The 72,089-nt window shown below is 40.5% G+C and overlaps 3 protein-coding genes across 3 annotated transcripts; 2 read left to right on the top strand and 1 right to left on the bottom strand.

The window, feature by feature from the left end:
* Positions 1-14,536: 14,536 nt before the first annotated feature.
* Positions 14,537-20,843, bottom strand: LOC132124615 (gamma-aminobutyric acid receptor-associated protein-like 2). The gene is made up of 4 exons (XM_059535709.1): positions 20,671-20,843; positions 19,457-19,512; positions 17,621-17,793; positions 14,537-14,981 (listed from the first exon to the last, which is right to left on the bottom strand). The coding sequence occupies exons 1-4, from the start codon at positions 20,798-20,800 to the stop codon at positions 14,891-14,893; spliced, it is 450 nt and encodes a 149-aa protein (XP_059391692.1). The 5' UTR covers positions 20,801-20,843; the 3' UTR covers positions 14,537-14,890.
* A 39-nt stretch (positions 20,844-20,882) lies between these two features.
* LOC132124617 (transmembrane protein 231) lies at positions 20,883-25,115 on the top strand. The gene is made up of 7 exons (XM_059535711.1): positions 20,883-21,445; positions 21,530-21,696; positions 22,189-22,317; positions 22,457-22,600; positions 22,850-22,931; positions 23,172-23,277; positions 24,610-25,115. The coding sequence occupies exons 1-7, from the start codon at positions 21,307-21,309 to the stop codon at positions 24,770-24,772; spliced, it is 930 nt and encodes a 309-aa protein (XP_059391694.1). The 5' UTR covers positions 20,883-21,306; the 3' UTR covers positions 24,773-25,115.
* Positions 25,116-25,874: 759 nt separating this feature from the next.
* Positions 25,875-40,200, top strand: LOC132124724 (carbohydrate sulfotransferase 6-like). Its single transcript, XM_059535875.1, has 2 exons — positions 25,875-25,972; positions 38,778-40,200. Exon 2 carries the CDS (start codon positions 38,796-38,798, stop codon positions 39,996-39,998), a length of 1,203 nt encoding a protein of 400 aa, XP_059391858.1. The 5' UTR covers positions 25,875-25,972; positions 38,778-38,795; the 3' UTR covers positions 39,999-40,200.
* Positions 40,201-72,089: the final 31,889 nt, after the last annotated feature.

Raw genomic sequence — 72,089 nt, 5'->3', positions numbered from 1 at the left:
CATCAAAATTATAATAAAAGTGTACAACAAATGAAAATGATCAGTCATTTCGTTACAGTTGAAGAATTCATACAAAAATCTAAGGGCTAAAAATAGCATATCTAGTACTGCCCTACATACGTATATACAGACAGTCACTGATCATCAGGGAAGCAACACAAGGTTTCTCTTGAGTTTTTTTTTTATGGCATTGAAGTTTTGTGGTAATTTTGAGTCACATCTCACTGGTAAAAGAGCGGTTCGAGTGGAAACAAATGAAATTTCTGGTTAAGCATTTACAGACGACCTGTATCCTGTATGTCTAGTAGACTGAAACTTGACAGATACAGCACAAGTGTTATTTAGTCATGCGTTAAGTCAAGTTTCAGTCTACTAGACATACAGGATACAGGCCGTCTGTAAATGCTTAAATGTTTTTTGGAAGGCTATCATGCTTAAACTGGAGTTTTGTCTCAGTTCAGGTGTTGTGGTTTTCCAGATTATGTTAATTTTTCCACTTCTCTTTTCATGCTGATCTCACCAATGACCTCTTTTATTAGGAGTTACTGCCCAAAAAACAGAAATGGTCTTATAAACCCTCTGTTTCATAATGCAAGATGTTTTCCACATGCTTGAGCTGGGACTGGACTTATAGTGGTTTATATTTATTTCTTGCCAAAATTCAGAAGTTTGGAGAACAAAATAGTTGTTTCTTAACTGTTGCTAAATTTGTATAAATATTCTATATTTATATATTATTAAGCAGAGGCAAAATAAAGTTTTTTAACAAATACATTTTAAAGAAATATACAATCCAACATCGTATGTTCAAGAAATTAATAATTAATAAAAATGAATACAGTTAATAATTAAATGTGTGGACCATTTATATAATTTAATTATCTAATATTTAATAAATATATTAAAGTATTGGTAACCCTTTATTTTAAAACATCCTTATGTTACATGTACTTACTATTATAATAACAAAACATTATACATAATTACATAAAAGTAACCCTAAACCAAACCAAACCCTAATTCTAACCCTGTAGTAAGTGCATGTAGCTAATTAATATTACTCAGTACTTAAATGTATAATTACTCTTTAACAAGGACATCTTAAAATTAAGTATAACCAAAGTATTTATACATTTGGGGTCAAAAGTCTCCCTTCTGCAAAATGTTCATTATATTACCAAAATAAGAGGGATCATACAAAATGCATGTTATTTTTTATTTAGTAATGACCTGAATAAGATATTTCACAAAAGATGTTGTTAACATATAGTCCACAAGATAAATAATAGTTCTATAAAATCCATAAAAAATGAATCTATAAAAATGTCTCCGCTCACTTGACTCTTAATACTGTGTTATTAGCTGAATGATCCATAGCTGTGTGTTTGTGTTTAGTGATAGTTGTTGTTTGTCCTAAATAGTTAAACTTCCAGCTGTTCTTCAGAAAAATCCTTCAGCTCTCACAAATTCTTAAGTTTTCCAGCATTTTTATGTATTTGAACCCTTTCCAACAATGAATGTATGATTTTGAAACTATTTATTATTTATGAACTATTACAGAAGTTTCAGATGCTCATTGATGATCCATTAGGAGAAACCATGCATTAAGAGCCGGGGGGTGAAAACTTTTCAACAGAATGAAGACGTGTACATTTTTCATATTTTGCCTAAATATCATGTTTTTTTTTTTAATTTAGTACTGCCCTTCAGAGGCTGAAGAAGATAGTTGCATGTTTCCCAGAAAACAAAATAAGAAAAAATGTATCCTGATCTTCAAATTCAAAACGTTTTCATGCCCCCTCTCTCAATGCATGTTTTATATATATATATATATATATATATATATATAAATAAAAAAAAACAAATAACAGGTTAAGAGGAAGGCTGGAACATAAAAAAAAAATTTCATTTAATTTACAAATTATATGTTAAATTGTTCCATTAAAACAAAACTCACTTCTCATCTCTCACAGATGCTCTGATGTGAGGGATTTGCTGTCAGGTTTCTCCGTACACGATCTGGAGACCACACACACCGAGGTCAAACACACACACACACACACACAGGGGAGAATATCTCCCCTCCGGGGCAGGTGAGTGGACACGCATATTCATTAAAATACAGGGGTTTATTTCTGTGCTTGTTTAACTCCTCAAAATGAGTTTGTGTTACATCAAAACTAAAGCAAATAGAAGCAGTGATGCATTCTGCACTGAACACACCCGCTGTAGACAAGAGCCTTACCAATGTGAGATTTCCAAACATTAATCTTGAATCTCTAGTGTTCACAATCCCAAAGCAGACTGCACACCTAGAGTAACTCCCAGATGGTTGACGTCTTTCCAATACAAGGTCTTCTTTGCTTATGGTGTAATGACGTTTGGTGTAGGCCTGTCTGTTTTAGCTGCTGGTGTTTGACGGGGTTTTCTTCAGATGTGTCATGTATCGTTTTGGACAGGCTCCGAAAAAGCTGTCCAGTTAATTAATTATTGAAAATCTGCGATTTTCAGAAATGTAATAACTTTTTACGTTATGATTTAGTGATTTATGCTGCCTTTCAAAAGTTTGGGATCAGTAAGATTTCCCATGTTTTTTAAAGAAGTCTCTTTGCTGATCAAGGTTGTATATCTTTGATCAAAAATACATTAAAAAAAATAATAATTTTGCGAAATATTATGGATATATCTTCATATCTGGAACCTGTGATTTCAGACTTTATTTCAGGATTCTTTGATAAATAAAACTTCAAAATATATATTTTTGGTTACAATATACTCTTTAAAGTTTGGGGTCAGTACATTTTTTCTTTCCTTTTTTATTTGTTTATTATTTTTATTCAGCAAGGATGTTTTAAATGGATAAAAAGTGAAAGTTATAATTTAGGGAAAAATTATGTTTTGAATAAATGCTGTTCTTATAATGTTTTATTCATCAAATAATCAAAGAAAAAAGTATCACAGGTCCTTGATCCTTAAAATAAAGTGTTACTGAAGTATTTATACAGGCTAAGTTGGAAGTTAAAGGTGCAATAGGAGATTTTAGAAAATGCTAACCTTAGCCTGATAGCACTGAAAGCGAACGTCCCACCCTCCCTGCCATCGCCGTCCAAAGCCACGCCCCCTGAACACATTTATGCTCACAGACCAGAATACCAGAGACAACATGACTACAATAGACTAGTAAGCGGTTCCCAATTCCAGTCCATGTCCATGAAATAAACCCCTGCTCAGGGAGTAGGGAGCAATGAACACGGTGCAGGGATAATATCGACTGGAACACAGTTCATTCAAGTAGATTGAGTTGGTCATCTGAATTGGATGTGTTAACATAGCGAGACATGCAAAATATGTGCGCGAGCACTGGAATTGGGAACCGCTGGGCTACATCATGTGTCATTAACCAGCGAGAAAACTTAAAAAGTACTACAATACCAGGAATGAAGACCGGGTTGTTGAAGTTTGTCTGCTATTCTAGCTCTGTCTGCACAATGTGCTAATGATGTATTCTGTCTGTGCGATCAGGGTGCGCAGAGGTTGCAGATACATACGTTGACAGGCTGGTAGGAAAGCGCTAAACGCTCAGAACCGATCATTTTGATTAGACGTACATTTCTTGGTTCTATGCCTTCCACAGAACGTATAAATACAGATAAATAAATTTAAACCACTTAACTTAATGAATGCTATCGGGATGTGAAGAGACTGTCAACCAGTATGTTTCTGAAGACAATCACCTATTGCACCTTTAACATCACCCTGGTTCCTGCACCAAACACCTAAAAGGCTTTTCCTACTTAGACTATTTCCTGAGTGTTTTAGTTTGGATATTTGGCAAGATTATATGATTATAAATATACAGTGATGCTGTGAAAGTGACTAGAGAGTTTAATGTCACAGACTGCCTCTGTAGTACCATTTAGATACTTTTCAACTGTTTTTTCAAGAGAAGTAACAGCTTTTACAAAAGCAAAGGTGTGTTTATAGTATGTTGTAGAATTAATCATTACAGTATCTTGAGCTTGTGTAAACACAGACCTTATTTAAGCAATTTAACCTAAAAAACCCATTTGAAAAATCAGCTGGGCCAATGTAACCCAAGAACTGAAATGCTTGTTTTTGTTATTGAAATACTTCATGCCTGCAGCAGTCTGTTGGACTGTTGATAACTTGCCTACAGCTTTATAAGAAGGTGACATTTCTCAAAAAACATGACCATTGCACAGAATATCAAAAATCCTCTCTGAAGTGCTTCAGAAGAAAGGTCCTTTTTCAATGTTACAAACAGTAAAAGTGTCCATAACTACAGCAGTCATTGACCTTTTTTTGAGCTGGCTTGGTTCAAATTGACTGTGTGGTCCGTTTTAGTGTTCCTGTTAATGATTAGAAGTTTTCTCCCACTGAACTCACAGTGATATGAATGTCCCTACAGCTGTATCCCAGCAGTCTCTAGATGTCACTGCCATCGGTGACAAACAGGGAGTGACTAAAAAACTCTGAGCGCATCGCTAGCAAGGTGATCACCTGACAACAAGTAATTTGCATTCTGAGGAGAATATGTTAATGACTCACATGTGGGCTGTAAATGTTCAGAATGAAGCTTGGTTAATGTTACTTTATAAGCTGACAGTGTCATCCCAAAACAGTGAGTCACCACAATAACCAGCTATGAGCTCATGTTTATTACCTTTCATATTTCTCCATCTGTAGGTCATTAATCAGTAAAGTGGAGCTCTTTCATTCGTTTCTGAAACTGATGGCAGCAACAGACTCTCGGCTTCCAGATCCCTCTGGTGAGTGCTTTAAAACTGGGGAGACCTGCAATAGTTTTACTCCAGCAAACATTTCTCATTCATGAAGTTCTTATATTACCTTGCACTGACACTATTTGATGAGAACTGAACAGATCTGGATAATGACACTAACTTTACAACATTGTCATTATTCAGCTCAAGTCAGTTTAGTGCTGGTTCATTTCATGAATCAATAAAGGTTAATGAACTAAACTGTGCTGAATAAACACTAGTGTCTTCTGTAGAGCTGCTTACAGCTGAAATTCAATTATTCTCACTGTTGCTGAATTTAGTTAACAACATTAACACTGCTATTTTCCTGTTTATTCATGAGGACGCTTTGAAACTGTGTTTATAATATATAAATATATCCTAGACAATTTTTTGTCTTGGCTCCAAAATCTTTTGAACAAGAAAATACAGTTCAAGACAAAGACAAGCATGTTGTTACTCTGTGAGGTTAGGGTTAATTAATAAATTGTAAAATGTATGACGTTTAAAACATGTGACTTTCACCAACCTTAAATTTATGGACAAAACACTTGTCTCAATAGATCTCAAAGTTTAGTCTACAGTTATTACTAAACTATGACGACACATTAGATGAAAACAATGAAACCAACATACAGACTGCTTCAGAGAAAATGTGTGTACTCCTTGGTAATCAGATATGTTTCTCATGTGAAAACTAGTTCCAGACGCTCAGTAAACCGATATTTACACAGTTCCCTGTCGTGGTAATCAGATTCACTGCTCTGTTTGGTTTAGACTACTGAATTGTGGTGTAAAGTGACTTTTTTTTGTTGATTTGTGTTATTTCAAACGTTATGTGTGTTTTATTCTTGTAAAGCAGCATGATTATTGAACAGTAGATCTTTGTTAGTTGGTGACCCGAGGGAACAGTGTTCTTCTGTCCTTGTGTCTTTGAAGTGATCCTGCCCTGCGTCCAGCTCTAGTTACACCGCTGACAGACTCACACAAGAGCAAATAACAACCATCCATCCACAGAGATCCCACAACACAGGCGTCTATATGCACTCCATGCTCAAATAAATCCATCAGCCTGTGTCTGCTTTCACAGTCTCATTAGCAAAGGATTTCTGCATTATTCCAACAATAAGACTTTACTCTGTGAGCGATGCTGGGATTTCCAGGTGACTTGCAGCATTAAGGCTAAAAAATGCAAACACTTCCACCTCAGTTTTGTGCGTTGTTGTGCTCTGAAAGGGGTCATGACATGGATTTTTTTTTTATTATTTTAATATGTTTCCTAGAGGTTTACTCATCATCTTAATAAAGTTTTTTGCACAAAAAAAAAAGAAACAATTGTGGAACAATTATTATTTTTAACCCTTATTCTGACACTCTCCCTAAAATGACCTGTTTTAAGGGACAGTCCTTTAAGTCTTTACAGTAATCGGCCACCGTTATGATTGGCTAACATCACTGCATAGAAAAAACAACCCCCCCCCCCCCTGAAAAAAAAGAGAAGTTTCTAGACAAAGCATAATAAAATCATTTACTTACAGTTTGTGATGCAGCTGCAGTCAGATCTAGTACCACTTCATCTTTTAACAAATGTTTCTTGGTGACTCTCCATGACACTGCCTCGTTTACAAAACAAAATCCTCTGCTCCGATACAATCCTCTGACATGATCTGGGACGCTATTAAAAATAAACTACTGTATCCATTTCTATGGGATCCTTCTGATAACTGTACAAAGATGAGAATGAGCTGTTTAAACCAAACGTGTCAAAGCGAATGATCTTTCACCGCATGTGTCCTGAATACAGACTCAAGCGCGACTGTGTCAGAAAGCAAACGCACATTTGTATCCAGTGTAGACAAGATATTGACAGTGAATGTCATTTCTATATGCTTTTGACGCAACACGTCACTCGCATTCAGCGTGATCAAGTGTCAGCCGTTAAGCGAGTGAACGCCAGTGGGTGGAGCCTATGGTGAGAAGAAGACTATTCGTCGGTTTCTTGCTCTGGAGTCGTGTTTGGGCCCAGCAGATGTCATCTAGCACATCTTAACATCTGTTTTTGCGGTCCACGATACTTGGCCTTCTCTTTCTAACATTCATTCAGGTTCAAATGTATGCTGACATGTGGCCCATGTTCCCCAGGTGCCCCCTGAAACAGTGTCTCCTCCTCTATCCACAGGGTTTGTTCCAAGGGAGGTGAACCAAGTGTTCAAAAACATCCAACACAAATAAAAAGTTCTATGTCGCATCTATCCAAGAATAATTCCAGACTCAGTTTTTACTAAATGTGTAGAGGGGGCTCTGACTCCATTAAGGAATATGGGAGTGAGAGTCTAGTCTTATCTGACTTTGCTGCAGCCTGGAATTGAACTGCTGGTTTCGTCTGGTCAGAGGAGAACTGACTCCCTGACTGAGTCTGGTTACTCCCAAAGTTTTTTGTTGCCTCTGGCTTGCTTAGTTGGGGACACTTAATTTACAGTGATATCATTGACTTGATTGCAAATGATTGCACGGATACGATTTAAACTGAACAGAGATGATGACATCACTGAATTCAGTGATGAACTGCCTTTAACTGTCATTTAGCAGTTTGGCTTATCTAGACAACCTGCTCATGTGTGCATCGTATCCTTTGGGGGGAAGTGGTGGCTTAGTGGTTAGAGAGTTTGACTCCTAATCCTAAGGTTGTGGGTTTGAGTCTTGGGCCAGCAATACTGCAATAATACGGCACCTGCCCACTGCTCAGTGTGTGTGTGTATGTGTGTGTATGTGTGTGTTCACTGCTGTGTGTGTGCACTTTGGATGGGATAAATGCAGAGCACGAATTCTGAGTATGGGTCACCATACTTGGCTGTATGTCATGTCACACTCACATTCACACTCACACATTTACATTCAAGCAGTGGTTGATACAAATACACTGGTGACTCACCTGGAGAGACTAGGTTTCAAGATAAACCAAGAGCTGTCTGACCCCTTTACGGGAAATAATCTACTTGGGTCTCAGGTTGAATTCATTGGTGTTTTGAGTGTTAGGCAGGGAGGCTTATGCTCTTGCAAACTCCACATGTTAGCGTAGAAGCTGATAATGTGGGGCAGCGTGAACCTCCTGTTGTGTGCTATGCATGTTCCAGGAATAATGAACAGAGGAGCAGATTTGCTGTCCAGAGGGAACCTGCCGTACAGGGAGTGGAGACTTCATCCCCAGGTGGTTCAGATGAAATTGCATGGATTCAGTCGAGCTAACGCAGATCTCTTTACATCGCGTAAAAACGTGCAATGTACCCTTTTCTTCTTTCTAGCAGGTGACAATGCACCATTGGGTGTGGATGCTCTAGGCCACGAATGGCCAGATGCACTACAGTATGCATTTCCCCTGTTAAGCCTAATCGAGCCGACATTATGGAGGGTAAGAAAGCGAGATCATATGATTCTAATGGCACCATAATGGCCGTGGAGACTGTGGGTAGCAGAGATTGCACAGCTGCTCTGTGACCGGCCATGGCTATTACCAGCACGCAGGGATTATCTCTCCTAAATGCGATATTCCACCCCTCCCCATAGAAGCTGTCTCTTTGGGCCTGCTCCGTGAGAGGCTGAATTTAAATGCAGCTGGTTTACCTTCTTAAGGTCATTGAGACAATCCAGAATTTGAGGGCCACGTCCACATGCTCTTTAAACAGTCTCAAATGGGGAGTGTTCGAAGCATGGTGTGCAGAAAGAAATGATGTCCCTTATTTGTGTTCAGTTTTGAATGTGCTATGTTTCTTGCAACACTTCCTGGACAAAGGGAGAGCTTTTTCCATGGTTAAGGTTTATTTGGCCGATATTTCTGCATGTCATATAGGACTTGACTTGGGTACTATAGGCCAGCATCCTCTCGTTTGCCAATTTATGAGGAGTACGACGGTTACACCCAATATCAAAGCCGTTGGTCCCACTCATTTGTCCGTGGTCTTGGATGCACTCTCTAAAGCCCCGTTCAAGCCTGTTGAGAGAATCTCCTTAAACCTGCTTTCTTTAAAGACTGCTCTGTTAGTTACTCTTACTACAGCAAACAGGGTGAGTGAACTGCATGCTTTATTAATCTTTATTAGTTAGTTATTTTTGTTTTATGGGCAGACTCTTTCAATGGAAAGCCTGTCTCTTGTCAGCATCTCTTGCACTGGGTTGTGGAGGAGATCGTGTTATGTTATAATAATGCGGATGTGGAACCCCCAGGAGAGTTACAGGCTCACACAACTAGAAGGAAAGCTACATCCTGGGCACTATTTTTATTCAGGAATACTGTGCTGTGGCTAGCTGGTCTTTCCCACACACCTTCTACAGACTGGATGTAACAGAACCTTAATTTGCCCTCTTGGTCCTTGTCTTTAATTTGAGTGGAAACAGAAACAGGCTATTTTCGTGCATGTCTCTTTAAATGCAAATTAGCTGCTGCTCCCTGCCCCCTTTTCCAGAATAGGGCTGTGTCTTTACAGCTCAAATCTCAGATACTCTGCTAAAAAATCTGTTTGGTTTTTATTAGTGATGCATCAATACCTTTTTTTCAGAATTGACCCAATACCAAAAATTCTGAGTATCTGCCGATACCGAGCCGATCCAATACAGAGCAGTTTGTTTTTAAATCAATGTAGAATTTCTATTCTGTCTATTGAACTGATCATTACTCTTTTGTGTGTTCAAAACAATCTGCTAAATAGACAATTTCATATCAGTGAAAATTAGCAAACAAAAAAAATATAATCTATAAAAAAAATTTTTTTATAAACTAGTTAAGTGGATAATTCAAGACACACAGTTTGATTGCTGAATGGAGGATGACAGAGAGTGGCAGCATAGAAAAGAGTTACATGAACTTGAGTTTAATGACTTACTCATCTGTACCTCACACTGAACTATGGAATAGCTTCTGAAAACTTGGCATATAGTGCATGAAAACTTTACAGTGCTTTATAATGTTTATGTTCCTTTTGTGGGGTTTAATAATAACACAGAATATATTGGATTTGGATAGGTCTCGTCTGACCGATACTCGAATTAGCAGAAAATGCAAGTATCAGAGCCGATACCGATACTGAATATCAGATCGATGCATATTTAGTTTTTATTAACATAAGTCCTTTTCACACTGAGATTCTGGATAATACACGGGTAATGTGTCCCGACAATTGTTCCCTGATCATTGGATTTTGGTTCATTCACACTGCCAGTGATTTCCCGGAATCTGTGCGTGCGTTCACACCATAGACTGTATAAAAATAGGTTCACACACAACCCTTGAAGGTCCCGTAATGACATGTGACATCAGGATGTACGTTTAATTTACGAGTCGAAAACGCTAATCATGTTGACTTTCACTTAAGCTGGAAAACAATCTCAGCTTGAGCATGGATAGTGAGGAACTACCTGATCTCTGCTTCATTACAGTTTGCAAATATTATTTAGTCGCAAATGTTGATCTGCCTTCAAAACACCAGGTAAAAGAGTCGCACGCGACACACTCTTTACGGCATTGGTTCTGGCTTTTGTTCACACCGAGCTCGTTCCGGGACTGAACCTGACAATGCTACTAGGTCCCCAACCCTGGATCGATCCCGGGACGTGTTTGCGTTCACACAGAAGGCACTCAGTGTGCAGTGCAGTGTGAAAGGGGCTATGTATATCGCACTGATGTCTTAAACCCAGTGTTGGGAAGGTTACTTTGGAAATGTAATAGGTTACAGATTACAAGTTACCCTATTTAAAATGTAATAGTAGTGTAACTTTTTTAATTACTTTAATAAAGTAATGTAACTAATTACTTTTGAGTACATTTTGATTACTTTTATAAATTTCTAATGAATGTTAATTTGCAACTGTTAAACATCTTCAACCATTTTACACCATGCAGGTTTAACCTTAAAGTAGTGCTCAATACTGTCAGACTTTCATCATTCTTCATCACCTGAATTAAGATGATCAGATTTGAACACATCCACCACACAATCAGACTTTAGTACTGCCTTTTACTTAGAGATTGATCTGAAGTTCAATGCAGATTTAAAATCAAAAGAAACAGTTTATAGATACTGTTTTTGAAACCAAATCTTTGCATAACTACCGGCATCTAACTGCTTCTAACAATGGTTTGGGGAAAAATAGTTAATAAAAAAATAAAAGCATATACATCAACTCAAATACGGTTATCTAATAAGCATGTGTCCTATTCTGTGTACTAAACTCCTGAAACATTGGTGTCTTTTTGAAACACTGCTGTCTCTTTGTATATGATATGATGATAGTTTCTCAAAATAAGTAAAAAATGCTCATGAAGTGACTGTTCTAGAGATTAATTTCCATGAGAAATGGGGAAGAAAAAATAGGCTGGGAAATCTCACACTCATACACCCACAACACATTCTGAAACATGGACAACCCTATTTTTTTTTTGGACCTGACATGAAAAAGATTTGAATCCTTAGGTTGGGGGACTTGCAACGTAATTAAGAGTTCTCTCCTGAACTGCACCTTCACTTCCATTATCCATCCATCTCTCTCATGACTTTAATACTGAAGATTTTTATTTGACTTTTACAATGTTTTGTAAGTGCAATTTTGTTTTTTTGGCAAATGAATTACCACTTGTATTTATTTTTACTACAAATTCCATGGTTAAACCACTGTTAGTGCCATACCATGGGCTATATAAATTTTCCTCAGGGTTGTGTTTTTGTATGCACTAGCTCCCCCTAAATCTATGATAAAATATGATGATTTGTCTGCTAACTTACTACTGTAACATTACAAAAGATAATAATGACGTCGTTTATACAGTATTTTGAGTGATTGCGAGCAGTGTGCTGCTGCTGCTTGACTAAGTAAACAAAGACAAAACTACATTAGCATATTTACAGATGAAACTGACCTGCACCTGAAACCCTGAACAGAAGTGTCGCTTCTCTGCTCCAGCTGTGCGCTTACACAGTTCAATCCGGTCTCTCTCTCTCGCATTGATTACTCGGAGTCTGATCCAAACCGTTCGGCGGAGGCGCGGAGAGCGCGCGAGCCCACCATTGCCAGTCACGACTAACCGATTCATGATTTATTAGAGATTTAATTATCGAATCGCGGATTCGGATATAATCGCTTTAGTATATTCGGCCTGCAATTATACAATAACAATATAAAAGTAGAAGTCCAAATCGTCTGCCAGGCCACCGGGAATAGTCCCCGTTCTCCCCATGTCCAGTCAGCGCCTGATTTCCACAGACACGCAGAACGTGCAGGATTCATATTCAGTCTTTTTGCGGCTTAATATTCACAGACATCAGTCCATATCGGGTTTTGATTCAAGTGTACTGACCTACTTTTGATTTATTCGTCCAAAATTTGGCATATTGCGTCCGCGTTTGGCTGAATTCCATTTTTATGACTGGATTCTACTAATGTGTTTTCCGCGTCTCGGAGATTATGGGCCATATGTCTTAGTGCAATTTGGGAAAGAAATAAGCTGTATGTGGATGTGTGTAAATATTCAAATGTAATCCTCTTTGTAATCGTTACAATTTTCATAAGTAACTGTAATTTAATTACTCATTTTTTCTTAGTAACTGTAACTGATTACTGTTACATTTATTTTGTAATTAAATTATGTAACGCCGTTACATGTAACTAGTTACTCCCCAACACTGCTTAAACCATATTAACTTCTAATGTAGGGTATTCTGAGTCACTACCCACAGCATGTGAGTACTAAACTAAGTTCTCTTTCATCTCTTATTGTGCTTAAACTGTCAAATGTGCACAAGTTTATGTTAAAAACACACAAAAGCAGTCGGTTATGTCTGTGAAGGTAAACAGCTTGGAAATAAATGACATGTTTATAATAAATCTGTGCGATATACAATAAATAAATCCACTGCTCTCTTTTCTCCTTTGAAGCTGGGACTCTAGGCTGTGTTCTGTTCTGTTTGTGCAGCCAAAGACAGAACAGTTAGCAATGTTTTGCCGTGGGTGGAAATGTGCTGATTAAGTGCTTGTAATATTATAATAAGATCTCCTTTTTACGTCACAGAGGGAGTGAAATCTGACGTGCTCTTTTTTTCCACGAGCTTTTTGGGTTGGTAGATGCACCGGGGACCTGATTATAACACTTGGAAAATGTCATATTTTCATGATATGTCACCTTCCCCAACTCTGAGTCTGAACAACGGGACCAGATGTTTGCGAATATGTTGGCCAACCATTTGTGTCCGTGTTTGTGTAGAGTACAGTATGTTTCTGGCATTAGATTGTGTGTTTGAAGCAGAAACATGATGCCATGCATGCCTGTCCTGAAAGTCACGTTGACCTCTGACCTCTCTTGCATGCTCCCTACAGCGTGCAGGTGTTGTTTGTGTATCTGTTGTGTCTGATCGATGTGTTTGTTTCTTCTCTGCGCTCGTGAAGTGGAAAAGATTTGAAGACGTACTGCGACTACAAGCAGGCTGCAGGGCTGTATCAGCAGGTCTGGACACAGCTGCGTCTCAGGCCTTCCCGCTGTGGCCCCGCAGCCCGCCAGAACTGCTGCTGTTCTCCTAGTGGACTAGACTTTATCACATCAGTGTCCTGAACGGATTAAATTAGTAAAAGCTGTGTCTCAAACAATAAAAAAAATACTTGAAAAAAAAAAAGTTAAATAAAAGTGTAAACTGCTAAGTGAACCTTAAACAGTGTTGGGGAGTAACTAGTTACATGTAACTAAATTACATAATGTAATTACTAAATAACTATAACTGTAATCTGTTACACTTACTGAGAAAAAAGTGTAATTAAATTTCAGTTAATAATTACAAAGAGAGTTACATCTGAATATTTTCACACATACACAGATTTGATTGATTTCTTTCCCAAATTACATTGACTGCTTTAAAATATGAGACCCCTGTGTTTCAGGAGTTTAGGACACAGAATAGGACGCATTCTTACTCTATAACGGTTTAAGTGTATGCTTTCTTTTTTTTTAGATTAACAGTTTTTTTTCCAAGGCATTGTTAGATGCCAGTGTTTCCTGTCATAGCAAATGTTTGATTTCAAAAACAGCATTGTAGCTATTAAACTATATTTAATAGAGTTTAACCTGAGAACGGTCCCAAAGTGAAAAGAGGTGCTAAAGTCAGATGTTGTGGTGTCTGTGCTTTAAAATTAAATTATGATCTTAATTTGAGTGATTTTTAAACTCTGACAGTAATCAGTGTTGAGCACTTATGTTAGCAGGCTCACTATCATTCAGTAAAAGTGTATATTGAACGGGGGCTATAAACCAAAAAATGCATGTATACTACGCTATTCAATCCAAGTCTGTTAATACAGGGGCTTTGTGTCAGAAACATTTGCTGTACTTCTCAAATCTCACTGATGCCAAACACCACTGGTTTTCAAATGTCTCATGATCAGTAAAATTTGAATGAGGTGAAGGTTTTCAGTGAAAGCTATTGTGTTACACTTTCATAGTCTTTTCTTTTTAGACTGAAAGCCACTGGTCAGTATTTGCATTTGTGGTATGATAAAGAGCATCAAGTGAGTCATCTAGTTTTTCAGTAACGGGTAAACTTTGCATTAAAGCTTACATTGCGACCATATATGTTCTGGTCCGTGAGGTTTTTATTTATACTATTAAAGGACAGCTGAATAAAAATCCTCATCATGTAGATCCAAACCTGTATGATTGACCTCAATATTCTGAAAAAGATTCCTTGAAATAGTGGGTGTCAATAAATCATATTGACAATCGGTTTATTTTTTGGTGTTGGTTTTTATTGGTTAGGTCATCCAGCTACCTTACCTTTCAATTATCTTAAATATATAATTTACAGGGGGAAAATACAGATAAATGAAAACATTAAAAGTTACTATATATTCTCAGTGTCAACATCATTAAGCGTCTGTAATAACACCATTCACCAAAAGAAGAAAAATCACTAATGCAGACGATCTAATGTTTCAGAGCACAATGTGATGGGTGACAATAGAGGTACAAACACATCTGCTACATGGTTAATTGACAGATGAGTTGATCATGTTCCCAATCGCGCAGTCCAAAAGAAACGGGATTGATGTGTTGCACAGCCTGGGATGATGCAGGGATCCTAATATCCAAACGTGTTTTCTCCACTGTAAGCCACGTACAAAAAGCCGTCCTCGTCTTTTTCTTTTTCGTAGAGCTGCCCCATAGTCAGACTGAAACAAGAATGAGGATTGTAAGTAGAAATAGATTCACCTATAAAAACCATATAGATCAATATTTTAAATTAAATAGAATAAATGAATGCACAGGTATGTTGTGAAAATGACTTTGAAAGATTTTGACAGTAACTGAACCACATTAAGCGACGGGAAAGGAAAATTACAATTTGTGTGAAAATGTCAATAGAAGGCACATCAAATGAATACCATATTAATAACAGATTAATCCAAAATAAACCCTGTTCACTTCTGTAGCCTGTTGTTTTGCAGTGTTCTCAAGCATCGGTAAACTAGAGAAGATCAGGTGAGTGTTTTTGGGATGGCAGTTGGAGGGGGGTAATGGAGAGTCTTTATAAATGGATGTAAAAGGAGGATGTTGGGTGTGACCCGCGCGTCACAGGAAAATATTCCAGTAGTTAATTCCTTCCCTTTCATACGAAATCTGACACCTTATCTTCAGTTACTGTACACAATCACAGCCCTATAGAGTTTCAGCAGCTTGAATGTTGCATGTTCAGGAAGCAATTCAAGTAAATCCACATTGTGAACATGTCTGCTGTATAAGGAAATACTAGACTCCTGCAGATGTTTTAGTAAACTGAATTCCTGTAGTTGGTGTGTCATTGTCTCTTCATTTCCTGGAATATTTGAAATATGAGATATGTGGGTAGTTTGGTCTGTTAAAAGCTAGTTTTTCTTATTTATAATTTTTTTTTATTTGTGCATATGAACCCGAGGTTCATAAAAACGTGTTATTTGAAATCAAGCATAAAACAAACAAGTGATGTTCCTGTGGGCAGGGTTTGCTCAATATTGTTGCAGCCTAGAGTTACACTGCTGTTTTGATCTGGCCAGATGAGAACAGCACACTATTTCATCACACTATTTCCCTGTTTAAAACAGTAAAACTGCTCTGACACAGTCTGCATTATAAGTAACTAATGGTGAGTTGACAGTGTTACAGAACATCACCGCTGTTTTGGTAAGTCAGTAAGCATTAGTGCTGTAGGCATGACAGTTTTGTAGCTCAAAATCCAGAGAGAAGTTCATATTTTAGTACTTGTGGTTCCACTATCCTCAATGGGCTTTGGTCAAATAAGGTTTGTGTTTAAAACAAGCTCAGGATATTTCCGTGTTTTATTTCACAGCATAAAATACATCAGTAATGGACAGTAACTCGTTACAGTAATAACATTGCAGTAGGTAATACTGTAATTACTAATTTAATTTAAATAATATTATTACCGTTACCATCTATAAAACAGCTAGTTAGCTAGTTACTTTTGATGCCTCAACCCCACTGATTTGAAATCCAATAATTCCTAGATTTATTTTCATAATTTTCACAATTGTGAACACATGATGAGAGTCACTGGTGCAACAGGCAAGCTTGGAATACGGAAAAGCTTTTCAGTGGATGGAAATATTGCCATTGCATTGATTTTGTCAGAAGAAAAGTGGGGCATTACATGGCCTTGATTCCTCTGATCCCGATATACATTGTGTTACTATAATTAAAAATCTTCTTTGACAACGAAACATTTTTTTATTAATTTGTGATTTATTTTGATAAAATGCATCATGACATATAATCGTACTATGGGTAACAGAGAAATTATAACAACAATTAGCTTCAAGCTACACAATGAGAAAAAATTAAACACTTCCTTACTCTATTCAATCACCACTGAGCATTTGTAATAACTTCTCCAATGTGGATTTTGGGCAGAAAGATATTGGTAGTAACGCTTGAGGATAATTTTGTGGGGAAGATATGCAATTACAACTTCTGTGGGGTGTGAAAGAAAAGTAATACAACTAGTATTGTAACTAATTACTGTTTTTTCTGTTGCCAGAATGTAATAAGTAATGTAATAATATTAATTTTGAAAGGAGTAACTAGTAATACGGTCTTTTGATTTTTACAGCTTTTACATGTCTTGAAAAGGTGTGTTGCTAACAAGTAGTTAAATGGCACTAACAGTGGCTGCTGGGGACATTTAAAAAAGCTCACTAGCTTTGTTCAGTTCTGACAAAGGAGGAGCTCAAGCATTCAGGGAATGTTTTTAGACTGATAAAAGTTGTAGGAAGGTTACTGATGGTTATGTTAAAATCATGAGACTGTGGTGTAGTTTATTTCAAACATATGCTTATAACTTCAGGCAATTAGGTTTCAAAATGTATAAAAGTGGTGTTCATTTGAGAGGATTATCGTGATGAATTTGATGTGGAAGAATCATAAACCCTTTGTTGTTATTTCAGCAATAATTAATAATTTTTTAATGAATAATAATAATAATAATTCAGCCAATGGAAAATCCTATCAACTTCCAGGTTTACCTACAAAAATGTCATCAGTAGTAGCACTCTTTTCTATCACACTAGTCTCGTTTCAGTCATGTCTTTGAAACAGTATTTTCACATTGATGTTCTAACATTGTAAATGCACCACAAATTTGGTTAAATGATTTACTTGTGGTAATTGATATCATACCCAAATACTGTTAATTGATTTTAACTCAAGTGTTTTGACACAGACTCAAATTTAACATTGTCAAGTCTGGCCGGGTTAAATATTTTTGATAGGCACTGAACTTAGTAGAGTCTTTGTAATCAATAAAGCAGGATTGTACCTGGACTGAGGGACAGTTTTGTCGACAAAAAGGAATATGGCTTTTTCAGAAGGCAGCTGGATCCGCTTTCTGATGATCCACATGAACTGGGCCACTGTAATGTCAGACGGGACCAGATACTTTCGCTTGTCAATGTCCACAATCTGTGAACCAGAAACTTTCTCTACAATAACCTGATAAACACAAGAGAAAGCAAACAAAGGCAATCATATGTTATAAAGTATGCACTTTTTATTGATGATTTAGCTATTGCTAAAAATATAAGCGACTTAAAACTGGTTTTGTGGTCCAGGGTCAATATGCTTAACAATAGGATTTGTACTTGATAAGTAGTCAAACCTGTTCATTAGAAGAGAGTGTCCCAATACTTTTGGCTACATAGTGTGTATATACACTGTATAAAATAAACTGTTGAGAATACTTAAAGTAAGGCAACCTGATGCAGTAAGACTTTTGAGCTTTCTCAACAAATAAAAAAAATACATTTGTTCATGCAATTCTGATTTTCTTATTTTACTAATGGAAAAATTGTCACAGCAACTGAAACAACAATTACTGTCGTTGAGGTAATTAATTATTCACACAAACCTCAAGAACAGTGACAACCAACACGTTAAAAAGAAGAGCTCTTTTCATCACAGTACAACAAACAACTATCAAAAGTGTTATCAGCAAAACAATAATGCTATAACAGTAACTGCATAATCATAACTGCGTAATAATTCAGTTTTAAGATAAAAGTGTCTGCTAAATGTAAATGTAAACTGCATAATTTATTCATGCTGCAATGCATGCTGGGATCTCCCAAAGCCTTAACATTTCAACAATATGAAATTCTTTGTCCAGCCAACTGTGTTTGACTAGATGGGGCAACATCTGGGGTAATTTTGTTATTCTGACAAGGATTTTTATGTAGTTTCAAGAAAATAGCATTTTTTTTTATATTTGAGACTCAAAAGATTTCATAGACTGGAAAATTCAGTGTTTTTTTTGTTTTTTTTTACAGTGTATGTGACAAAAAACGGTTGATAGTGGATAAATTGTATGTCTTACGCAAATTAAAATGATGAATGTTTGCAGAACATTTTATGCAAATAGCTCATTGATTGCAGATCATGTTTGTAGTTCAAAGGTTCATGCACTGCACACATGGATGTTTTAGGCTTGTGCTCAATATGTGTGGAAAGGAAAAAAGACAACAACCACTTAACATCCATCTTCAATGCTGATTCAAGATCCTTTGGTGTTTATGCTGGTTGGCAAATAGCTTTCAGTGCATTAGCATCATGAAATGCTGAAATCTAATCGATTTAGAAGTATTTATTGCAGGATGAAGAAAAAAACATGACACATTGTCCAAAGGAAATCAAACAAACTAAAAATCTCTGTGCCAAACATTTACGTTTGGTGTGAAAGGGTCTTTACACACCTTCTGTTGTCTATGACATGGTTATTATTAGTCAAATAACAATGGGTCAATGACAAATAAAGATGCTTAATAATTTGGATTCTACATAGTGGTCCTTTGTGTGATATAACTGTGTTTAATGGTTTTCCTTATTTGTCTTGGTAATTTGTTTATTTCATCTGATAACAGGCCTGTGTTCAACAGCATACTGGTTTTATGGAAATATCATGACATTTCACTGGCATTGGTATAACTATTGATTATAGTGACAACCCCATTCCTTCCAGATGGAAAATGACTCCTGGTTTGTTCTTAGATTTTCCCCAGATGTGCATAACAGTGATAAGCTCTCTAACAAACACGTATCATCATATATTTTAAAACAGAGAAGGCTATGGCCATGTTGAATTTCTCATATCCATACTCACAGGAACTCTGTCTGGGTACTTGTTGCGGATTTTGGCCGACTCCACACACCTGTGCTCTGAATGATGGATGCAAAAAGACAAGACATCCATCAGTCTACATGCATTGCTCTTCACATCATTAATATTCATTAGAGAGTGTTTTGAACACCATTGGATTCTCATTAGTCATTCTTTTTTAGTAATCATAAATAGATTTAATACCACACACAAGCAAACACATTGTTCGACAGTAACTATCAGTGTAGGGAAGGTTACTTTGGAAATGTAATAGGTTACAGATGACAAGTTACCCTATCTAAAATGTAATAAGTAGTGTGTAACTATTTCAATTAGTTTATTAATGTAATGTAACTGATTACATTTAACTATTTTTCTAAATATTTAATGTTTTCAACTGTTCATCATTTTGAAACATGTAAAGCAGCAGGGTTAACCTTACAGAACTCAACACTGATTACGGTCACTTCATCACTTGAATTAAGATCATTATAATTTATTTTTAAAGCACAGCTACCACAAAATAAGACTTACTTTGAGGTCATTCTGAGGTTAAATACAGATTTAAAACCATAAGAAATAGTTTAGTAGCTATGATACAGTTTTTAAAATAAAATCTGTCTTAGTTATGACAGGAAAAACTGCAATTTCTGAAAGGAATCAATTGGGTGTGTGTAAAAAAACAAAAGGATGTAACCCCCTTTGTAATCGTTAAGATTTTCATAAGTAACGTTAACTGTGATTTAATTACACTTTTGTTTAAATCAGTAATGTTAATTGTAACGGATTACAATTATATATATATATATTGTAATTACATTATTTAGTTACATGTAACAAACTCAATTACCAAATATTTACATACACAGTAGACATGTGAATATCTCTCAGTCACAAAAAAACATGAATGCATTATGCGTGTTTGTATGCTAAACATGGTACGCTAAAACGAAAGAGAAACAATCACACTACAAACGCTGATAAAACAACCAGAGGCTGACTCTCCCACGGTGTGATTTCGGTTTATTATGGTTATTAATGTCGTTATTATGAGCAGCACACAACTTGCCAGAAATCATCAGATAAATAAAGTCTTAGATCGCAAGCTGAGCTAGATCGAGTTAGCAGCTAAAAGCATCAGACTGACCAACAGATCAATAACTATTCGCATCTGACAGGCCGTTGTTGATAATAACATAACATTTCCGACTAATTACCCAGAGAATGGTCCTCTTTAAACATCCATTTCATTTTTGCAGAGGTACTGCTCGAGGAGCGACCTGTTAACGAAAGTATCTGATGATCTGAAGTCAACGAAATCTCACAACTAAAAACGTCAACAATCATGTAACGGCAGCAGACGTGCGTCTTCAGACGAGCTGTTGTGACGTCACCGCGACTTGCGCGCTTACGTCACGGCGGGGCTTTGCCATTCGCTCGATTCCGGGGTTGTTTTCTCACACGAGTTCGTAGATTTTGCAGCAGCTACATTTATCTGATAGCAGAAACCGAGTGATTAAACTCATAAGTTTTGTTTGCAAACGTGATTTTGATTACTTCATATCTAATAATGCGCATACTTCGCACAGGGCCGAGTTTCGCGCTGTTGCTATGGTGAACCGATGACGCCTCGCCACCGGAACAATCAGTGCGCGTGTTGTTCGTTTGCTAACGTAACTAATTCACTTGATTTAACGTTATTAGGTTTCTGCCCCAAAAGGGTTGTACTATTTAGTCGAAATAGTCTTTTATTGACCGTGGCTGGTGCATGTATTTGACTTTGCACGCCGGATATACACGAGCTTAATGGTGTTGGATGGGAGTTCGTATTTACTGCAACATTATTAACAACAATGGCTTTTTATGACGTGTACACCCACCCCGCTTTAATAAGATACAGAACACGCGTTTGCACGAGAGCAACGCTGTTTGTCTGTGTGGTTTTATGCCTCACGTATATTTCGCCTTTTCTGGTGGCTTACAGAAGTCAAGGTAAGCTGTGTTTTATTCCAAGCAAATCCTTTCCAAGTTCCACAGATGTTGTGATGACAGGAATCGACTCTGCTTTACGAGCAGGCTTCTGGCTGAAGAGGAGCACATATGAAGAGCAAGCGGTCATTCAGTTCCAGTATGACATGATTGTGATCGGAGCCACAGACACAGCAGGGAGTTATCTAGCCTGGAGCACGTTTTCCAACTTTAATCGACTGATGGGAGATCAGTTACGCATCCCAAATGTGTCTGTGAGAACTTAACTTTTTATGTCATTAATTTTTGCACTATTGCAATAATAAACATATGTGACCCTGGACCACAAAACCAATCACAATCTGATGATCAATTATCTGAATATTGTGATGTATGGTTTTTTAGGAGGACAGTATTTGTTTGAGATACAACTACTTGAAAATCTGGAATCTGAGGAAGCAAAAAACAAAAAAGAGAGGGAGAGAGAGAGAAAGATAATCGCCTTTAAATTTGTCCAAATAAAGTCTTTAGCAATGCATATTACTAATAAAAATTAAGTTTTGATCTATTTACAATAGGAAATGTACAAAATATCTTAATGGAATATTATCTTTACTTAGCCTAATGATTTTTGGCAGAAAAGAAAAATGTATAATTTTGAACCATACAATGTATTGTTGGCTATTGCTACAAATATACCTGAGCTATTCATGACTGCTTTAGTGCTCCAGGGTAACATGTTAAAGCATGTTTTTTTCCTTATTCAGGTTCAGGAGGAGGACAGAGACCAGGATGGGAAATCTGACCTTCTCACGCTCCAAATCAGCATCCCACTCAAGCCAGAAGAGCAGATGTTCGGGATTCAGCTCCTCCTTACCTTCTCATACCAGCTGTTTGTGTGTATTCAGTGCATTCCTACGCACCACAAATCAGATGCCTCTCTCTAAATTGTGTTAATATCTTTCTCCATCTCTCTCTATCTATAGCTCTACTCATATGACTTATCTGTCTCTCTGATTGTCTCCATCTGTCAAGCGAATGTCTACGGTTGTGATGCAGACGCTTGCCTTTGTGCAGCATTCCTCGCCTGTCCCAGGATCTCAGCTGTTCGTCTGTGGAGACCTGAAGCTAAACCAGCGCACCCCTCTTCCTCACCGAGGTCTCCATAGTATCTACAATGTGAGTATAACCCAAAAACCCCCATCGTATGACCTACGCACAGATAAATGTGATGATTCACTCGTTGCTGGAAATTTAGCTGGAAACCGGTTTGACTTGCGAAGCTGCAATGTTGTCAGAAGCATGTCAGCAGGAAGATCGTGAATAAAAAGAGATGGAATTATCTGGACCGTATTTCGATTCAAATGCAAATTGTGTTTTGCAGCAATCACATATGCATTTTTAATGGCCTGTTTATTCCATTGCTAGGTTTCACTGATCGATGCATCCAGTCCGTTTGCGAGTACATATGACCTGGCCAACATCATTAGACTCTACCAGCAGAGAAACTGTAAGATAAGCAACATTTCATTGTTGTTATTATGAATATGTCAAGAGCCTCTCTGGTCATCCTTGTTTTCGCTTCATTGCTTTCAAAAAGCAGAGATTTGCATTCACTATAGGCTATTTTTTAGTGACGTCCTCTAGAATGCTCTGAGTTTATTTCTGTGTTCATCACCCACTGCTGGATTTTCTGTTTCTTTGTTATTGAATACTAAAACCTTATCTGTCAAATCTCTTTCAATGTCAGTGACTGCTCACCTCTCGGGTGTCATTCCCGTGTGGACGGTGGGCAGAGCTGCGAATTCTCCCTTCCAGATCAGCGCTCAGATCAACTATCCGGTGGAGACTATTACATATCCTTTACAATTACGTGTGTTTTAGATATATGTGTGGAATACACAAAGATGGCCTTCTTCTGTGGAACACAAATAAGCTAACTGAAGAACAGTGGGGTCCTAAAAAAGTTCAAAAGTCTGAGATCAGTAAGATTTTTGAATGTTTTTGATTTTGAATGGAGTCTCTTATGCTTATCAAGGCTGCATTTATTTGATCAAAAATACAGAAAAAACAGCAATATTTTAAAATATTATTACAATATAAAATAATGGTTTTCTATTTTAACATACATAATTTATTTCTGTGATGCTCCGCTGTATTTTCAGCATCATGACTCCAGTCTTCAGTGTCACATGATCTTCAGAAATCATGAAAATATGATGATTTGATACTCAGTGTTGGAAGAAGTCGTGCTGCCTAATATTTTTCTGGAATTTTTGTAGTTTATTCAAAATAGAAATATTTTTTTAACAATATAAATATTAGATTTTTAAATATATCGTTGCTAAATAAAAGTATTAATTTCTGACAGTAAAGAAAGAAAAAATTACTGACCCCAAACTTTTTAACAGAAGTGTATATTACAAAAATTTGGATTTCAAATAAATGCTGTTCATTTTACCTTTATTTATCAATAAAGAATCCTGAAAGAAAGTATCATAAGTTGAAAAATAAACAACAGCACAACGGTTTCCAACACTGGTGATAAATAAGCATGTTAGAATAATCTCTTAAACTGATCTGAACACAAGAGTCATTCAGTTATAATTTTTGTCTTAATAATTCAATTAAATTCGATATTCTATTAAATGATACAAATCATTTGTAAAGCAACTTTACAGAAAATTACGTTTCTACAATATTTAGTAGTAGCTTATAAGTGGTGATCAGTTTATGTGCATTTGACAGGAATTTTCAGAAAAATTAATACAAGACATAGTCAACCAGACTATTAAACATTATTAACAGCAATTATTATATGATTGCATAGTAAGTAGCAATATTTGTTTACAAACAATCCCTTGTCTGTAAAAGATTCTCTATTTCAGGGTATATAGTGCACAATTTGTATGCTTCATGCTTGGTTACTAACATCAACCATCTGGTCTACAATAAAATCCTGATACCATAAAAAGGGGAAAACGTTTCTTTCGCATTGCATTATTTTGCTTTAAAACACATGACAGGAAATTGTATGCTTTTCAGTTTAGTCCCTCATAAGCACATATTGGACACATGAAGTGACTTTGAGTTGCAGATCTCATTTCCTGACTTCTGTGCATTCCTAGAGATCCACTCATGTTTGATTTGATCAACTCCAGTTTAATTTCCTTGACTGGTTCTTCTACTTATCTGCCAGGCTTCTGGGAAACGATCAAGTTTGCCTGGATTCAGTATGTCAGCGTCCTGCTCATCTTTCTTTGGGTTTTCCAGCACATTCAAACATTCGTCTTTCAAAACCAGGTTTTACCAACCACCACAGTATTACCGTTTAAACAGCACAGCTCCTGAAAGTTTTTGTGCACCTTCATTTGTTGTTGAGGACTAGAGTTTGCTAATGTTTGTTTCTATATACATAGTTATCTTTGTTCAGTTCAAGTGCATTCATAAGGAATTCCCACCAGGATTCTTGTGGAGTCACTGGTTTTTCTGGTTTTAAAGGACTTTGAGTTCTGCCGTATGCGTCGCAAAGTATTATTTGCTTTGTTTAAAGACTAATAGAAGAAATATTTCAAGCCAAAACCTCAAACAAAGCATGCGGTAAACTCTGATTGTATAAAATGACGTTAAAGACCGCATGCTGATGTTTTCAAATCCACAAGAATGAAAAGTCCTTGAGGTGACATTTTTTATGCATTTCCTTTTTATGCATTTCCTCTTTCCTTTTATCCATTTTCCTCTTGGAGAATGAGTAACAGCTCATCAATGCATAATGCTCATCAACAAAGTTGCATTATTATGCTTGATGTCTCATCAGTGCTGTGTGTCACTTATATTTTACAATATTAGTATGGTGTTTTGGTACCTGCTCTGAGTTTGTATATTTAACGTTGCCGTTTGACAATAAATAATGTGATAAACATCCTCTGGAAGATTACTGTCAGTGGTTAAGCGAAAGAAAACAGATGAATAAAACTATTGTTGACTCAAACATCTTATGTTTTCTTATGTTTCTCTTGTCTTCGTCTCAGTTGGCTCCACAGATAGACCTTCACAAATGTTGTATATCTGATATTCTCTGTGCTAGCGGTTGTATTCTCCTTCACGTCCACCAATGAGATCAAGCACAGGAAGTTTGGCACAATGGACAGGATGCAGATGCAATGTTTTCCTGTTCATTTATCCGTGTTGTGAAAGCATAATGCCTTATGAAGCTCTTTCATATTTGTATCACACATGGATTTAATTGGTGTATATCCATTTTTAAGGAAAACATGGATAAAGCTAGGTTAGCTGGATAACAATGTGTCTTTTCTAATATACAGAAGTTAGTTACTTTGAGCTTGCTATTATTATTCCTAACAAAAAAGAAATAGACAAAGCGTCCACTCATAGAAGTCCTTCTTGGGGTCATCTTGCAGAAGGCTGCTCACTGGTAGCCCCGCCCACCGCCTGCCAATCACTCTTAAAGGCCACGTCTCAGATTTTTCCACATCCAGTTTTACACAGAAACCCTTCATCCCTGAATGCAAGCGCATTGCTGAGCAGGAGGTAAGGCACGCTTTAATAATATACAGCGTCTGCTATAGACATACAGTATCACATTAATATATGTATTTGTGGGGTGACTCTTAAAATGATCTTTTTGTGACGGGTGAGTGTGTGTGAGACGTTTTCAAGAAGTCTTTAAAGAGGATGGTTGTGAACATGAAGAAGCCGAGCCTCGTCTATCTCAGTGGAAGTCTAATAACACGTTTGTGTTCTCGGGCGATTTGGACCAAACAAGAATATTACTTAAATACTCGTATTGTTGTAGCTCAAAAGATGAATTGTTGGTTCGTCTAATGTCTCAAAATAGGTGCGTTCAGTGTTTTGGGCATCACGGTGCGCTTCTGGAGTCCCGTGACGGTGTCTAGTTATGCGGTCTATCTAGTCTGCTCACTAGGTTTAAATTGTGTGTCGCCACTTTTGAGTGAAAAGTAACACTTCAACTTTTTTAATCAAATGTTTTCGGTCCCAGATGGGTAACAAACGAACTCTGATCATATTACTCATTTATCACAGTATTTCCCACCTGTTTCTCGGAATCAGGTGTGCAACGCTTTTAAAACGCCAGTCCAACAAGAAAATCCTGTCATTACCAAGTCCCTCGTCATGATGCGCCCAACTGGTATGATATACCATTTTTGTTTTTGTAAAACACGCTAAATTGGTGTGTGTGTCGTGCAATATCTTCAACGCTTTGTAACTATAGAAAGGCTTTATGTGAGAAACAACCGACATTTGATATGACCAATGAGCGCGAAAACGGTTTTAGTCAATAATCTTTATGGTTTCTACCTCAGACAGCTATTATATTGTCTCTGAAAAATTACAAAGTAGCCTACAAGTCGCATGGACCGCTATTATAAACTCTGCTAAACGTTACGCTATTGTGTTTCACGGAAGATGTCCGGTATTACTGGATTTGCATGCGAGTTTTGATCAACTGTCGTTTTAAAAATGTGTAAAAGCAGCATGTTTTGAGAGGGGGTCCGTAGCATTGACATTGTGCACATTTCTGTTGTGTCCAGAGGGAAGTTTTCCTTTGGTACAGTGTGCATTGCCTTTCCATTTGCATTTCATTTAATATCTGTGCGTGCAGTGTTCAGTCATAGGCCTGTTGATTTGATGTGGATAACGCGATCTGTGTGAAATGCTGAAACATGCATCATCTTTCGCTCAATTGGGAAGAGTCGAGGGGCAAGCCCCCGTTTTATTATTGGATTTCCTCAAGGTTTCGCCAGTTTTAATAGAAGATTGACTGTCATCTGCTGGTTGGAGTTAGTAAAACATCTCGGTTACGTATATAACCATGGTTCTCTGAATTGGGAACGAGATGCTGCGGTGACGTCACCACTATGGGAACACCTTCGGTGTGATGAATGTCTGAAGCCCTATACCATCCTGCCAATCCTATTGGCCAAATAGCGCTTGGCACCGCCTCATGCATGTGTACGCATCGTATACCTGGGTGGCGCTCGCCATTTCACTCAGATTTCATGACTGAAGAAGAATGCTATCAAGGTACGGAATGGCCAGGACCGCAACATCTCGTTCCCTATTCAGGGAACCATGGTTACATACATAACCGAGATGTTCCCTTTCATAGGTCACTTCGATGCTGCGGTGACGTCACCACTATGGGAACGCTATACCATAACGCCTGACGTACCTGATAGCTGGGATCCAAGGAAGCATCTGCTCAAGCTGAGAGAACCCGGGAGCCAGGAGCCATCCTCACATCCAGACTGTAGGACTTGATAAAAGTGCTCGGTGAGGACAATCCTGCCGCAGCACAGATATCATCCATAGAAGATCCACTGAGAAAAGCTCGAGAAGAAGCCACTGCTCTCGTGGAATGAGCTTTAACTCCTAAGGGCGAAGCGAGCCCGCGCGCATCATAGGCTAAAGATATTGCCTCCACCAGCCAATGTGACATGCGCTGTTTTGTAACCGCATGGCCCTCATTTTTATGTCCAAAACAGACAAACAGCTGGTCAGACTCATGCCATGGGGCAGTACGATCCACAGAAGTCTTTAAAGCTCTCACAGGGCAAAGACTTAGATCTCCGAACCCCACCTCAGCAGGGGATAAAGCTTCCAGGACCACCTGCTGAAAGCGAAAGGAATTAGATGCGACCTTAGGAACATAATTAGGCCTCAGTTGCAACAACACCTTCACAGAGCCCGGTGCAAATTCCATGCATGAAGGTGAAACAGAGAGAGCCTGTAAATCCCCAACTCTCTTGAGGGAGGATAAAGCCATAAGAAGAACAGTCTTCAAAGTCAGGATTTTATCCGGTACAGTTTCCAAGGGCTCAAACGGATGCCCTGATAAACCGTGCAACACAATGGATAAATCCCATGAAGGAACTCGCACGGGCGGAAAGGCCTCAGCCGTCGTGCACCCTGTATGAAACGAGAAACCAGTGGATGACGGCCCATCGAGGCACCATCTATATTCTCGTGGTAAGCTGAAATGGCTGCCACGTAAACCTTTAGAGTGGCTGGTGTCACTCCATCCGAAAAATGGTCCTGAAGGAACTCTAGTACTGAAGCCACTGGGCAGTAAACTGGATCCATATTATGAGTTTCACACCAGGTCATAAAAAGTCTCTACATGAAAGCATATAAGCGTCTCGTAGAGGCTGCAGTATAGTCTCGGTAGTATCAACAGAAAGACCGGGACATACTAACTCACTCCGCTCAGAGGCCACGCCCACAGTTTCCACAGATCCGGCCTGTGCTTGCCTGTGCTTGCGATAATAAATCCTGTCTGAGGGGAATCTCCCATGGAGAGCCCGCTAACAGATTGATCAGGTCTAGAGCTGAAACAACGAATCGATTTAATCGATTTAAAATCGATTATTAAAATAGTTGTCAACTAATTTAGTCATCGATTCGTTGCTAAATAACTTTTATTTGCCGTAAGCGGCTCATTTCGTGCATATTTCAAATCTGCGGTGACCAAAGTGTGGCAGTAATGAGCCACTGGAGGTTTTACTCAGCCAGTACAGCAGGAGAAGTAGCGAATAGCCAATCGCTGGCCTCGTTTTATGTCACCTGCTTCCCGAACAGCCTCTCTGCAGCATTCAGCGGGATGTGGGAGTACTTTACTTTGAGCCTTCAAAAAAGAAGAGTAACCTGTCAACTCTGCACTACTGAACTGTTTAAGTGGACGTTCACATATCGCGTCTTTTGCGCGCTCAAGTTCGTTATTTCCAACACCGCACCGCATCGAGTTAAAAACATTTCAACTTTTCAGAATGCTGCAAGCGCACCGCGGGTCATGTGACAAGAACTAACCAATCAGATTCATCCTTTCAAGTAACAACGTTAAAAGCTCAGTCAAGATGAAAGGAACAGCTGATCATAGTTGTATATGGATTTCTATTTTGAAATAAATTTAGTAGCAGAGCTACTGCAAGCGATTTTTTTGGAGCTGCAAATCCATTTATCCTTTGCTGAAATTTCCGGGTCTTTAAGGAGAGAGCACGTCATGGTTGCTTAGCAAAGGCAGACGCCCCAGGGGCGCTTCTGCCCGAGCGTTTTGGAAAGAAGGAGAAAGCTGTGCGCCTAGCGTTTTCCATGCGTTTTAGGTACGATTTGTGAATGGCCCCTAAGACTTTCATTTGTGCAGATCTCCAGTACAATGTTGTTTGCAAATGTTTAGTCGTAAAAGCTGATAACATTGCTTTTTAACAGTTAACATTTAAAGCTTTACAAACATGTTCTGTGATCAGTTTGTCGTTTACCAGTTCAAAATTCAGTCGTGCAGCCTAATTATGACTGAATGAGAGGTAAATGTTTAAAGATATTTGAAATGCACTTTTTTTCTAAGTATTCACTGCTCTTTTTCACACAGCAGGTTTTTGTGTGTGTCAAATTTTTTTTTCTGGACAACCTTCTGATGGATTTTACTTTAAATTGTGAGTTCCATTCAGGTTTCATGCCATTGGCACTTTTTTCGAAGGATTGTTTACAATTTCACAGCAAAAGCTATAAAGCTGTTTCCCAGTAAATAATAAAATACAATGCACTGCAATTTTATTCTGTTTTATCCTTATTCTTCGTGAAAATATGTTCCTTAATAAGCTTTGTCTGGGATGTTAAACTACTTTAGGAGCTCAAAGGACTGCCATGGTGAAAACATTATTTGAAATCTCCTTGTGAAATTTGCTAAAGTATTGGTCAGTGTTTTGATTGCAGAAGAGTTCGACTAAGGATTACTAACACAATAAAACAACTCCAGGTATATTTTTGATGAGGATATGACAGTGCAAAATGGTTAAAATCTCTTAAAAATCTATGCTGAAGGATAAAGACCATTTATTAATAATTTACTTGGGGAAAAAATGGGAAAAACTAAAATATAAGTACATAAACCGATTAATCGATTAATCATAAAACTAATCGGCAGATTAATCGATTATCAAAATAATCGTTAGTTGCAGCCCTAATCAGGTCCGCGAACCACGGCTGTGTGTGCCACTGCGGAGCCACCAGCAGCAGCTGTTCCACTTTGTCCAACCGTACTCTGCTTAATACCGCTGGAATCAAGCGAATAGTGGGAAAAGCATACAAGCTGGTCCTGGGCCAGCTGTGAGCTAACGCATCCAAGCCCAGGGGCGATGGAGGGCATAGGGAGAACCATAGCGGGCAATGCGTAGTCATGTTCGATGCGAATAAATCTACTTTCGCTCCTCCGAAAATCTGCCACAAGAGATTTACCGTTTGGGGGTGCAATCTCCATTCCCCTTGCTACAGAGTCTGTCTGGATAGCAAATCCGCTCCGAGGTTCAATCGTCCGGGGACATGAACAGCTCGGATCGACAGAAATTTGTTCTGAGACCAAAGAAGAACACGCCTCGCCAGCCTGCACAGGGGGCGAGAGCGCAATCCTCCTTGATGATTCAGGTATGACACAACCGCCGTGTTGTCTGACCTGAGCAGCACATGACGACCGATCAGCAGGCTCGAGAAATACTGGAGAGCCAGAAAAACTGCCAGTAATTCCAACCTGTTTATGTGCCAACTGCGTTGCGCCGCTGTCCACACTCCATAGGCTGGGCACCCTTGACAAACAGCTCCCCAGCCGGTTAAAGACGCATCCGTCGTGACAGTCTCTCGGGAAGCACAAATCCCCAGCCGAACTCCAGTCAGGAGAAACTCGACTGACATCCATAGCTTTAGCGACATCACACACCTCCGTGTCACCGAAATCGTCTGATGCGGAAGACAACGGGGTGAAATATTTCGTCTTTTCGTCCACCACTGAAAGGGGCGCATGTGAAGTAATCCCAGACGAATTACGGGAAATGCAGCTGCCATTAGACCTAAAAGTCTGAGGCACAATTTCATTGTCACTGTGCGGCCCGCTTTGAAGCACCGTACGCAGGTTATCCGTTGAGAGGGGATTAAAACACTTTTCTGAAAATTTGTGCGTAAGCCCAGGCTGCTCAAATGATTCAGCACAAGATCCCGATGAGAGTTTGCTTGAGTCTGCGATTGCGCTAACACCAGCCAATCGTCCAAATAATTTAACACACGAACGCCCTGGAGCCGCAATGGGGCCAGAGCTGCGTCCATGCATTTTTTGAAAGTGCGGGGAGCCAGAGCTAAGCCAAAGGGAAGAACGCGGTACTGATACGGTTTGCCCTCTAAAGCGAATCTGAGGAACTTCCTGTGTCTCTTGATGATCTGAATATGAAAGTATGCATCCTTCAGATCGATCGTGACAAACCAGTCGTTTGGTTGAATTTGAGAAAAAATAGACTTTACCGTCAACATCTTGAATTTGCTCAGCCTGAGTGCAAGATTCAGACAGCGTAAATCCAGAATGGGCCACAACCCGCCTTCTTTTTTCGGTACCACATAATAATGGCTGTAAAACCCTGACTCCATCTGAGCGGGGTGTACTTCCTCTATAGCCCCTTTGCTCAGCAGAGTTGACATCTCCTGTCGCAGCACGCTATTTCCATCGGTTTCACCACCGTGGAAAGAATTCCGCGGAAAGGAGGCGGGCCTCTTCGAAACTGAATGGTGTATCCGTGACAAATTGTGCATAACACCCATTGAGAAATGCCGGGCAAGAGTTCCCACGCGGCCCAAAACTGTATTAGCGGTCTCAAAATTTCCGTTTCCTGCAACGGTGTCATACATGTTAAAACGTCCGGGCCTGAAAAGCTCTTGGCATTCGTGCACAGGGAAAGTGTATAAGTAAAAGCTGTTGCGTCTCGTTGTGAATAATCCTGAAGCGTGTCCACGGCAGGAATTAGACCAACAGATTGAACATCGGGCTCTTCCGCTAGTGAAAACGCGGCGGCTGTGCGAGCCATCATAAACGGGCCATCTGTGCGGGACCCTTGAATTGCCCCTCGAATTCTGAAAACAGGATTGCGCAGAATGTCTGAGGGAGCGTTTGGCGTTACAGCTCGATCCAATGCTGCTCAAGGCGCTGTTTGCAGCGAGACAGTCAAAGTTTGAGCATGGGGACTGCAATGAGAGTATTGGATGTGCAAAAGCGGTCCAAGAGCGCTCTCTAGTGGAGGGCAAAGTCCCTGGCAAGCAGCGAAAAGAGAAGGAGCCTAAATTTTTCCACCACTGAGGTGACAGCCTCTCCGAACAAACCGTCCTTGGAAATAGGGGCATCCATGAGGAAAGATTTGTCCTTTTCCTTAATGTCGGTGAGATTAAGCCAGAGGTGGCACTCAATCGTGCAAAAGGTAGCACGTAGCGCCAAATCCGTTGCCCGCTGCAGTTCTTTTACTGCCTCGGGTGTGATGCCTTCCCCGTCGTCTAATTCCTTTTAATAGCTCCGCTTGGTAGGCCTGGAGGACTGCCATAGAGTGGAGCGAAGCAGCCGCCTGGCCAGCGGCCATGTAGGATTTCCCGACTAGGCTAGACGTGACTCGACACGCCTTAGAGGGAAGAAGGAGTGTGAGACTTCCATGCCGCGGCCGAGTTAGGCGCGAGTTGTTCGGCGAGAGTCTCTTCCACCGGAGGCACTGCTGCATAGCCATGGTTCGCCATGTCAGAGATGGCGAATTAGTATTAGTAGATGGCAGCATCAGTAATCCGAGCCGAGAACGGCTGTTTCCAGGACATCGAAACCTCCTGGTGGAGGTCCGGGAAAAAAGGTAAAGGCCTCAGGGGCTGTGCAGGTGTCCGACTGGTTAAAAGACGGTCGTCCAGCTTAGAGGAAGGTTGGGCCTCGGCCTTCTCAACCTCCCAATCCAGCCCCAATTTACCCACCGCACGAGAAACCACGTCCAACAGCTCACTGTAGGAGGGGGAAAAACGCCTCTCCTGTCCGCTAGGAGGAAGAGGGCTAGTGTCGGCCGCAAAGTCCTCAGACCCCGAGGCCGCGGTGGATAAAACGTCATCCTCATAGCATCCACAACCGAAGGAAATCGTACTAAATGCCTCCGGTGTGGGCTGTGAATCCTCGTTAGAGAAAACGACAGGCTCAATAAAGCTTTTACTCTGCACCAGGGTAGGAGAGAGCGAGCGATGTGGAGAATATTCCAGCGCTGCGCTGTCGTCAAAATCCATGTCGCACGTGTCACCCCAAGCTATCACCTCGTGCGGTGCCTCGGCAGTTGCAGAAGTGACATGGCGGGGGTTAGACACGGGGGCGACGTCAGAAAATACTTCCACCCTCGAGCGCAGTACTCTGAGCCGCAGGCCATTACAATGGGGACAAGAGGAAAGGCCGCTAAGCACCGCCTGTGCGTGATGTAAACCGAGACATACTACGCACCTGTCATGAGTGTCTCCCTTCATGATGTACCTAGTACACGGCTCCTTGCATTTCCGAAAACTCATCGCGTCTGCGAAGAGGAGTTGACACTGCTCGTAGAAGTCGCTGGAGAACGCGAGATGAATTCTAGGGCATAGATGATTTGCTTTCCTGAAGGAAATGAAATCTGAGTGAAATGGTGTGGAGCACCCAGGTATACGATGCGTACGCATGCGTGGGGCGGTGCCAAGCCCTATTTGGCCAATAGGATTGGCGGGATGGTATAGGGCTTCAGACATTCGTCACACCGAAGGTGTTCCCATAGTGGTGACGTCACCGCAGCATTGAAGTGACCTATGAAAGGGAACAGCTCGTTTCTCTAAGGAAATAATTATTCTACATTAGTGTTGTCACATGGAGCTCTAAAGAGAGAAAGGGAGAAAACTGGAAGTGAACGCATGTCAAATTCCTCTCTCAGAGATCAGACCTATTATTAATCATTATGTATTAAATAAGTGGTGAGAAGGGTGGGATACATGTACAAATAATTAATTGCATGAAATGCATCCAGAAGTTTCAAACAGATTTTTAATCCCTTTTTAAAACTATCAAGTGGTATTTAGCAGATGTGGCGTAGGTCACACAAGACTGACTCATGCATGTTTGCTTAAAGTTGAAGACCCTAGTTAATACATGTTCTGTAAGAGAAAACTGCATGCCTGATGGTCAATCTTTCCACTGAGGTGTGTGCCAAAAAAAAAAAAAGTTTAGTAGGCTGTTTTTATCTCTTAGATTTGACCTAATGGGGGGTTACCGATCTACTTTTAAATAAATGCTTGAACTTAATTTACTTCCCAGAGCAGTTTTGCACCTCCATTTGGCTCTTGGGGAGTTCCTTTTTTTCACCTCTTACTTTGATCAGGTATTTCCAGAAGTACTAAAAGTAACTTCCCTTGATATTCAGGATCATTTTTATTATAGTTGTTCACAGGTGTTTCATACGCTGCAAAAAGAGATGTTAAAGTTGACACGTGCAGAATTTTTATACATATTTAACAGTTTGTGTGTTAAGATGGATCACACATCTACTGTGTAATGTCATTTAACACACAGTGTCACTTAAACACATTGTGTAACTCGGTTATCAGAAACTGCTAATTAATCTGTTAATATGACCAATATTACCATCAGTTTGTAATTCTACAGAATTGAAATAAAAGATGTAAAAATGTTAGCAATTTTAATGTCAAATGTTGTCAGGGTAGAGAACGCATGAACCGTAACACAACAAAATGTTCTAAATCTCAATTTCAAATGTCTATTTTAGATGATTAGATGACACAAATGCCTTGAAATGCACTACAACTATTAGCTACAATACGCTATGCATTTAAAAGTGTTACCAGCATCAACTACACTTTGGATGATTGAAAATATGAAAACATACAGTCAAGACTAGCAGATAACATTTGTCAGAACATAAGATCAACTTCTAACACAATGTCAGATACAAGATAAATCTTTCCAAATCAGACAACAAATAAACACTTTAAATTGGTCAATGTGAGTAAAAAAAACCAATCTATAGTACATTTGTCTTTTATTCATTTTTTTTATTGGTAATACAAAGGCATTTGTAATGCACTGGCTATAACCACAGTATTTATTCAAAGGTGTTGCCAATATCGATTACACTTACCGTTAACAGAAACAAGACCAGAGGATAACATTTCTCATAATATTAGATCAACTTAATCTCATAAGAAAGATGGATACTTTTCGATACAAATAAAATTTAAGTTCAGACAAACATTCAGGCACGTTTTTAGATTAGATTCAGTCATGAAATGATAAAGTGTAAGGCAAATTTAGTTGCGAGACTGCACCAATGGTCAGAACATTACAGACAAAGTGATGATTAGCAGCAGTTCAGAGTCAAGTCTCATGTTTGAAATACAAAACCATTCCACAATCATTCCTTTATGGGAAGTGTGTATGGCTCCTAATCTGTGAAACTTTAGCATGATGTGGAAAAAAATCAGTTTATTTTATTAGTGTTCATTTATGATGCACCAAAGTGTCGTCTTGTCGTCAGTATTGGATATTGAAGCAGCTGATGATTTGGAGTTCAGTTGTGAGGTGACCGTTACAAGCTCATGCATCAAGATTGATGGAAATCAACAGGTTGTGATTTGACAATATGCAAAAATGTAAGTATAAATGTATAAAAATAACCACCTTCAGGTCGGTAAAGCAGTAAAAGTTATTGGCCAAGTTGTCTTTTAAAACCTGTTCAAGCTGCTGAGACAAACTTTTACTGAGGGGTAGAGACAAATCTTAAGCTCAGAGTAAGGGCAGGGTGGATGATGTCAGTGTGCTCATTAACTATGCACACAGTGATTGGCTGATAGTCTTTGTCAGATCACAATATTATGTTGCCGTACTCAAAGGTTTTAAGATGCAGGATAAGTGTTACTATATGTGCAGCTGATTGTCAGCCTCTTAAATGTGTGCTTCTCAGAAACTATTAGTGAATATGCATATAAGCATCCTTTTAATAAACCCAGTAGAGTAATCATGGCTGATAGTAAGACATGCGAACGTAAAAGAAATCCAAACTGGATACAAGAAGAGCTGCTTTGTCTTGCGGAGCTGATTAATGAAAACGAGGATATAATCAAAGAAAATCTGGATTTGGGATAACCTCCAAAACCAAAGGCGATGCCTTTTTATAAAAGGTCATTATCATCAAATGTTTCAAAAATGTTTACATTCAGAGGCAGATTTCCAGCAACCGCAATCTTAGGAAAGTTTGTGGTTCGTCTGAGTGACTTAGGAGTCCTCTTCACTACTCCCAACCTTTCACAGATTCAGGAGCTCGTTTTAGAGAGAAAACGCTTTGTGAAATACTCTTAGAGCAAACATTATGGGTACTAAATTTAAGATTCACAAGCCCTTTATTTGTAAGAGTTTCTCCTAAACCAGCGAGTTATGAGCTACTTGTAGACTTGAGATTCTTTGTGAATACGGGCCCTGAATTTTTTAGAATGTAAAATAAAAAAAAATAACGTTTGTTAACAAGTAACGAATATGGTACATTTTAGGCTTTTTAGAAATCATTGTATTGCATTATGTGCCCCCCCCAAAGCAAACAATTTAGGGTTGTTCCCTCGAGTATAAGTTCCATGTTCTTCAATATCATACTATGAGAGCCATAAAAGCCTGATGGATTAAATGATAGTCAAAAGTTCAGTCCCAAAAGGCTCAATAAACGGTTTTATTTCCTAAAATTACAATTCTTTAACCTTATAAAGCCTTACATAAGTAAAAGCTATCAAAACTGCCATCAAGCAATTAATTCTGTCCACAATAAGTTTTTGTTTACGTAATATGTATGTGTAGTGTTATTTTATTTTTTTTTTTTTTAATTATATATGCAAACAGTATATATTTGGAAAGCATTTATGTGTATTTATAGGTTTTATTGGTTACACTTTATTTTGATAGTCCACTTTCTACTAAGTAGAAGTAATTAACAAATAAATGTCAACTAATTATCATTAATTTGCCACTATATGTCTACTAACTCAGAGTAGACTGTTAGGGTAGGGTTAGTAGAATTAGTTAACATATACTGTTGTGGACGAATCTAAATAAAGTGTGATCAGATATTAAGCAGACAGTCTACTAATACTCTAATGACTGCTAGTTGACATGTAGTTACTTACTGTTAGGAGAAAGTGGACTATCAAAATAGTGTTCCCAATTTATATATAGAAATGTATTTAATATACAAACGTGTATACATGCACGTGTGTGTATTTATATGTACTTCATTTTACTGACTCCAAATCATGCCATTAAGTAAGGGGCTCTTTAAAAACCAATCATCTTTCGATGGATTTGTATTTTAACCAAAGTGGACCATCACAGAATCAGTTCTGTAGTGTTCGCTGGGTTCCAGGCCATGTTGGGCTTTCAGGAAACCAGCGACTGATGCAGCTGCAAATCAGGAAGTGAACGCATGTCAAATTCCTCTCTCAGAGATCAGACCTATTATTAATCATTATGTATTAAATAAGTGGTGAGAAGGGTGGGATACATGTACAAATAATTAATTGCATGAAATGCATCCAGAAGTTTCAAACAGATTTTTAATCCCTTTTTAAAACTATCAAGTGGTATTTAGCAGATGTGGCGTAGGTCACACAAGACTGACTCATGCATGTATGCTTAAAGTTGAAGACCCTAGTTAATACATGTTCTGTAAGATTCCCCTTTCTGTCAAGCATTTTATTGAACTTTCCAGCTTCTAAAGTATATAGAAAACTCTTATGTAGGGAACTACCTTAAATCTGAGCAGCTGAATCTTTATTTGACTCTAACTCTAGCACTCTCTATTATAATTCTGTTATAAAACAACAACAACTTGCACTAGCTTTTCTAATCTCTTTGTATTGACTTTCTTTTATTTATTATACAATTAACAAAAGCAAAAAAAGTCCTATAACACTAGCTTGCTTTGTTCTTTTTCTATCTATTTGCTTTTTATTTATTATTAAAAAAAACCTTGCTACATTTACTGCGTTAAGATAACTGAGACTTGTTATAGCACTTGTATATCATCGCTCTTGTTGATTTTGATTGCTTCTTCATTTGTAAGTGGCTTTGGATAAAAGCATCTGCTGAATGACTAAATATGAAGTTATTTAGGCTAGTATACTTTTTCCATAAGTTTTAGTATTTTTATCATATTTCAATGTAAAGAAAAACAATAATCTGGTGCATTACAACCGAAGTATTTTATAAATTATTTTTGCCATGAAAATATCCTAAGATGCTGACATGGCATTAAATAAATCTACTACTAATATATATATATATATATATATATATATATATATATATACACACACAATACAAATATACATTACACACATTATGTAAACAAAATCTTTTACGTTAGATGTGATTATTCAATTGACAGCACTAATTAAAACTAATCCTTTAAAGCTTGAATAACACTGTTTAAAGCTTTAGGGCATTAAAGTATGACTGTGCTTGCTCTCGCAGGTGAATAAAGCAGACAGTATGTTGCGGTGGAGAGTGTCGAAACCCACCGTGCTGAGTCTGGTGTTAATCCAGGCGGCTGCAGTGATGCTTCTGTACGGTTGGTACAGCCGTCCACCGTCTCCAAACATGGCTGCGTCCGAGGGTAAGGTGCATGTACTGCTGCTGTCCTCATGGAGATCCGGCTCCTCGTTCCTGGGCCAGGTGTTCAACCAGCATCCGGATGTCTTTTACCTGATGGAGCCCGGCTGGCACGTGTGGACGTCTATCCAGAAGGCCGGAGCACGCAGCATGCGGATGGCGGTGCGCGATATGATTCGCAGCATCTTTCAATGTGACATGTCGGTGATGGACGCTTACATGCCCCAGCCGCGCAACGTCTCCAACCTCTTCATGTGGAGCCACAGCCGCGCGCTCTGCTCTCCGCCCGCTTGTTTTCTCACGGCGCGCGACGAGATTAGCAAAGAGCAAGACTGCAAGCTGCACTGCGACACGCAAGGTTTGAAGCTCGCCGAGGCGGCGTGTCGGACTTACAGCCATGTGGTGCTAAAAGAGGTGCGCTTCTTTGAGTTGGAGTCACTGTATCCACTATTGCGCGACCCGAGTTTGGATCTGCGCATCATTCATCTGGTTCGTGATCCTCGAGCAGTACTTCGTTCCCGCGAGCAGTCGGTCAAAGCCCTGGTCAAAGACAGTGCTATAGTCCTGGAGCAGGCTAATGTCCCAGAAAAGGATAAATCTTATCAGGTCCTACAGGAGATTTGTCGCAGCCATGTGCGAATTTATGAAACCGCCATGTTAAAGCCGCCTGATTTCCTAAGGGGGCGCTATAAGATGGTCCGTTATGAGGATCTAGTGCGCAACACGCTGGCCGAGATCGAAGCCATGTACGAGTTTGTGGGTTTGGAGCTGACCGAAGAGTTGCAGGAGTGGATCTACCGCATCACACATGGGAAGGGCAAGGGGACGAAGAAGGAGGCCTTCAAGATCACTTCGCGAAATGCTGAGGACGTCTCCCTGGCTTGGCGAACCACCTTACCTTTTGAGAAGGTCCAGCGCATCCAGAAGGTCTGCAAAGGAGCCATGACTCTGCTGGGATATAAGACTGTGGACAGTGAGAAAGAGCAGAAGCTGCTGAATTTAGACGTGATGACCCCACGAGAGCGCTATCAATTCCGCTGGCTGCCCTCGAAAAGCACAACCGCGAAAGTATCGAAAACATAAGAACTGTGGCGTTTGCCCTTCGGATTTGTTCTCGTTCGCTTCATACAAAAGGACAATCGAACTTGAGTGTGCCAGCTGCAGAGAACGGGTCACTAGAACAATAAAGTACTGTTCTCTTCCTTGGCACAGCTTTTAACACTGGATGCTGTTTTTGAAGAAATTATGGTCCAATAATGAACTTCAAGATGTATTGACACAGAAACTATGGTGTTTTTTTCATTTATGTAAAGAACATTGCATTTTAAATGGACGTTGTAGATGTGGGTTGAATCAGATTGACCAGTTCGGAGCAGACGTCACAGTTAAGCATTGTGGTGGCAGAAAAACACTGGTAACAAGTGGAGGGGAAAAAAAAGGTAGCACTCTATTTTACAGTCCTGGTTCTCCTGTACATGGTATGTACTTATTATAGTAATCTCAATAATTATTAACCCTGAACCGAACCCTACCCCATGTAGTTACTTTATATTACCGGTACTTTCTTTGATACTTGCACTGTAGGTACATGAAGGTGCATGTACTGTAAGATAAAGTGCAAACCAATTTTTTTTTTTTATTGTTGTGCCTTTGGATCACAGAATTGAAATGCAAAATCATTTTTGTAGAATACAAAGATGCCATTTGAAACTAAATGCAGACGCTTGGATGGACAGACTCTTGATGAAAATCGCTAAGATCAGTCTAATTTTAAAGCATTACTTTGATTTCAACCATAGATCTACATAATATTCACATAAACAGTTCTGTGCATTAGCCTTACAGTTACAGCATGAAATATGTAAACCTATAACATCTTGCATAACATTTGCATATTTTCACAATGATGACTTTTTCTTGCAAATGCAAGTTTATCCTCCAGTTTCACAGGTTTAAGCCTAGACCCATACTAAAATGAAAGTCTGAGCTGTTTCAACTGAAAGAAACTTGTACTGACTGATCTTAAAATAGATCAATGCCTTTGTTTTGTTTCGAGATAAAAACCATTTTTTTTTATTTAATTTTTTTTATAAGGCTTATTTTTATAAAAAAGTCCATAAATGTCCTAATTGAACTATGGCTTAACCCTGGCTTAGTCTGAGCCCTGTCTGTGAAACCAGGACTAAGTCTCCTAGTTTGAACTCTATTTAACTCAACAATAGTGAGTTTGTCAATTCGGAGGAATAAAAAAAAACATTTGTGGGATACAAACTCATGGGAAAAGTTTTTTTTTTTTTCTCTCTAATCGGAATTGTGTGAATAAAGCCATCATTTAAAAATATAAAGTCAAATTTGCCTTTTATTATTTAATAATATGGCTTCCATAGACTGCTACTTAAAAACTGTAATTTTCTGCCACCGGGAAGGCTTCCCCCACAACAACAACAAAAAAACATGTCAACATGTTTGCAAGCACAAAATAGGGACTGTGTTTCTCGTGTGTGTGTGTGTGTGTGTGTGTGTGTAATGCCATTCAGCTTTCCACGGATTTACAGAGACTCTGACTGCATGAAGCTGAATACCAACGTCATTGTGAAGAAAGTAGTTCCTGGTGACCCACTGTCCCGCAGAGTCGGGCTTCAAACCTAATCAAACACACCTGAACTTTTGCACCAAGCTCTTCAGGTTCACTCAAAAACTCACAGGATGGATGTCCTGGAGCAGTTTACACCATGAAACATAGGAGCAGGGGTCAAGACCTAGGAAGTAGTTCATAATTGATTGTATGTTAAGATGTCATGTTAGTGTTATTATGTTAAACTAGGGTTGTGTTAGCTTAAGACCAGTTGTTGTCAATTTAGACTTTAATCAGACTTGGAAAAAAAAAAAAAAAGTTCCAACTCTGATTGGATGTGCCTTTTTTTTTTTTGGTTGCCCATCAGTTGAATCCTTGTTACAAATTGCTGTGAAGCACTTTGCTTATCTGAACAAAGAAAGACATACATCCAAGAGTGGATAAATGTGGGTGCAAAAGCCAAAAATAATGCTAGGCAAATGATAGGATCTAATTGCCTAAAGTTCCCACAAAGCTCCTATAAGCAGGATTTCAGTGCATTCAGCTCTAAATGCAGAGTAAAAACATGTATAAAAAATAATCTAATTGGCAATAATTGTACAATAATTAAAAAATATAATTATTGTATAATCACCACTAAAGTTATATAATTTTAACCAAAATTAAATGATTACCCGGATTCAAGTTATGGATGTGTGTATTATAAAAAATCCTAACGCAAGATTTTGAAGCGATCAATGATATACAATTGATCGAGTATGTAAGTTATGGGAATAGCCTAATATTGGATTTAATATGAAGATAATTTGGAAACCGTTAAACAGTATATAGTTCTGGTTAATTCTATTACTTGGAGAAAGATTGTTTATGCCGTTATTATTTATTACACACAAGGGCCTAAAGTGTTGTTGCTGCCAGTCTATAGATTGAGCAAAGCCTGTGCATTACACTGGGACAAAAGAAGCAAAACTCTTCTTTCTCTGAGTCACTCAGTTATGGTTACATGTGGCACTGCCTTATTTTCTCACTTGTTTTACAAGACAAAATACATGCAGATTCAAGAGACTGTCTTACACTTTCACTTAGAATGTGAATTTATCTTGTTTTGAGGATGTTTAGTTACTGTGCTGGAAAGCAAAGCGAAGATGCTCATTTTAAAATCGCAGTTTGTCTGTCTACCAAAATGCTCGAGCAAGAGAGCGTACTCTTGAAGGTTCAGTGTTAGCTAAAGTAATTGGAAGAAAATCAGCTTCAGGTAGGTTTATGTTCTGATTATATCCATTAGAGAGAGAGAAAAAAACTGATTATGATGTCGTCCATGTGTTTATCTGCTCTTAAATATTTAAATACTTGAGTCATTTCAAAATGAATTAATTTGGGGCAAAGAGGAAAAAAAATTGTTTTGAGATCTTCAGATTTGTTTATTTTTACTGAATGTGATTAAAAAAAACATGCTCAAGGCTTTTAAAAGTGAAAATGTATATATTGATTAGCTATATATATATATATATAAATGTTATAATGCCAAATTAATATTTTTCCATATGTACTAGGCTGTCACTAACCGATGTTGAAGAAGTGTTGATAAAGTGTTGTACAGACACTGCTTTATGATTTTATGACTTGTTTGATTTTGGTAAACCCGGATATCAGATGCACGTCAATGTTTTGCAGTTCTGTGGTACTGCTTTGTTTGTTATTTGCATAAATGGCTTTTATTATTCTTTGTACCTGTTCTCTAGAATTTCACTGTATACACTGACATTTGAAACCTAATGTGATCAAATGTAAACCATTTTAAAATTGATTTAGTTTTTGTTATGCTAATTGAGGTATTGTCGTTTTGTGAGGTAATGTTTGATTTCAATGGAAGTTGGTATTTTATAGTGTTTTATTATGTTTGAATCACATTGATTTATATTCAACACATCATGACTTAAATCAGTTCAAGTGTAAATGAAAATAAAGATAGCACAAGATCAAGAGTCTCTTTAGAGGATATATTTTGTTGACTTGTGATCAGAAGGGAAGTCTGATAATGCATCCATCACAATCTATTAGGTTTAAAAAAAAATAAAAAACATCTCTTCTCCATGAACTGCTCTAGATTTTCCAGTTCTTGCTGTGATGTGTTGCTCCACTTTTCTACCAAGACACTGGCAAGTTACGTTTCTGTGGGGATGCATAGACAGTCCTTCCTATTTCCCTGTTGCACTGTCTTAGGCCTCTTACATTCAACACTGCATGCAGAGAAATGTGTGTGCAATAGGTGTTTATGGTTCATTAAACAAGCATGACATTTTTCTTAAACCCTTACTATAAAGATCTCTAAGAAAAAAAAAAAACAAACAAACACTGGTTACCGGTGAGTTTAATGGATTTACATAAGATGTATCCCAACTTTATGGTGCAACATTACATACTGGTTAGTTGACTGATTTCTTATGTATGTTCATTGTTAATTTGACGTTGTTTCTGTGCTCTTGACTTGATGTCATCTGTCTGTAGGGCGTTCCAAATGAACTTGGGTGAGTGAGTGATTTGGGATGCCCTTTGAACCAACTCTAACAAGTATAATTACATAACACATAAAAGCCAAATGAATGGGTTTTCACCAAAAAGAACATGTTCCAGAATCAACATCCATGATCCTGGAACAACATTTCAATCAGTCAGCTTTGATGAATAAGTGTTCTGTTCAGGCTTACAATGGTTTAGAGGCTTCTACACAATTCTTCATCTATCATTTCCCTTTGATTAATTTATGGATAGGTTTATGGTTAGGACAATTTTTTTTGGACAGGAATGATGTTTTAGAATCAATACGTTTCTCTTGTTTTAAAGGCTATGTAAATATATTAGGTAAAGTAATATATCTACAATTAATTGGACCTGTTCCTACAGACTCCACAGTTCTTCAGTACTTCTGCATTGTTTAGCAGTGAGTATTCAGGTTCTTTATAAGTGTGTCTTTGGTTCCATGAAGAACCTTTAACATCCATGGAACCTTTTCCAAAAATAATATAAATAAGGTTATTTACAGTATAGTGGAAAAAGATTTTTCAAATTCTTCAAATGTTCTCATTCTTCACACCAAGAAAAGCTTTCACTGAAAGCTTCTTTTTGGAACCTATAAGGAGCTCTGTACCAACAGCATTTTTAAAGTTCTGTCATTATCATAAATTACCCAACACCACCCTCCTGAGGTGACAGCATTAGTTGTATGTCTCTGTTTAAAAATTAGGCCCTTTTTAAACATTTGGTTTAAGTTATTGTTATTCTCTCTAATTGCAGTAATTATTTTCAAATAAAATGTTTTCCATATCTTTCCCTTTAAGAAATTATAATGAAATGGTAGTGGGTTGGGTGTTGAAGGGATATACTAAGTAATAAATGAGTTTAAATAACCACAATAAATTCATACACAAATTGTAATTCACCCATGATTTATGTTAGTGTTACAAACCACCCTGGTTGTATTTGCAATATGACACAATAAATCTTTTTAAGAAATATATGTAATATATATTTTTTATACACAAATTTTATTTTGGATGTGATCATGAAATCATTTTGACAGCACTAGTACATGCCCATGAAAAGTTTTTTTTTTTTTTTTACATTATTTGTCACACTTAAAAGATTCAGATCATCAAATAAATTTTAATATTAAACAAATATAATGCAAGTAAATAAAAAATGCAGTAAAAAAATAATAATGTCAATAATGCAGAAGAACAATTGTAAACACTAAATTTTTAGTTAAAGGCAGTTTTTAACTAAAATTCATTATTGAATTCAGTGATGTCATCATCCAGCTCAGTTCAGTTAAATAGTATCTGTGCAATCATTTGCAATCAAGTCGACAATATCACTGTAAATGAAGTGACCCCAACTAAGTAAGCCAGAGGCGACAGCGGCAAGGAACCAAAACTCCATCGGTGACAGAATGGAGAAAACCCCATTAACCACATTATTTTAGAAAGCGGAGTTAAATTTCACTAGCCACCCCAAGGCCTGGTTACTGCCGAACCTGTTGAATCAAGAATTCACTTAAGTAGAACCTGTCTGACAAAGTGAAGCATGCTTAAAAAGCAACACATCATGCCGTGAGCTAAAGAAATTTAAACAGATGATAATAGTTAACATGTATCAGTCTGGAAAGGGTTATAAAGCCATTTCTAAGCCTTTGGGACTCCATCGAACCACGGTCTGAGACATTGTCCACAAATGGAGAAAACTTGGAAATATGCTGAACCTTCCCAGGAGTGGCTGGCCTACCAAAATTACTCCAAGAGCACAATGATGATTCATCCAGGAGGTCATAAAAGATCCCAGAACCCAGTACAACATACTAAACCAAAGAACTGCAGGCCTCACTTTCCTCACTTAAGGTCAGTGTTCATGATTAAACAATAAGAAAGATATTTCCATGGGAGAGTTCCAAGGCAAAAGCCAATGGTGACCAAAAAGAAAAATAAAGGCTTGTCTCACATTTGCCAAAAATATCTTGATTATCCCCAAGATTTTGGGCAAATATTCTGTTGACTGATGCAACAAAAGTTTAATGTTTTGGAAGGTGTGTGTCCCGTTACATCTGGTGTAAAACCAACAAAGCATTTCATTAAAAGATCATCATACCAGCAGTCAAACATGGTGGTAGTGTGATGGTCTGGGGCTGCTTTGCACCTTCAGGACTTGAAATACTTGCCATAATTGATGGAAGTATGAATTCTGCTCTCTATCAGCTCTCTGCTCTCTATCTTTTTCACGTAGTGCCAGGCAGGTTTGGACAGCTTTTTTTCTTAATACATTAAATTGTCATTTAAAAACTGCATTTTGTATTTACTTGGGTTATCTTTGTGTAATAAAAGATTCAGATAATCAAACAAATTTTTATAAGCGTGACAAATACACAAAATTAAAAAACAGGAAGGGGGCAAAAACCTTTTCATGGCACTGTGTGTGTCCACCATCTGATCCACCATCTGGTCTGGATACTAATATTAAAAGCATGAAAGAATAAAAGTATGTTATGTTACGATTACTAAACAATCGTAGCTAATTTAGACACATTAATAATCAAATTGAATTTGTGGCAAGCTTTATGCATGCGGTCATAAATGCTTATTATATATAGCCTATTTAAGTAATTAAATTAATATAAAGGGGCGATTTGTCGAGGAATGGCTTAAATGAACAACTACTAGTTGACTAGAAAAAAAAATACAAATTGTCGGAGGCAGCCCTTATTCCACATATTTTCGAACCATCAAGCCATTCTGGTTTGCGCGAGTGACCCCACGGAATGAACTAGCGCTGCGGAATATTCAGAACTGCACTCTCCGCTCCCCCAAAAATCCCCCCTCCCCCCGAACCCCTACGTCTATGGCCCAATAAGTCTACGATGAGCATTTAATACTTTCAAAAAATGCGGGTCAAGAAGTGGGTCGGGTACAATATTTTCTTTCTCTTTTTTTGCGGTCCGAGTTGTGGGCGGGTTAGTTGAAAACGTTGGTCGGGTGCGGGTTGTTTATGCATTGACCCGCGCATCACTTTCCTCGACTATGCTCGTATTTGTTTTAATCCCAATTTTGTGAAAATAGTCTATATCAGTGGTTCACAAACTGGGGTGCACGAACCCCTAGTGGTGCGCAGACTGACCACCGGTGGTGCACGATAGAATGTTTGTAATGGCGGGGAAAAAGAAGTTTCTTTATTATTTTTACGTATTTAACTGAGGCAAACTTCATATGCGAAAGTTTTATTAAGAAATAAAATTTCACATTACAAGCTATAAATTACTCATGATTTAATTTCATTTTACAAACACGTCTGTGTCACAATAGCCCCACCCAGTTCATATTAGGCACTAACTGATAATTCGTTCATTTATTTTTCACTAACTACTTTCATTAAAATGGACACCTGGTCCATTTTAATGTTGTTTTCTGTGTGTTTTCTCTACTTCCTGTTGGTCTTCTGTAGAAAATCGTAGCTCTGTGTAGCTGTTTTTATTTTTTCTCTAGAATCTTTATCTTACTATCACTCTCTGTTTTTTTAAAAGTGGTCAAATATAACTTAATTCACACCATATTTCTGATATTATCGATCAATCTTATCAGATTAACTTTGATCGTTCACTTTTATTTTATTTCCGTGAGTGCAGTACACCTGCAAAGCGTTAGCACTCGTTAGCTTGTCATTAGCGTTTTTATTCGAACCTATCGCTGTTTTCTTTTCTCCTCTCCCTCGCTCCAGTTTTTCACAAGTTCATCAAACAACCGCAGTAAGAATATTTCATCAAGCACGGTGAGTAATGGCTTCTCCTATCATTGTTTCTTGCACCTCTTGCCACATGTACAGTTTATCTATCTCTGTCGCTGATGAGGGATTCACATGTGATAAATGCAGGGAAATAGTTAGGCTGACAGAGAAGATTTCAGAATTAGAGACACGCATCCAAACTTTAATTGAGGACAGTAAGAATGTTAGGGCTCTAGATACGGCTTTGGATGCGTCTAGCTCAGGGATTCCTGTACATTGTTCGGTTCCGGAAACAGAGCCCCAGCAGCAGGGCAACTGGGTGACGGTGAGGCAGCCTAGTCGTGGGTCAAAACACCGCACATCTGTTCCGATCAAAACATTAAACAGGTTCTCCCCACTCAGTGATGCACCCACTGAGAAACCTGATGAAAGTGCTCTAGTTATTGGTGATTCTATTGTACGGAACGTGAATATAGAGACACCAGTCACCATAGTCAAATGTTTACCGGGAGCCAGAGCGCCTGACATCTTGGCAAATTTAAAAGTGCTGGCTAATGATAAATGTAAATACAATAAGATTGTTATTCATGCCGGCGCTAATGATGTTCGACTTCGCCAGTCGGAGATCACTAAAAATAACATTAAAGAGGTGTGTGAACTTGCAAGCATGATGTCAGACACTGTAATATGCTCTGGTCCCCTCCCTGCTTACCGTGGTGATGAGATGCATAGCAGATTGTCATCACTCAATGGCTGGATGTCTAAGTGGTGCCCACAGAATAACATAGGTTTCATAGACAATTGGACGAGCTTTTGGGGCAGACCTGACCTGTTTAAAAGAGATGGTCTTCATCCCTCCTGGGGTGGCGCCACTCTTCTCTCTAGAAATTTGGCAAATAGTCTTAGTGTTTATACTTGACTAACTGGGGCCCAGGTCAGGAAGCAGACAGACTGGCAAAACCGACCATCTGCTAGCCGCCTCCCGTCACAGAGGTCAGTTAATTCTCAGCACATAGAGACTTTTTCACCTAGATATCACACTATAGAGACTGTGTCTGTTCCCCGAACTAGAAAAAACAAAAAACGTCCAAACCAAGTTAAGATTAACAATTTATTTGAGGTTCAACAAATAAAAAACAGAAGCAATATGGATAAACAAATGATAAAGCTTGGCTTATTGAATATCAGATCCCTTTCTACGAAAACACTTTTTGTAAATAATATGATCACTGATCATAATATAGATGTACTCTGTTTGACAGAAACCTGGCTAAAACCTGATAATTACATTATTTTAAATGAGTCCACCCCCCAAGATTACTGTTATAAACATGAGCCGCGTCTAAAAGGCAAAGGTGGAGGTGTTGCTTCAATTTATAACAACGTTTTCAGGATTTCTCAGAGAGCAGGCTTCAAGTATAACTCGTTTGAAGTAATGGTGCTTCATATAACACTATCCAGAGAAACAAATGTTAATGATAAATCCCCTGTTATGTTTGTACTGGCTACTGTATACAGGCCACCAGGGCACCATACAGACTTTATTAAAGAGTTTGGTGATTTTACATCCGAGTTAGTTCTGGCTGCAGATAAAGTCTTAATAGTTGGTGATTTTAATATCCATGTTGATAATGAAAACGATGCATTGGGATCAGAATTTATAGATATTCTGAACTCTATTGGTGTTAGACAACACGTTTCAGGACCTACTCATTGTCGAAATCATACTCTAGATTTAATACTGTCACATGGAATTGATGTTGATGGTGTTGAAATTATTCAGCCAAGTGATGATATCTCAGATCATTATTTAGTTCTGTGCAAACTTCATATAGCCAAAATTGTAAATCCTACTTCTTGTTAAAAGTATGGAAGAACCATCACTTCTAACACAAAAGACTGCTTTTTAAGTTATCTTCCTGATGTATCCAAGTTCCTTAGCATATCCAAAACCTCAGAACAACTTGATGATGTAACAGAAACTATGGACTCTCTCTTTTCTAGCACTTTAAATACAGTTGCTCCTTTACGCTTAAGGAAGGTTAAGGAAAACAGTTTGACACCATGGTATAATGAGCATACTCGCACCCTAAAGAGAGCAGCCCGAAAAATGGAGCGCAGCTGGAGGAAAACAAAACTAGAGGTATTTCGTATTGCTTGGCGGGAAAGTAACATATCCTACAGAAAAGCATTAAAAACTGCTAGATCCGATTACTTTTCTTCTCTTTTAGAAGAAAACAAACATAACCCCAGGTATTTATTCAATACAGTGGCTAAATTAACGAAAAATAAAGCCTCAACAAGTGTTGACATTTCCCAACATCACAGCAGTAATGACTTTATGAACTACTTTACTTCTAAAATCGATACTATTAGAGATAAAATTGCAACCATTCAGCCGTCAGCTACAGTATCACATCAGACAGTGCACTATTGACCCCTTGAGGAACAGTTCCACTCATTCTCTACTATAGGCAAGGAAGAATTGTATAAACTTGTTAAATCATCTAAACCAACAACATGTATGTTAGACCCTATACCATCTAAGCTCCTAAAAGAGGTGCTTCCAGAAGTCATAGATCCTCTTCTGACTATTATTAATTCCTCATTGTCATTAGGATATGTCCCCAAAACCTTCAAACTGGCTGTTATTAAGCCTCTCATCAAAAAACCACAGCTTGACCCCAAAGAACTAGTTAATTATAGACCAATCTCGAATCTCCCTTTTCTGTCCAAGATACTAGAAAAGGTGGTATCCTCACAATTATATTCCTTCTTAGAGAAAAATGGTATATGTGAGGATTTCCAGTCAGGATTTAGACCGTATCATAGTTCTGAGACTGCTCTCCTTAGAGTTACAAATGATCTGCTCATATAATCTGATCGTGGGTGTATCTCTCTATTAGTTTTATTGGATCTTAGTGCTGCGTTTGACACAATTGACCACAACATTCTTTTGCATAGACTTGAACACTTTGTTGGCATCAGTGGAAGTGCATTAGCATGGTTTAAATCGTACTTATATGACCGCCATCAGTTCGTAGCAGTGAATGAAGATGTATCCTATCGATCACAAGTGCTGTATGGAGTACCTCAAGGCTCAGTACTAGGGCCGCTACTCTTCACGCTTTATATGTTACCCTTGGGAGATATCATCAGGAAACATGGTGTTAGCTTTCACTGTTATGCTGATGATACTCAACTCTATATTTCTTCGCAGCCCGGTGAAACACACCAATTTGAAAAACTAATGGATTGCATAGTCGATATAAAAAACTGGATGACGAGTAATTTCTTACTGCTAAATTCTGAAAAAACAGAGGTGTTAATTATAGGACCTAAAAACTCAGCTTGTAATAACCTAGAACACTGTCTAAGACTTGATGGTTGCTCTGTCAATTCTTCATCATCAGTTAGGAACCTAGGTGTGCTATTTGATCGCAATCTTTCCTTAGAAAGCCACGTTTCTAGCATTTGTAAAACTGCATTTTTCCATCTCAAAAATATATCTAAATTACGGTCTATGCTCTCAATGTCAAATGCAGAAATGTCCATGCTTTTATGACCTCAAGGTTAGATTATTGTAATGCTTTATTGGGTGGTTGTTCTGCACGCTTAGTAAACAAACTACAGCTAGTCCAAAATGCAGCAGCAAGAGTTCTTACTAGAACCAGGAAGTATGACCATATTAGCCCGGTCCTGTCAACACTGCACTGGCTCCCTATCAAGCATCGTATAGATTTTAAAATATTGCTTATTACCTATAAAGCCCTGAATGGTTTAGCACCTCAGTATTTGAATGAGCTCCTTTTACATTATAATCCTCTACGTCCGCTACGTTCTCAAAACTCAGGCAATTTGATAATACCTAGAATATCATAATCAACTGCGGGCGGCAGATCCTTTTTCTATTTGGCGCCTAAACTCTGGAATAACCTACCTAACATTGTTCGGGAGGCAGACACACTCTTGCAGTTTAAATCTAGATTAAAGACCCATCTCTTTAACCTGGCATACACATAACATACTAATATGCTTTTATTATCCAAATCCGTTAAATTTTTAGGCTGCATTAATTAGGTAAACTGGAACCGGAAACACTTCCCATAACACCCTATGTACTTGCTACATCATTAGAAGAATGGCATCTACGCTAATATTTGTCTGTTTCTCTCTTGTTCCGAGGTCACCGTGGCCACCAGATCCAGTCTGTGTCCAGATCAGAGGGTCACTGCAGTCACCCGGATCCAGTACGTATCCAGACCAGATGCTGGATCAGCACCTAGAAAGGACCTCTACATCCCTTAAAGACAGCGGAGACCAGGACAACTAGAGCCCCAGATACAGATCCCCTGTAAAGACCTTGTCTCAAAGAGCACCAGGACAAGACCACAGGAAACAGATGATTCTTCTGCACAATCTGACTTTGCTGCAGCCTGGAATTGAACTACTGGTTTCGTCTGGTCAGAGGAGAACTGGCCCCCCAACTGAGCCTGGTTTCTCCCAAGGTTTTTTTCTCCATTTGGTCACCGATGGAGTTTCGGTTCCTTGCCGCTGTTGCCTCTGGCTTGCTTAGTTGGGGACACTTCATCTACAGTGATATCGTTGACTTGATTGCAAATAAATGCACAGACACTATTTAATTGAACGGAGATGACATAACTGAATTCAATGATGAACTGCCTTTAACTATCATTTTTTCATTATTGACACTGTTTTCCTAATGAATGTTGTTCAGTTGCTTTGACGCAATGTATTTTGTTTAAAGCGCTATATAAATAAAGGTGACTTTGACTTTGACTTTGACCTGGTTAAAAACTGGCACTTTAAAGAAATCAAGGGAGTAATCTTTTGTATTTATGACAGATTTTTTTTGTTTTCTAATTTACAGTAAATATTTGTATTTAGTTATTGCAAATAAAAATGTAGGTGTTGGGGGGTGCTTGACAGGTGTCAAACACTAGAAAGGGGTGCATGCTGCAATAAGTTTGGGAACAACTAGTCTATGTGACAGGAATGGGCGATACTACTTATTTTGCTTTCGATACGATACCGATACTTTGGCCAGTATCTTCGATTTCATTACCGATACAATACTTCTAAACGGAACTTTTAAATTATGAAATGTATTAAATTACTAAGAGTACAATGGGTAATAATATCTTAACTTTATATTTGAAATGCATTTTAACATTCAATACGCCTTAATTGTAACTTATTAGGTTATATATTTGCCCCCTTCAGTGACGTATTCTGCCCCAAACAGGCTTCCAAGCTGCCTCCACATCGGCCATGGGACTGTGCCATCTTCCGGGTGAACCAGTGCCTAAAGGAAGGATCTATCCCCTTTCCATCCCGGAGGAAAAGGTCATGGAGGAGTACATCAAGGAGACACTGGCTCAGGGTTACATTTGTCCATCTACCTCCCCTGCTGCTTCGAGTTTCTTCATTGTGGAGAAGAGGGACGGAGGTTTACGACCCTGTATCGATTATCAGGCTCTGAACAATATAACTGTTAAGTTCCGCTATCCACTTCCCCTCGTCCCAGCTGCCCTGGAACATCTCCATGGTGCCACTGTCTTCACCAAGTTGGACCTCTGCAGTGCCTACAACCTCATCCGGATACGTGAGGGGGGCGAGTGGAAAACTGCCTTCATCACCCCTACTGGCCACTATGAGTACTGTGTGATGCCGTATGGACTTGTTCACACCCCCTCCGTCTTCCAGGATTTCATCCATGAGGTGCTCCGGGAGTTCCTCCATAAGTTTGTCCTCGTCTACATTGATGATATCCTTATTTACTCCCGGAGCCTAGCGGAACATCGTCGCCACGTTGGGGAGGTCCTGCAACGCCTGAGGGCCTTTCAGCTCTACCTCAAGGCCGAGAAATGCTCCTTCCATCAGCCCTCAGTGCAGTTCCTTGGTTACAAAATCAACAGCAGTGGCATCCGGATGGAAGAGGGGAAGGTAAATGCTGTGAGAAATTGGCCCATTCCTACCACCATCAAAGAACTCCAACGATTCCTTGGCTTTGCCAATTTCTACAGACGTTTCACCCAAAATTACAGTGCCATCACCAACCCTCTCACTAGCCTCCTCCGGAATAAACCCAAATCACTCTCCTGGAAGCCTTCAACTCCCTCAAGAGGGTCTTAACGACCGCTCCACTCCTGGTCCATTCTGACCCCAATCGACCCTTCGTTGTAGAAGTCGACGCCTCTACCACCGGAGTGGGAGGGGACTTATCTCAGCAGCAGGGGAATCCCAGTCACCTCCACCCATGTGCTGCCTTCTCTCGAAAGCTCAACCCGGTGGAGGTAAATTATGACATCGGCAACCGTGAGCTGCTGGCCATCAAGTTGGCCCTGGAGGAATAGAGGCATTGGCTGGAGGGAGCCAAACACCCCTTTCTGGTTCTTACTGACCACAAGAACCTTGAATATCTTCGGGTCACCAAGAGGCTAAATCCAAGACAGGCCCGCTGGGCGCTATTCTTCACCCGCTTCCACTTTTCCATCTCGTATCACCCAAGGGCTAAGAACGTGAAGGCTGACGCCCTGTCCCGGTGTCACGCCCCCGAAGAAAACCTAGAAGAGCCAGAAACTATACTCCCGGAAAAAGTCATCATCAGCCCCATTACCTGGTCTGCTGAGATCCTTCCTCCCTCCAATCCTACTACCAACACCCCGCCGGGTTGCCCACCGGGACACCAGTACATTTCCAGGACACGGCACACTCCACTCATTCACTCCCCTCACAAATCTCTTGGCACTGGTCACCCGGGGGTCAATGAAACCCTCTCATTGCTAAGGGAACGCTTCTGGTGGCCCAACATGGCTTCTGACGTCAGAAGTCAAAGTCAAAATCACCTTTATTTATATAGCGCTTTAAACAAAATACATTGCGTCAAAGCATCTGAACAACATTCATTAGGAAAAAAGTGTCAATAATGCAAAATGATAGTTAAAGGCAGTTCATCATTGGATTCAGTTATGTCATCTCTGTTCAGTTAAATAGTGTCTGTGCATTTATTTTCAATCAAGTCAACGATATCGCTGTAGATGAAGTGTCCCCAACTAAGCAAGCCAGAGGCGACAGCGGTAAGGAACCGAAACTCCTTGTGGTCTTTTCCTGTGGTCTTGTCCTGGTGCTCCTCTGAGACAAGGTCTTTACAGGGGATCTGTATCTGGGGCTCTAGTTGTCCTGGTCGCTGTGTTTCAGGGATGTAGAGGTCCTTTCTAGGCGCTGATCCACCATCTGGTCTGGATACGTACTGGATCCGGGTGACTGCAGTGACCCTCTGATCTGGACACAGACTAGATCTGGTGGCCACGGTGACCTCGGAACAAGAGAGAAACAGACAAATATTAGCGTAGATGCCATTCTTCTAATGATGTAGCAAGTACATAGGGTGTTATGGGAAGTGTTTCCGGTTCCAGTTTACCTAATTAATGCAGCCTAAAAATCCTTTAACGGATTTGGATATTAAAAGCATATAAGTATGTTATGTGTAAGCCAGGTTAAAGAGATGGGTCTTTAATCTAGATTTAAACTGCAAGAGTGTGTCTGCCTCCCGAACAATGTTAGGTAGGTTATTCCAGAGTTTAGGCGCCAAATAGGAAAAGGATCTGCCGCCCGCAGTTGATTTTGATATTCTAGGTATTATCAATTTGCCTGAGATTTGAGAACGTAGCGGACGTAGAGGATTATAATGTAAAAGGAGCTCATTCAAATACTGAGGTGCTAAACCATTCAGGGCTTTATAAGTAATAAGCAATATTTTAAAATCTATACGATGTTTGATAGGGAGCCAGTGCAGTGTTGACAGGACCGGGCTAATATGGTCATACTTCCTGGTTCTAGTAAGAACTCTTGCTGCTGCATTTTGGACTAGCTGTAGTTTGTTTACTAAGCGTGCAGAACAACCACCCAATAAAGCATTACAATAATCTAACCTTGAGGTCATAAATGCATGGATTAACATTTCTGCATTTGACATTGAGAGCATAGGCCGTAATTTAGATATATAGAAGGTACATGAACAGATGTACAGACTGTGCCATCTCTAAAAGCCCACGCCATCTACCATCAGGCAAGCTCCATCCTCTGCCCGTTCCTAATCGCCTGTGGTCACACCTAGGGGTGGATTTTATTACTGATCTTCCTCCTTCCGATAATAATACCTGCATTCTAGTCATTGTGGACAGATTTTCTAAATCTTGTCGTCTTCTCCCCCTGAAATGTCTATCCACGGCCATGGAAACGGTCTAGTTATTATTTAGCCATGTCTTCAGGTACTTCGGCATTCCAGAAGACATCATCTCAGACAGAGGTCCTCAGTTCGTCTCCCGGGTATGGAAAGCATTCCATTCGCTCCTAGGTGTGGCCATCAGTCTGTCCTCTGGATACCACCCCCAATCCAATGGGCAGACGGAGAGGAAGGTTCAGGAAATTGGATGCTTCCTCCGTACCTTCTGCCATGGCCACCAGAACTCCTATAACCAGTTCCTAGGGTGGGCCGAGTACGCACAGAACTCCCTGCGACAACCTACCACCGACTCACTCCATTCCAGTGCAGGCTCGGCTACCAACCTCCACTCTTTCCCTTGGACGTCCCCGCCATCGACTACTGGTTCCGGGAGAGCGAGAGGGTCTGGGACGCGGCTCACCACCAACTCTAACGGGCCCTACGCAGGTGCAGGATGACAGCCGACCTTTGCCGATCCGAGGCTCCGGCATACCAACCCGGTCAGAAGGTCTGTCTGTCCACCCGGGATATCCGCCTGCACCTGCCCTGCCGCAAGCTAAGTCACAGATGCATTGGCCCATTCACCATCCGAGAGCAGATCAATCCGGTCACTTTCAAACTCTAACTACCACCAGAGTACCGGATTCACCCCACTTTCCATGTGTCCCTCCTTAAGCCTCACCATCCCTCTGTTTGTCCCTCCACAGAACCTGGCGAAGCCGAAGCCCCCCCTCCACTCCTCCTTGAAGACGGTACAGCCTATGAAGTTCGAGACATCCTGGACTCCCAGCGGCGTGGTGGACAACTTGAATACCTAGTGGACTGGGAAGGATATGGTCCAAAGGAACGTTCATGGGTCCCACGCAACGACATCCTGGATCCGAACTTACTAGACACCTTCCACTCCAGTCATCCTAACAGGCCAGCTCCAAGAGGAAGAGGACGTCCACCACGTCGTCGGGGGCCTCGGCCCTCAGGAGCAGGCCGTGGGGAGGGGGGTACTGTTACAGACACGCCAGGTTCCACCTCCTTCCAATCACAGCGCACACCCTCACCTGAGTACTGATCACTTCCAACAGAGCCTCATCAACAAACAATCACCTCTGCACCACAAATACCACACACACGCACTCAGTCAGCATCCGGTCTCGTTCGCTACAAGGTCTTACCTGTATGCTAACTCTAAGGACTAACGTACTCGGTTACTAGCGTAACCTCGGTTCCCTGAGATGAGGGAACGAGTACTGCGTAAGCTAGCTTACGCTATGGGAAAAGGTCCCCTTTTCTCGAGAATATGAAGCCAAAAATTATCCTTAATTTTTAAATAATGTAAAACGCAGTGCTGCAGCACAGCAGACCCAAGCGAAGCGGCTCGCGCGCTTATTGGCTGTGCTGCGGCAACTGCAGCAACCTATGGTGAGGCGGCGGAGAGGAACGAACCAATGGGGGCGCTTCGCGCCCATTGGACGTCAGAGCGCGCCAAAATAGGCGTGGCTGGAACTATATAAGCCACCGCTTCACCATAGGGATCAGGTTTTAAATCGACTGAAGCGATCACCCGGTCCGAGCACATAGCACGGCAGGTTACGCAGTACTCGTTCCCTCATCTCAGGGAACCGAGGTTACGCTAGTAACCGAGTACGTTCCCTTTCGAGAGTACTCTCGTACTGCGTAAGCTAGCTTACGCTATGGGAACACAATGTAAAACGCCGTGCGTGCTCGGGAACTTCGACCTGTCACAGCCCAAGGCGAGAGCCCGGGGCTTTATAGCAGGAGAAATCCCAGTCCCAACAGCTAACCTTAGTGAGCTTTATATAGGGAACGAAAAAAGGGGGACGTGATAAGGCTTAGCACGTCTATATAGAAAGTACCCTGGCCTGCAGGGCAGGGACTTGCAGATTATAGAATCTAATAAATGTGGACGGAGAGGCCCAGCCTGCCGCCGCACAGATATCATCCAGTGGTATCCCGCAGGACCACGCCCATGACGAGGCCATACCTCGGGTGGAATGGGCTCTGATGCCGAACGGGCAGTGCAGGCCTTTAGATTTGTAAGCCAGCGAGATAATGTCTACTATCCATCGCGATAGGCTTTGCTTCGTGGTGGCGAGACCTCGGGTGCGCCCACCAAAGCATATGAAGAGCTGGTCCGACCTCCTGAATAAGGCGTGCAATATAGGTTTTGAGAGCCCTGACGGGGCAGATGAAGCTCGCGTTGCTTTCGTCGCTTTGCGAGGAAAGGGCTGACAGCGAGGTGACCTGCGCTCTGAACGGTGTTGAGAGCACCTTGGGGACATAGCCGTGTCTTGGTCTGAGAATGACTCTGGAGTCATTAGGCCCAAACTCGAGACAGTCAGCGCTTACAGATAGCGCATGTAAATCCCCCAGTCGCTTGACTGAGGCCAGAGCCAGTAGAAAAGCGGTTTTGAACGAAAGAAGCTTCATATCGACAGACTGAAGCGGTTCAAAAGGGGGGCCCTTTAAGGCCTCTAGGACCGTAGACAGGTCCCAGGAAGGGATTGAAGGGGGTCGGGGAGGGTTCATCCGACGAGCTCCCTTAAGGAAACGAATGACCAGTTCGTTTTTTCCCAGTGATAGGCCGGCCACCGGAGCATGAGAAGCTGCAATGGCTGCCACATACACTTTGAGCGTAGACGGGGATCTGCCCGCATCTAAACGCTCCTGTAGGAAGGAGAGTATCTCCGTCACGTCACATAAGTGAGGGTCTAGGTTCCGTGTCCCGCACCAGGTGGAGAACACTGACCATTTCTGCGCGTACAGGCGCCTGGTTGAGGGCGCTCTGGCTTCCGTAATGGTCCTTAACACTCCCTCAGGGAGGTTCCCGGGTACCCGTTGAGGGGCCATACATGAAGGGCCCAAAGTTCGGGGTGGGGATGCCAGAGCGCGCCCTTCAGCTGCGTGAGGAGATCTTTCCGCAGCGTTATTGGCCATGGGGCTGTACTGGACAGCTGCATCAGCTCGGAGAACCAAGGTTGGGTCGTCCAGAGTGGGGCTACTAGCAGCATAGCACATCTGCTCTTCCTGACCCGATCGATGACCTGCGGCAGCATCGCGACCGGTGGGAAGGCATAAAGCGGGCGTCTGGGCCAATCGAGGGCCAGCGCGTCCCTGCTCCTTGAAAAATATATTGGGCAATGAGCGTTGTCTTCTGAGGCGAAGAGGTCGACCTCTGCCCTGCCGAAGATGCTCCACATCAACTGAACCGTTTGTGGGTGAAGAGACCACTCCCCAGGGGGAACATTCGCCCTGGAAAGCATGTCCGGGCCCCGGTTCAGGATGCCAGGTACATGCGCTGCTTTTAGCGAGCGCAAATTGTAATGTGCCCATGTCAGAAGACGTTCGGTCAGGGTGTGCAAGGTTTCTGACCTGACACCACCCTGGCGATTTATGTAGGCCACCACTGACATGCTGTCTGATCTGACCAGAACGTGGTGGCCCTTTAAAAATGGGAGGAAAGCTTTCAGGGATAGTTCGACCGCTATCATCTCCAGACAGTTTATGTGTAACAGTCGCTCCGGGCTCGACCAGAGGCCGGAGGCAGACCTGCCCTCGTACAGGGCGCCCCAACCGAGGTTGGATGCATCTGTCGAGACTACTTTCCATTTCGAGACAGCGCCCGTGCTTACGCCTAACTGATACCAGTTGGCTATTTTCCAAGGGGCCAGAGCTGTGATGCAGCCGTGGGTCACCCTGATGCGCGCGCGGCCGGAAATCCAGGCGCGCGTTGGAACACGGTCTCTCAGCCAGCGCTGTAGTGGGCGCATGCGCAGCAGGCCCAGTTTGAGAATCGCAGAGGCTGATGCCATCAGACCTAGCATTTCCTGAAGTCGTTTGAGCGGGTAAAGAGACCCGGCTTTGAACGACACGGCTAACTGCTGAATAGTGAGAGCGCGCTGTGACGTCAGACGCGCTGTACATGTCACAGAGTCTATGTCTATCCCCAAAAAGGAAATCCTCTGGCTGGGAGACAGAGCGCTCTTGACAGTGTTGATCGTGAGACCCAGGCATTCTAAATGGCTGAGGATCCAGGATCTGTGTGTCATCAGTAGTTCCTCGGAATGGGCTAAAACTAGCCAGTCGTCGAGGTAGTTCAATAGTCGCACTCCCCGCATTCTCAGGGGTGCGAGAGCGGCATCCATGCACCGTGTAAACGTACGGGGCGCTACGGAGAGGCCGAATGGAAGAACCATGTACTGATAAGTCTGCCCCTCGAAGGCGAATCTCAAGAATGGCCTGTGATGGGGTGCTATTTGAATGTGAAAGTAAGCGTCTTTCAGATCCACTGAGAAAAACCAATCCCTCGGGCGAATTTGCGCGAGTATTTGTTTGGTAGTTAACATTTTGAACGATCGCGTCATAAGCGCTTTGTTCAAACGTCTGAGATCTAGGATGGGTCTGAGACCGCCATCCTTTTTTGGTACGAGGAAGTAGCGGCTGTAAAAGCCTGACTCACGCTGCGCAGGGGGGACAGTTTCTATCGCCCCTTTTGCAAGAAGGTTTATCAGTTCGGCGCGAAGGACGTGTGTCATTTCGCTTTTCACTTTCGTTTCGACCACGGCGCGAAAGCGCGGCGGTCTGCGAGCGAACCTGAGCGAGTAACCTCGTTTTATTATATTCAAAACCCAATTTGATATGCCTGGGATGGCCTGCCATGCAGCGGCTCGTGCGGCTATGGGTTGAATGTGCTTCGGGCACTGGCTGCCTGTTATGAGGGGACCAGTAGCTCGAGTATACTGTGCTTGTGACACTGTGCTTGTGACACTGTGGTGACAGCGCTTATTTGTAGGGTTGCGCACTGAGAAGTGGGCACGCGCGCTACATTTAGAGCACCTCCGGCGCGAGCGGGAAGGTGGGCATGAAAGGAGACCCGAGTGAGTCTTTGTGACACTTGGGGGAGTGTGTATACATGTAGGGGTGCGTACTGTGTAGTGGGCACACTGCCTACATAGAAAAAGCTCTTTTTGTGCTTTATTGAGGTCGCCGTGAAAACGGCGTTTGTGTGCAGGCGTGCGTGCATTGTAACAGGCTCGTTTACTGCAGTATAGACATCTCCAACCGCCTTTAGTGAGGGGATTGGAGGAAGCATGTGAGGTTTCTTGTGTGGTGGTCCGGCCGCAGCGGGACTTAACCACGGTCTTTTCAGCCCGAAGGTCAGGAGGGCTTCGGAGGCTCGGGGTTCAGCACAATCCTGGGCCGAGGTCCCCGTCTCTCTGGCGGTTTGCGGCTCGTAGAGCGAGAGCGGTGCTGGGTTTTGGTCGCTGGGCGAGACTGTAAGTCTGGCTGCGATGGCTTCGAGGTCTGAGGGGGCGGCGCATTTCTACGGCGTCCCGCAGCAGAGCTAGAGCGTTTCGGCAGGAAGTGTCTCATTGCCTGTGACGTTTTCTGAGCCTCAGTGAAGCGTTCAGCGAAACCCTTAACCGACTGGCCAAAGAGGCCGGAAGGCGAGATAGGAGAGTCAAGAAAGGCGGATTTGTCGGCGTCCTTCATCTCCGTGAGCGTGAGCCAGAGGTGCCGCTCTAAAACAGCGAGGCTTGCCATGCTTCGGCCGATCGCTTGTGCTGTGGTCTTTGTCGCACGCAGGGCTAGATCAGTAGCGCTGCGGAGATCTTTAAAGTCATAGGTATCTGGGGCAGACTCGTCCAGTTTACGGAGAAGTCTGGCCTGAAAAACCTGCAGCACAGCCATGGTGTGTAGAGCCGAAGCAGCTTGACCAGCGGAGGTGTAAGCTCGGCCAGCGAGAGCTGAGGTGGTGCGGCACGGCTTGGATGGATGCACAGGCTTCGACCGCCATCCTGCGGCTGAGGGCGGGCAGAGGTGTGCAGCAATAGCCTCCTCGAGAGGGGGGAGGCTCTCGTAACCGTGGTCTCGGGCGCCGTCAACAGAGGAGAGCGCTGACGAGACAGAAGTCTTCAAGCGTGCGGAGAATGGGGCTTTCCACGACTTCGTGAGTTCATCGTGAACTTCCGGGAAGAAGGGGGCGTTTCTTTGCGGAGGGGCCGAAGGGCGCCCCTGCAAGAACCATTCGTCCAGCCTGCTTTTAGCGGGCTCGTCTGGAGGAGACCAGTCGAGCTGAAGGTCGCTGACAGCCCTTGTAAGCACGCGAGTAAGCTCTGCGTCGATATCAGCGCGTTGTCCGGGGCAGCTGGGTGCTGTAGAGGGGGGGGGGGGGTCCGCAATGGAGCCCGACCATTCCTCACTACTGGACGCGGCGAGAGAAAGGCTGTCGTGTCTGTCCTCTTCCGCCTCAGGCGCTCCGAAGGAGAAGGGGGCGCTGGTGAGCAGGGACTGGCGCTGCTCGTCCACGAAGAGGACAGGCGAAGGAGAGAGAGCGGGCGAGGCACGCGGGGAGTGTTCCGGCGTGAGCTCGCGTGTAGCAGTGTGCTCAGGCATTCTCTGATCGCGGCGTTTCTTATGCGGCACTTGAGAGAGAAGAGGCGGAGCGGGTGGAGCATCGTGGCTGGTTTGAGCTAATCGAGCCCGCAGGGTCGATATAGCCATGTCGTCGCACTCAGGGCAGCCGCCCTTGGAGAGTGCGCTCTCAGCATGCTCGCGGCCCAGGCAGGAGACACAGATGATGTGGCGGTCCTCGCTGGGCAGAGGGCCTCGGCATGAAGCACAGGCCCGAGGCATTTGAAACAATGCCTCGAATTCTGGAGGAAAAAAGTGTGATGCAGCGGCAAACACACTAGCTTTGTAAAGGATATAGTCACGCCGGATGGCGCAGCAGGAAGCGAGTGCTGAAGGCGGCGTCGAGATGAAGCACGAGCCGGCGTCCTCAGATCTGCGTTGCAGTGCTATCCCGCTGAGAGGCTTTTCGACGGCGTGCAGAGGCTTCTCCGGAGAAGACAGCGAAGTGCAGGTGAGATCGCTGAAGGAGATGAAATCTGATCCCTATGGTGAAGCGGTGGCTTATATAGTTCCAGCCACGCCTATTTTGGTGCGCTCTGACGTCCAATGGGCGCGAAGCGCCCCCATTGGTTCGTTCCTCTCCGCCGCCTCACCATAGGTTGCTGCAGTTGCCGCAGCACAGCCAATAAGCGCGCGAGCCGCTTCGCATGGGTCTGCTGTGCTGCAGCACTGCGTTTTACATTATTTAAAAATTAAGGATAATTTTTGGCTTCATATTTTCGAGAAAAGGGGACCTTTTCCCATAGCGTAAGCTAGCTTACGCAGTACGAGAGTACTCTCGAAAGGGAACTCTATCTCTACCTACCTCTCTCCAGCAATCTCCAGAAGTTCCCAGTCATCTCCGTGCGTGTGTGTGTTACACCTCCCTCTTTCAGCGTCTACCCCTCTACAACGGATCCATTCATCACTGCCTTCCACTTCATCACTTTACCCAGCACTACCCGCTCCTCTGCTTGTGCCTGAAAAAAGTCTTTCTGTTATCCTCAGCCTCCTGTGGTATTCTGTAACAAATTTTAAAATGTTCTTTTTTTTAATTGTTATGCCCCTGTTCTCCTGTGGATCATTAAAAGTACCCTTTTCTAATGTTTGTGTTTGATTTTATGGTTGATGTTAGCATTTTTTTAAAGAAAGATGCTGTCTGAATGACGGGTTGTTTTGGTTTGTTTTGGTACTGTTCTGACATTGGACTATTTTGCTGTTCAAGGGAGTTAGGGACACTAGAAATCCACGTGGAAATGTATAAGACACACCGCTGTGCAATGGACACTGAAAAATACTGTTTGTTATTGGGGTTTTCCAGGCCAGAGGTTTGTATGTTGTGTGTGTGTGGGTGTATGTGTGTGTGTGTGTGGTTGTCATCCAGTGTGTTTTTTTTTTCTCTTCACCCCCAATCCTTGCTTCGCCTACCCAAGGAATATCAATAAGGTATGTCAAGCACGAACAATATAATTAGATTTATCTCATGGAATGTGCGGGGGGTGGGTGGCCCCACTAAGAGTGACAAGACAATGACCCACTTGCAGCAGCTCAAAGCTGACATGTTTTTTATTCAGGAGACCCACCTGCGCAACAGGTAGGTGGCACAACTAAAAAAGAGTTGGGTTGACCATGTTTTTCATTCCAGATTTAACGAAAGGGTCAGGGGCACCGCCATTATGGTGCATAAAAATGTCATGTTTGAACCAGGTAAATTGGTATCAGACCTCAACGGTCGCTTTGTTATAGTCGCTGGCAAATTACAAAATACACCCGTCATCTTGGCTAGTGTCTACGGTCCCAACTGGGATGACTGCTCATTCATATCCAATTATTCACGTCGATACCAAACATTGATAATCATTATATAATTATAGGTGAGTATTTTAATCTGGTTCAAGATCCCATACTAGACAGATCGTCAAATAAGCCGCACTCTTCAAGCAAATCAGCCAAAACTCTACATGACTTTGCAAAACGACTGGGCCTCTCCGACCCATGGAGGCACATTTCTCCCATGACCAAGACATTCTCTTTCTTTCCTCATGTGCATCACACTTACAAACGCATAGATTTCTTCCTTCTAGATGATAGAATGCTCTCCATGATTAAAGCCAGCGACTACCACAGTATTGCAATATCGGACCATGCCCCAACTTCACTTGACTTACACTTACGTGCCCACTTCAGCCCATTCAGGCAGTGGAGGTTTAACTCTTCTTTATTAGCGGACGATCCCTACAAGCAATTTATACAATCCCAGATTACTCTTTTTTTGGAACTGAATGACTTAACAGACACAAACAGAGGTGTACTCTGGGAGGCTTAGAAAGCTTATATTCGAGGACAGCTTATCTCCTTTGTGTCTAATTCAAAACGAGTTGAATCATCCCAAACGTTAGACCTGTTACAGAAAATTAAGAGCATCGATGACAAATATGCGGTTAACCCAGACCCTATCCTTTACAGAGAGCATCTTAGACTCCAGACAGACTTTGATCTCCTGTCTAATAACAAAACCAGGCTCCGTTTGCTCAAATCTAGACGGCGTTTTTTTTAATTTGGGGATAAAGCATGGAAGCTTCTGGGTCATCTGGATCATTCTGGCTCAACCTCACGACTTATTCCTGCCATTAGAGTTGCACTCTGATCCTGTCACCATTAATAAAATATTTGCAGAATTTTACGCTGATCTTTATACCTCTGACGGCCCCCCCCCACACATGATCGTTGGATAAAAGAAGTGCTTGACAATTTGAGGTTGGAGAAGCTCAGATCCTCTCTGAAAGGCGCTACCTCAAAATTTTTTGGCACGTGGAATCCTTTCCTGGGGCTGGTTGTAAATCGCAATTTATTTTGTTTAAAGCTCTATATAAATAAAGGTGACTTGACTTGACTTGACATTCCAATATTACGTTACATCCTTAAAAAGTTACTCCCTAAAAAAAGCTAACTACGTTACTTAGTTACTTTTTTGGAAAGTAATGGGTTTCCTTTAAAGATTTAACGATTCACTCAACTTACGATTCGATTCACAATTTTGATTTCACAATTAGATTTTCTCAGGATTTTGAGATTGAAGACATTATACAGTAAATTAAAAGGTGCCATTTTATTAGGCTGTTGCTGCACATTTCTTTATGAAATTGAAATATAACAAAACTAAATAGAAATATTAAAACTAAGGCTTTGTATGTGCTCTTTCCATTTAAATTGAGAGGCAACCACTACATTTTAATCATGATCCAAACAAAGATACAGCATACATGCAGCATTATTAGTTTTTAATCTAAATTAGACTGTATAATTTAGAAATTTGAAGCAAAAACAGAATGGTCTGACTTTAGTTTTGTGAAACTATACTACATACATAATACATATCTGAAGGAAACAGCAGAAAGAGACGCAGATTCACTCTCTGACAGCAGGTGGCGCTCATGAACAGCAACGATACACTGTTTTCTGGGTTACACTGTAAACAAAGCAGAGCTGCTTATGAACATTATATATTTAATATAGTAATATAATTAAAGAAGAAAAGAAAATACCATGCCACAACTTTTCTAAAGATAGTCAGTTCCCCTCAGAGATACATTTATATAAACAAAAAATTTGTTTGGCATCTCAACCGATTTGAATTGTCACATATTTTAATATATTTTCAACTGGCTAGCTGTTAATCGTTACATCCCTAGTTACATTACATTTTACAAGTTGCTTTTTTAAAGGGATCATAGGGTGCCCATTTTCAACAAGTTGATATGATTCTTTAGGATCTTAATGAAAAGTCTGTAACATAGTTTAGTTAAAATTTCTCAATGGTAATGTAATGGTAGTGTACCTTTTTACCCTGTCAAAAACAGCTTTTTTCAGAGCAGAGCATTTTTGTAGCATTTTCTTTTAAATGTTAATGAGCTTTGCTGACCCCGCCCCCTCTTCCAAGCTGCTTTCTCTGAGGGACTGCAAGAGTGTGTCTGCCTCCCGAACACTGTTAGGTAGGTTATTCCAGAGTTTAGGCACCAAATAGGAAAAGGATCTGCCGCCAACAGTTGATTTTGTAATACTAGGTATTATCAAATTGCCTGAGTTTTGAGAACGCAGCGGACGTGGAGGATTATAATGTAACAGGAGTTCATTCAAATACTGAAGTGCTAAACCATTCAGGGCTTTATAAGTAATAAGCAATATTTTAAAGTCTATACGATGTTTGATAGGGAGATAAGGACAGGAGATATGTCAGTCAAGACATGGGAAACAAAGTAACTAGTATTACTTGTTTGAAAAAGTAACTCAGATATTTACTTCTAAATTAAACAGTAATGCATTACTTTACATTTACATTACATTTACATTTATTCATTAAGCAGACGCTTTTATCCAAAGCGACTTACAGATGAGGACAGTGGAAGCAATCAAAAACATCAAAAAGAGCAATGATATATAAGTGATATAACAAGTCTCATTTAGGTTAACACAGTACACCTAGCATGGGATTTTAAATAATATAATATAAAGAAAACAGATAGAATAAAAAAAGAATAGAGCAAGCTAGTGTTAGAGGTCTTTACACATACACACACACACACACACACACACATACAATTGCATAATTAATGAAAAGAAAATAGAATATAAAAAGATTAGAAAGGTAGTTAGATTTTTTAAAGAATAGAATTAGAATAGTGAGTGTTAAAGTTAGAGGGTCAAATAAAGATAGAAGAGATGTGTTTTAAGCCGATTCTTGAAGATGGCTAAGGACTTAGCTGTCCGGATAGAGTTGGGGAGGTCATTCCACCAGGAGGGAACATTTAAATTAAAAGTCCGTAAAAGTGAATTTGTGCTTCTTTGGGATGGCACAATTCACTTGCAGAACGCAAGCTTCTAGAGGGCACATAAGTCTGAAGTAACAAATTTAGGTAAATGGGTGCAGAGCCAGTGGTAGTTTTGTAGGCAAACATCAATGCCTTGAATTTTATACGAGCAGCTATTGGAAGCCAGTGCAAATTGATAAACAGAGGTGTGACATGTATTCTTTTTGGCTCATTAAAAATTAATCTTGCTGCCGCGTTCTGAATTAATTGTAAAGGTTTGATAGAATTGGCTGGAAGACCTGCCAAGAGGGCATTGCATTACTCCAGCCTGGACAGAACAAGAGCTTGAACAAGGAGTTGTGCAGCATGTTCCCAATGAAAGGGCTTGATCTTCTTGATGTTGAATAAAGCAAATCTGCAGGATCGGACAGTTTTAGCAATGTGGTCTGAGAAAGTCAGCTGATCATCAATCATAACTCCAAGGCTTCTAGCTGTTTTTGAAGGAGTTATGGTTGATGTGCCTAACTTGATGGTGAAATTGTGATGAAACGATGGGTTTGCTGGAATCACAAGCAGTTCTGTCTTGGCAAGGTTGAGTTGAAGGTGATGGTCCTTCATCCAGGAAGAAAGGTCTGTTAGACAAGCTGAGATGTGAACAGCTACCGTCAGATCAACAGGATGGCATGAGAGGTAGAGTTGAGTGTCATCAGCATAGCATTGGTATGAAAAGCCATGTTTCTGAATGACAGAACCTAATGATGCCATGTAGACAGAGAAGAGAAGTGGTCCAAGAACTGAGCCCTGAGGCACCCCAGTAGTTAGATGTTGTGACTTGGACACCTCACATCTCCAAGATACTTTGAAGGACCTATCTGATAGGTAAGACTCAAACCATTGAAGTGTGGTTCCTGAGATGCCTTTTGCCAGTAGGGTTGATAGGAGGATCTGGTGGTTAACCGTGTCAAAAGCAGCGGACAGATCAAGCAGGATAAGTACTGAAGATTTGGATTCCGCTCTTGCCAGTCTTAGAGCTTCAACAACTGAGAGCAAGGCAGTCTCAGTTGAATGTCCACTTCTGAAGCCAGATTGGTTGCTGTCAAGGAGGTTGTTGTGTGTGAGAAATGTAGAGACTTGGGTGAACACAGCTCGTTCAAGTGTTTTTGCAATGAAAGGAAGAAGGGAAACTGGTCTGTAGTTCTCTAAAAGAGATGGATTGAGGTTGGGTTTTTTAAGTAGTGGAGTTATACGTGCCTGTCTAAATGATGAGGGAAAAACACCAGTGTGGAGGGATGTGTTGATGATGTGAGTGAGTGCAGGTACAACTGCAGGAGAAATGGCTTGAAGGAGATGAGATGGAATAGGATCAAGTGGGCAAGTTGTTGGGTGATTAGAAAGGATGAGTTTTGAGACTTCTGCCTCAGAGAGTGAAGAGAAGGATGTAAATGAGTGTAAGTTTGCTGGTGATATGAGCTTGACTGATTGTGGTGTGGAAAATTGTGCACTAATGTGTTTAATTTTATTAATGAAAAACATTGGAAAGTCGTCAGCTATTAGAGATGAAGCAGAAGGGGGAGGAGGAAGACAAAGAAGTGAGGAAAATGTTTTAAAAAGCATGCGAGAGTTAGACAAATTGTTAATTTTGTTATGGTAGTATGTCATTTTAGCAGTGGAGACATTAGCAGAGAAAGAAGATAGGAGTGACTGATACATATTAAGGTCAGTAGTATTTCTGGATTTGCGCCACACCCTTTCAGAAGCTCTAAGCTTAGAATGATGTTCGAGTAGAACATCAGATTACCAAGGGGAAGAAGGGGTGTTACGGGCTGGCCTGGAAGATAAGGGGCAAACAGTGTCTAAACAAGATGTAAGAGTGGAGCAGATCAGTAGCTGTGGAAGATTTTTATTAATAAGATTTTAACCTATCAAGAATAATCAATGTGAATCTAGCCATTTTTGTTGCTAGTTGTTTTTCCATTATAAACCTATAGGTAAAGGATAGAAAGGAAAGGAATATGCCTACGTGCTGGAATTTACAGAACTGATGAGAAACATATGGTCAGACATACAGAAAGGGCCTTTCTTTATACCAAAACAAGTAGGGGGCCCCTTCTACCTAGGGAGGTATCAAAATTGCAAGCATAAGGAAAAGTCTGACTATTTGGAAACACCCTGTATAGGGTATATAATGAGATGCTAGCTAGCAATCGAGAGATCTTCTCGCAAAGAGGATCTCGGCTTTGCTTCTCACTGAAATAAAGTCTATCTTCTGGAAACAAAACCCCAAGACTGCGTGATTCCTCAGATCCATGGCAGATAAAAATACACTACATTTGGCGCCCAACGTGGGGCTGGAAAGGAGCAGCAGAGTGGACGACCGCTTTTGAGCTGACTGATGAGCAACACACACACACACACAGTGGTGGCCACCATAGAATAAGATAAGCATTTTTGCTTATATAATTAGTGTGTGTTGTTGACTGGTCAGTTCTGAGCGGTAAGGTCACTTAAAATCTGCTCTTCCGAATTTAGAACTAATTAAATAAATAAAAATGGGGGGTTTTGTTTCCAGAAGAAAAACTGCATATACATATTTGGTTTACTGAAAAGTCTTTTGGAAAAGGCCTGATTTTAATCTGGATAGTGTAGGCAGAAATACATTGCATGCAATGGTCTGTGTTCATTGTGGGCTGGGCCTATAAGGGACAGCAATACACATGAGCCAGATGTATTATAGAGGAAAAGTCCTTTGGATACCGCTCTGTATATGTAAGATACAGGGGACTGAACGGAAAGGCGGAAAAGTCCTTAGGGAAGGCAGAAAATCCTGTATAGTACTGATTTTTACTTTGTTGAGGAAGTGTATCAGTGAAAGAGCGAGTAGAGCTGACAGGTCACTCAGGAGAGTGTAGAGTACTCTGTATTTATGTACGTTTTAATGTAAGTGTCTGTGTGACTGGCTGTGTTTGTGTGAGAAAATAGACTATATATCTTTTGGAGCAAGAGGTGCTCTCCCCTCCTGGACCATCACTTGAGAGTGATTAGGTTACAGAGATGGGTGTGGCTGGTGTTGAGAAAGGATAAGTGCAGGAGCCCTAAAACAATAAAGTTAACTGTATGAATGTTGTTTTAGAGAAAAAAGAAATAAAAATGTTCCAAGAAAGGGACTGTGCAGAATATAAAAATAATCTATTAATTAAAATAAGATATGCATTTATTATTTCATAACTTGTCTTAATATATGAATTTAAAAGATGCACATGCTTAAAACTTTATATCTAATATGTGAAGACATCTAAAATTTGTATCTTGTTATCCCTGGGACACAGTATGAAAGTTTATCCATTACAGAGTTTCAGAGATTGGGCTTTTGTAAATTAAAAAATAAATAAATAAATAAATAAATAAATTAAAATAAATAACTTGTGCAATGTGGAATGAGAGCAAGATTGGGTGACCAAGTTAATAGACATTTTGATTCAAAAGCCATAGGCATTTTACAATAGGAAGGGACTAGTTGCTTAAATAGTTGATTTGAATTATTATTTACAATAATAGGAATTATTTTATGTTGGTTAGGAAACATTAATTCACCAATACCAGATTATTCTGAATCATGGATGAACATTTAGAAGAAAAATAATGATTGAAGTCTTTATTTTACCATACGCATGTCATGCTGTTATAAAAGGAAGCTTTATTTTGTTTTATTGCAGTATACTTAGATAATAAAGGTAGCTGATTTCTGCATCTTGCAAAGAAAAAAAATGCTTGCTATTTTCCTGCAATGAAGAACTTGCTTTACTAACATAGAATAAGAGAACTGCTGTTCTCAACCAGATGATTTTGTTTTTATTAAGGGACCACTGAAAGAAGAGGTTGAAAAGTGAAAATTAGAAAAAGAGCTGATTGCTTAGACACAATTTGGTTAGAAGTTACATAGGTACATTTGATTAATGCAGTCTCTGAGTGTTAAAATTTCAGATGACTTCTGGAACAGTGCCTTGACAAAATGACGCAATGAACTGTCTGTCGAGAAATGGCAAAGCAGCAAACACAGCTGCTGAGAGAAGAAGAGGGAGGGGCTGACGGATGATCCCCTCCCCTCCTGAAAGAGGAGAGCACTCTTCAGCAAGGAGAAAGACTTAATTAAAGCAGGAAAAGGTGAATCTTTCACTTGAGAATTTTCCTGAGGGTGAAAAGAACATTATGAAATGCAAAACTCTGGCAGAAAGCAACCAGAAGCCAGACTGAGAAGAAGCAGAAAAACAACGGAGACCGTACACCACAACATCAGGTCTTTGAATGCCATCACAGACTGACGACCCAGTACAACGCCCGGGCTGATGATGTCACCAGAAGGACTTCCATCCCTTCAGTGCACAGGTGCTGCATATTCAATCAACACTATAGAGACTGCTTCAAATGTTAATTATTTTATTTTATTATCTTATTTACTATGTTTTAATTTTGATTATTCACTGGTCTCACAGCACTTCTTTAAATTCAGTGTTTTAACTAACTCTCTCAATCTGCTTTTCAATAGGTACCAGTCCAGCCTTATATCTTAAAGAAAAAAATATTTTGACAGACAGAAGTGAGTACTTGACTCACCAATCAGATAAACACGGAGCTTTGAGAAAATAGAAATATTGGTCACTCCATTTTGTTTAAAGGTCATTTTCTAAGGTAAAACTGAATGAAATAATAATGAATAAAAAATTATTTCCAAAGTCATGAAATCACATATACTGTCATCACTGGGGATAACAAGATGGAAAAGTTGATGGCCATGGATCCTAGATTATGCAGAGATCTCCAATCCTCTTCTCAGAGTTGCTCATGAGCAATAACAAAAAAGTATTTGACTA

The sequence above is a fragment of the Carassius carassius genome, chromosome 43 (assembly GCF_963082965.1).
Source record: "Carassius carassius chromosome 43, fCarCar2.1, whole genome shotgun sequence".
NCBI lineage: Eukaryota > Metazoa > Chordata > Actinopteri > Cypriniformes > Cyprinidae > Carassius > Carassius carassius.
This window is presented reverse-complemented; position numbering and strand designations above follow the sequence as displayed.

Bases quoted from the DNA above. Each gene is read 5' to 3' on its own strand.
- LOC132124724 (XM_059535875.1), top strand. From the start codon at position 38,796: ATGTTGCGGTGGAGAGTGTCGAAACCCACCGTGCTGAGTCTGGTGTTA.
- LOC132124615 (XM_059535709.1), bottom strand. From the start codon at position 20,800: ATGATTGTTGACGTTTTTAGTTGTGAGATTTCGTTGACTTCAGATCAT. The intron at 19,513-20,670 runs GTAATTAGTCGG...TCCATCATTCAG, and splicing joins TAAAGAGGACCATTCTCTGG to AGCACAGGTGTGTGGAGTCG. The intron at 14,982-17,620 runs GTACAATCCTGC...TTCTTGTTTCAG, and splicing joins AAAACTGTCCCTCAGTCCAG to TCTGACTATGGGGCAGCTCT.
- LOC132124617 (XM_059535711.1), top strand. From the start codon at position 21,307: ATGGCTTTTTATGACGTGTACACCCACCCCGCTTTAATAAGATACAGA. The intron at 22,601-22,849 runs GTGAGTATAACC...TTCCATTGCTAG, and splicing joins GTCTCCATAGTATCTACAAT to GTTTCACTGATCGATGCATC. The intron at 22,932-23,171 runs GTAAGATAAGCA...TTTCAATGTCAG, and splicing joins ACTCTACCAGCAGAGAAACT to TGACTGCTCACCTCTCGGGT.